General features: G+C 45.1%; 1 protein-coding gene across 1 annotated transcript; it reads left to right on the forward strand.

Annotated features, from left to right (window-relative positions):
- The first annotated feature begins 38891 nt into the window (after nucleotides 1-38891).
- Nucleotides 38892-39995, forward strand: gja5b (gap junction protein, alpha 5b). The gene has a single exon (XM_078546109.1). The coding sequence runs from the start codon at nucleotides 38892-38894 to the stop codon at nucleotides 39993-39995; it is 1104 nt and encodes a 367-aa protein (XP_078402235.1).
- Nucleotides 39996-72089: the final 32094 nt, after the last annotated feature.

Raw genomic sequence — 72089 nt, forward strand, 5'->3', positions numbered from 1 at the left:
GAACGATCCCTATGGAATGCCGTCAAGGGGGGTGAAGGGAAGATGTGTTTGGTGGTGGCATCATGCTGGAGTTGGCGGAAATGGCGGAGGATGATCCTTTGAATGCGGAGGCTGGTGGGGTGATAAGTGAGGACAAGGGGGACCCTATCATGTTTCTGGGAAGGAGGAGAAGGCGTGAGGGCGGATGCGCGGGATATGGGCCGGACACGGTTGAGGGCACTGTCAACGACCGTGGATGGAAAACCTCGGTTAAGGAAGAAGGAGGACATGTCAGAGGAGCTGTTTTTGAAGGTAGCGTCATCAGAACAGATGCGACGGAGGCGAAGGAACTGAGAGAATGGGATGGAGTCTTTACAGGAAGCAGGGTGTGAGGAGCTGTAGTCGAGGTAGCTGTGGGAGTCGGTAGGCTTGCAATGGATATTGGTGGACAGTCTATCATCAGAAATTGAGACAGAGAGGTCAAGGAAGGGAAGAGAAGTGTCAGAGATGGACCATGTGAAGATGATGGAGGGGTGGAGATTGGAAGCGAAATTAATAAATTTTTCCAGGTCCCGACGAGAGCATGAAGCAGCACCGAAGTAATCATCGATGTACCGGAGAAAGAGTTGTGGGAGGGGGCCGGAGTAGGACTGGAACAAGGAATGTTCCACATACCCCATAAAGAGACAGGCATAGCTGGGGCCCATGCGGGTACCCATAGCCACACCTTTTATTTGGAGGAAGTGAGAGGAGTTAAAGGAGAAATTGTTCAGTGTGAGAACAAGTTCAGCTAGACGGAGGAGAGTAGTGGTGGATGGGGATTGTTGGGGCCTCTGTTCAAGGAAGAAGCTAAGGGCCCTCAGACCATCCTGGTGGGGGATGGAGGTGTAGAGGGATTGGACATCCATGGTGAAGAGGAAGCGGTTGGGGCCAGGGAACCGGAAATTGTTGATGTGACGTAAGGTGTCAGAGGAATCACGGATGTAGGTGGGAAGGGACTGGACAAGGGGAGAGAGAAGGGAGTCAAGATAACGAGAAATGAGTTCCGTGGGGCAGGAACAGGCTGACACGATCGGTCTGCCAGGACAGTTCTGTTTGTGGATTTTGGGTAGGAGGTAGAAGCGGGCCGTCCGAGGTTGGGCGACTATCAAGTTGGAAGCTGTGGGAGGAAGATCTCCAGAGGAGATGAGGTCAGTGACAGTCCTGGAAATAATGGCTTGATGTTCTGTGGTGGGGTCATGGTCCAGGGAGAGGTAGGAGGAAACGTCTGCGAGTTGACGCTCAGCCTCCGCGAGGTAGAGGTCAATGCGCCAGACAACAACAGTACCACCCTTGTCAGCGGGTTTGATGACAATGTTGGGGTTGGACCTGAGAGAACGGAGTGCAGTGAGTTCAGAGAGAGACAGATTAGAATGGGTGAGAGGAGCAGAGAAATTGAGACGGCTAATGTCACGCCGACAGTTCTCAATGAAAAGATCAAGAGAAGGTAAGAATCCAGAGGGAGGGGTCCAAGTGGAGGGAGAATATTGGAGGTGGGTAAAAGGATCCGTTGAACGGGGAGAGGACTCCTGCCCAAAGAAGTGAGCACGGAGACGAAGACGGCGGAAGAAGAGTTCAGCATCATGCCGAGCCCGAAATTCATTGAGATGAGGGCGTAAGGGTATGAAACTAAGTCCTTTGCTGAGCACTGAACGTTCAGCATCGGAGAGGGGAAGGTCAGGGGGTATAGTGAATACGCGGCTGGGGCTGGGATTGGAAGATGGGGTGAGGACGGAGGGACAAGCAGGGGTGGAGGGTCCCAGATGGGTGTTGGAGTCGATGAGTTTTCCCCCCCCACCCGCTTTTTTTTCAATAATTTATATAGATTCTTCTTTCCCCACCTATTTCCATTATTTTTAAATCTAAAACTAAAACCTTTAGTCTTTCCACCCCACCCCCACTAGAGCTGTACTTTGAATATCCTGTTTTCCATTCTTAATTAGCACTTTTCCCAGACAAAGACCACCACCTTCAACACCTCTTTGACCCTTTTGTCTGTGACATCTTTTGATTATTATCTGCTCACACCACACCCTCAATGTGTCTCTTCCGCCCCCCACCCCCCCCGCCCACCCACCTTAAACCAATTTATATTTCTCCCTTGTTGAAACTATGCTGCAGTTCTGCCGAAGGGCCATGAAGGCTCGAAACGTTGACTGATTTCTTCTCCGCCGATGCTGCCAGACTTGCTGAGTTTTTCCAGGTAATTCTGTTTTTGTTTTGTTTTGGATTTCCAGCATCCGCAGTAGCTTTTAGCTTTTTGTTTTTATGAAATGAATATGCAGGGTTATATTTAAATGAGCATACAGGTTTCACCCAGCACATCCAGAGGACAATGTTTTCAGGTGGAAGCACTTTGACTGCAGGCAAATCCAATTGAGCATTAGGATTCATCTGTCAGTTCCATCATTAGCAATTGGCCTCCGTCTTGTCACACCCTCTCCCTCTCCATTTAACTGAGAAACCCTTCCCTTCGGTTGCTATGACTGAATCTCTCTGTGCCCAATGTGGACAGGGCTCCCAGAAGCTTAATCGCTCCCTCCAGGAAAATCATGACCAATGTCCTGATATTCACTCTTCTGGGTTCCTGACCTGGAATTCATCTCAGGATTGGCAACAGCCAAATATTATTTGAGTAATAGCAGGGGAATATTCAGTGTCCTGGCTGATATTTATATATCAGGGGTGACCAAACTTACTGAATTTAAGAACCCCATTTGCTTATCTTCAGATGCTCAGGAGCCACAAGACATAAACAAACTTTACACAGGCTACTTAGAGGTTTTGTGAGTCTCCATCCTGGACATAAGTCTTTGAAAATCCGGCTGATCTGTTGTCAAAGCTGTATGACGGAGCTCTGTCAGATGTTGATTTGTGAGGACAATACATGTTTTGGCTTGACATACTTCATTACAAGGTCTAGCGATTCACAGCAGTACGTTGTGCTGAAAATTGAAATGAGTCGCACACTAGTTTTCTTGAGTTGAGGATATTTTGTTTCTGGCACTTGCTTCCAGAGCTTGATTGTAGATTGTGATTTATGCATCATCTTTAGACCTTGGTACCCCTGGAAGCTCAATAGTTCAATTTCTACAGCAGATGTTTCCATAACCAGAGATTCGAGAATTGGACAACCATCATTGGCCACACCAAGCAGGAACGGGTTTACAAGAAATGTGAAGAAGGATTTCAACTTCTGCTAGTCATCAAACCTGGCTCAAAAATTGTCAGGCAGTCCTTGTAATTTATCCCTGTAATCTTTGAGTTTGGGATCTTTCACTTTGATATCAGGGGATGTGTTTATCCTCCTTTTGAGATGGGGAAAGTGGTTGAAGTTTCTTGACAGGAGGTCTCTTTGCAAAAGCCTTACTTTATTCTGTAAGCTGAAAACTGCCCAGGTAAGGTGGGAAATAATCTTATCCTTTCACTGGAGTGCCGAGTTAAGAGTTTGTCAATGATACATGATATTAGTGAGGAACATCAGATACTGCGTCAATTCATTATCTTCCAGCTGTGGATAGGGTCTTTACTTCAAGAAAAGCAATGATAGGCTCCAACAGTTCCACAAACCTATTTAAGACTTTGCTGGTTGACAACCACCTCACAATGCAGTGCAAAGGGACATCATCAGGCTTGTTTTCAAGATTCAGTTCTTCAATACATTTTTGAACTGAAAGTGAGTCTTCCCATTTAAATGGATGAAATTAACAATTTCAAGGACCGTTTTCATAACATTTTCATACTTGAGTTATCTGGCTGGCAGATGTTTGCAACGAATAGGGAGTGGCTCTGGAAATTTGGAATCACTTTTCAAGAGTGCAATTAGGCCTGCATGTTTCCCCACCATTGTAGGTGTTCCATCCGTTGCAACACTGATTTTATCCCAGTTGTACATCAGCATTTGTCAATGCTCCATCAAATGCACCTTTTATGTCAACACCACGATGTGTTTCTTTTAGCACCACTAAGTCCAGCATAACAAACAAATATTGCCAGTTATGGGTTGTCTTTTATGTCTGTGGATTCATCAAGAGCGAAGTTGAATGCTAGGGAATTCATCAGATCATTTTGTATCTTGCTTGCAACATCAGCACTGATCTGGGAGATACGCATCTCAGTAGTGTGGTGTGAAATTAGACTTTGGGCAGAATCTTCGGCACGGCGAGCAGGGGCAAGACCCGCTCGCCAAGGTGTAAAATGACGCGCGGTGATGTCGGGCGTGCGTTCCGACATCACAGCACGTCATTCAGACTTTCAGTTCGTTGGGCGTACACCAGATTCGGCTGTGCGCCCGTCAGACTGTCAAAGGCCTATTAAGGCCAGTTAACTATCAATTAACACAATAAACTGAGTTACTCGTTCAACCTTAAGGTTGGCGGGCAGGCAAAGAGCCCGGGCAGCCTTCGCATTTTTCATGGAACCTCATCCACGGGCAGGATGAGGTTTCATGAAGGTTTTTAAAGGTTTGAAAATTTTTAAAATAAAATGAATAGACATGTCAGCTCATGTGACAGTTTCACTTGAGGGGACATGCCTTACAGGCCCCAGCTCAGGCAACCCCAACCCCCCAACCACCCCTCCCACATCCACACAGGGAGGGCTCAGCACTCCTGGGCACGCATCACGCTGGGTGGGCCTTAATTGGCCCGTCCACGTAAAATGGCGGTGCCCAGCTGATCACGGGCGGTACTCGGCTGCGCGCACACCGGTGCCCGGTCCTGCCCAGGCCCCGCCGACAGGGAGAAAATTCTCCCCTTTATGTTATTAGTCGCTGAAGTTTTGTGCTCTTTCAATCTAAAACTGCAACAAATTTAGCAATATTCTCTTAAAAAATTCTCCATCTGAGTATGGGCATTTAGCATGATCAAGATTCCATGCCATAACAAAGCCAGCTTCAGTTGTTGTGTTAGCTTCTTTATTAGACGTTGAAAGTAATGTCTTCTGGCTACTTAGGGGTGATTTTAACATAGTTAACTTGTTTTTCTGTAATTCTGATTTAAGAAGATAGTCAGGTGAAATATTTTTGTGATTCCTTTCGTAGTGGCATTTCAAGTTGCTGGCTTTGTAGTGAGTGACAGATGCGTTGCAGATAAGGCAAATAAGTTTCCTACATTTAACAGTGAATGCAAAATCTTCCTCCCATTCTGGCTTAAAACTTCTGTTTTCATCTTCATACTTTTGTTTCTTGCAATTTAATGATGTCATTTTCATTCATCAAGGTTACACAGGGTCAACACTGAAATCTTCAGTTATTCCCCCTCCGAGCCTTCCACATTTCAGAAAATGGCCACCGAGAGTCACGAGGCCCTGGTTGAAAACTGCAAAAGAAATCTCGCGACATTGCTGGAACAAAATCGGTAAATAGGAGAAGGATTAAGAAGATCAATGATTCATTCCAGCACTGTTGTGATATTTCTTTTGTAGTTTCCTGTTGCTCCCGCATGGATCTGTAGGATCAAGGATGTTGCTTTGTTCATTTCTCTTCAGACTCATCTTTGTTCTCACACAGGTAAAGCAAATACTGTGGATGCTGGAAATCATTCATCTGTGCATTTGCTTTAAAATAGAACTTACAATAAAAATTGGGTTTGTGCCCTTCTTTGATGTTGTCCAGAGCAATAAAGACAGGAAAACCAAAAAGAAAGAATTGTTAATCGGGCCTCTGTTACCTGCCCTCAGGGTGAGCAGCTAAGAGTACGGTGGAATGGGTGTAAAGTTGGAAGTTAAGTAACTGACAGCAGATCAAGGGGAAAAATTTACATTTTCAATGCAGTCAAAACACTCACCTCAATTTTAACCTCCAATTATTCACTCCCTGTGAACAAGCCCCTTCTAATTCCCATCCCTTGCCTGCAAAAGCCCCCCTCCACCTACTGCTGCTAGCAAATTGCCCTCTCTATCTAATTCCACCCTCAATGTCTAACTCCCCCTCCCTGTGAACTGACCCCTTTCAAAATATCTCCTCCCCATGAACAGACAGACTGGGCTAGACTTTGACTTGGTGCAATTGTACAAATCGGGTGCTTGTGAATCGACCAGACAGAAAAGTGGAATGAGAAGGAGAAATGAACAAACTGACTTGAAAATTCGGCCCCTTTATCAGAAGGTTTGCTAGTTTGGATTGGAGGTGGTCAGTTGGGGGTTGGGGGGTGGCATTAGTAGGTATTCAGTTTAAAAATAATGATACAAACCACCAACTTCACAAAATCTTTCTATATGTGCAGTCCACGATGTTTACATCCCTCTCAATCTCCAGAGTTGTGCTTTTACTGGTTTTGAAGTCATGGAAGTTCATTTTAAACAAGTCAAGCCTCAGACAGCTCTGCACTCCTGCCTGACTACACACTCCCACCAGACGGGTATGTCAAATAACAGCTGGTCTCAAACAATATTTCTGATCCTTAATTCAACTTGCTTGAATTGTTCCAGAGTTTTTGCAAAGTCAGCATGGTGGCAGGATGTGGAATAAACCTATTTATAGAAATGTGGGAAATCAGGTTGGGTAGCATTTGATTTAGTATTTAAAACCCTAGAGGTTTCTCCTTTTGTTTACAAAAGTTTATTTTTAAAAAAAGAGCCTGGGTTGATATCATCAAACTGTGCTATGTACTGGAAGTAATGGCTGAAGGTTGAAGCATGTTTCAATATGTTGAATAATTTGAATGTGGGATACATTGTATTTTGTATTGTGAGAATTGAAGAGCTGCAAACACCAAACTGACCATCTGATGCGTTTACCAGTAATGTCCTGGATCCTAGTCGCCAGTTTATTGGATCCTGTTCGCACACTTGTTGTAAGGGGTGGCCGATTTGGTATTAATGATAGAGTTGAATAGCAGACACTTCATAGGTAGAAATTCTGTGCTGATTTATAAAGGTACTCAGCAACAACTAACCTTGTGCTAAGACTTCAGACTCTATTTCTACACGACTGCTCTACTAACTACAGACTACGAACTACTGAGATAGCCCGAGCTACTGTGCTATTGGATACTAATATCATGTGATCTTCCATTATAACATTCTTCTTAAAGGTATATTACACATCAGCTTACCACATCCCTCCCTCTTCACTCAGAAATACATTTTATATTTACAATTACAATTTCCTCAAAATATCAAATTATTTACAGTGATAAATAATTTACAAATTCAGTCTTTCTGGGGGTTTCCTTATGCGTGTCAAGGGTCTCAGCTCTACAACCTCAGCGTCTCAGCTCTACACTTAAGGTCAGATGTGGGGATGTTCGCTGATGATCGCACAATGTTCAGCACCATTTGCGACTCCTCAAATACTAAAGCAGTCCATGCCCAAATGCAGCAGGACCTGGACAATATCCAGGCTTAGCCTGACAAGTGGCAAGTAACAAGTGTCAGGCAATGACCATCTCCAGCAAGAGAGAATCCAACCATCGCCCATTGATGTACAATGGCATTACCATCACTGAATCCCCCACTATCAATATACTGGGGGTTACCATTGACCATAAACTGAACTGGACTAGCCATATAAATACTGTGGCTACAAGAGCAGGTCAGAGGCTAGGAGTTGTGCAATGAGTAACTCACCTCCTGATTCCCCAAAGTCTATCCACCATCTACAAGGCACAGGTGAGGAGTGTGATGAAATACTCCCCTCTTGCCTGGATGAGTGCAGCTCCAACAACATTCAAGTAGCTTGACACCATCCAGGACAAAGCAGTCCACTTGATTGGCACCACATCCACAAACATTCACTCCCTTCACCACCAATGCACAGTCGCAGCAGTGCGTACCATCTACAAGATGCACTGCAGGAATCACCAAGTCTCCTCCAACAGCATCTACCAAACCCACGACCACTACCATCTAGAAGGACAAGGGCAGCAGATAGATGGGAATATCGCCACCTGGAAGTTCCCCTCCAAGTCATTCACCATCCTGACTTGGAAATATATCGCAGTTCCTTCACCGTCGCTGGGTCAAAATCGTGGAACTCCCTTCCTAACAGCATTCTGGGTGTATCTACACCACATGGGCTGCAACAGTTCAAGAAGGCAGCTCACCACCACCTTCTCAAGGGCAACTAGGGATGGGTAATAAATGCCAGTCCAGCCAGTAAAGCTCACATCCCATGAACAAATAACAAAAAATGACTGGCAGCTCGTCCACGAGTGTGAGGTATGTCTGGACATCCTTCCTCACAATTGATGGATGGGCACCTAGCAGAGAGACTGGGTGCCTCAAGCATCTGTCACACTGACATCACTGCCAGTGTATGGGAGTGCAGGTCCACGGCCCCAAGAACCGCTGATTCTATTCCTGTAGCTGCCTCTCCATGAGGGTTGCCAATGGAGGAGGCTGTGTGCTCAGTGCTCAAGATCAATGCTGTGCTCAACCTCCTCTTGGACTCCTCCATGACAGAGGCTGGGGCACGCAAACCCTCAGGGATCTCCGCCAGGTCTTCCCGCGCATATCGCTAGACATCCAGCACTTGCCACCTGATGGACGACTCCAAAGGCTCATCATCTGCCTCAGACTCAGCATTGTCCTGGTCTCCAGCAGTCCTCCAACAGCTGGCGCCCCGGGCACTCTTTGCCTCCGCCAACTCCTCATGCAAAGTGTGCTTTGACTTCCCCACAGTGCACAACCATCTGAGCCATAAACTACAGTCCATCAACGTACTTGTATATGAGCTGGTACTTGGTAATGAGAGAGTGTGTGACACGGGTGGATGTGTGTGTGGCTCCTCCTCCGGTGTCAATCGAGGGCCCTTGGGGTCCCGGGTGCCTCTGGAGGATAGTGCATCTGAGGGAGGAAGTTGGTATCAATCATCACATATTGAACATGCATGTTAGACGGCCTAGTGAGACTATGGACAGCAGCATCATGGTGCCATCGTCATTGCTGGATCACTGAGGACTCTTGCTTAGAAATTATCTCTTGAGATGAGAGGACCCTATATTGTTTGCAGTCTCCTCCTGTCTCGCATCTGTCCACTGGACTCTTACCTCCCTTCAAAACATCTGCCTCTTGGTGACCTTGGTGCACACTTGCACTCGAGCTCTAGGGCATCCAACTCAGCAGAGGATGAGTATGTTGGCCACCCCACCACTCACTCTTGTGCGCTCAGTGGCGTTATGGCTTTTCTCCTGTACCGACAAAGGCCCATTCATTAGTCCACCCTCTACCTACAACACCATACTAGGCTCGTCCCACCACCAACCCCCCCATACCCCCAACCAGGAAGCAGGATGAAGTGCCCATCGTTTTTGTACACCTGACCCTCATATGCATCCAGGGCTACCGGTCTGATTCCTCAGCCTTAGCAGACACAGGTATATATGCCTCCTGTTATTCTGTGTCTTACACCCCTGAGCACCACGAAGGATGGCCATCCTTCAAGACATCTCCACACAGTACCATGCCAAACTGGTACTCACCCTTCCTGAGCACAGAAGATCATTAAACCTTTTTTGGCACTGAATCCGGGTGCGGGACACCATATCGTGCCTGCTGACCTGGGCCCAGGCCTTCATTGTTTGGTGGGATGGCCTCCTTTTGACATTCCATGGCATCAGGATGTCCCACCTGGCACCCACTGCCTCCAAGAGTGTGCACAGGCACTCGTCTGAAAAGCACAGGGCAGAGTGCCCACCAACATTGCCCTCCTGCCTGGCATGTCAAGCAGCTGCTGATGCCACACCCTATATTTGGACAGTCCCTTGTACCTCCTCTGGAACTCCTGGAAGTCTTCAGGGTGCTGCCTTAGCGGATTTAAAACATCCACTGGGTCCCCACTGGACCTGGCGCCCAACACGCTCCTGCCCCTGCCAGCAGCCCTTCCCTGCAGCACATTTCATGCTGACAAGTCCTTAATTGGCCAGACACATGAAATCATGTTGTTCTGACATTCGCAGGCAGAAGTGGTAATCGCGGCCGCTTCCAGACCCGCTGATCGCATGAGCACAATGTGAGCACAATGTGAGCAAAATTCAGGCCATTGTTATTTGTGGGAGCTTACAACAGTGCCTGCACTTGAAGTGCTTCATTGGCTGTAGGACAAAAAATACTTTTTAAACAAATTCAGGAGAAACAGAATAATAATATTGCCCATCAGGCTTTGCAGTGAAATAAACAGCACTGAGAAAACATCTCTTGTGCAGCCTTTCTAAAATAAACCTGCTGACCTTGCCAAGTCAGGAGATGAATACAAATGCCAACAAGAGAAACAACATAGATAATACAGGTCAACAAGTTTGTGAAAACCAGGCCTTGGACCTAGACAAGATGCACCACTGTGGTCCATCAACATACAAACAAATTTTCCTGGAAAATGGAATATATACGAGACTTCACACAATGGAAAATTGTTGGATAAAGTAAGAGAAAAATAACATAACAACATAAGAAGTAGGTGCAGGAGTAGGCCATTCTGCCCCTCAAGCCTGCCCCACCATTCAATAAGATCATGGTTGATCTGACCCAAGCCTCATCTCCTCTTTCATGCTAGTTCCTCATAACCCTTAACTCCCCGATATTTCAAAAAGCTATCTACCTCTTCTTTAAATACTTTCACTGATCTAGCCTCCACAACTCTCTAAGGTAGAGAATTCCAGACATTCACTACCCTCTGAGAGAAGAAATTCCTTCGTATCTCAGTTTTAAATGAGTGTCCCCTTATTCTGTAACTATGTCTCCTAGTTTAAGACTCCCCCCACTAGTGGAATCACCTTCTCAACATCTACCCTGTCAAGCCCCCTCAGAATCTTGTACATTTGAATAAGATCACCCCTCATTCTTATAAACTCTAACGAATAAAAGCCCTAACCTGTTTAGCCATTCTTGATAAGTCAACCCCTACATCCCAGGAATCAGCCTAGTGAATCTCTCTTGAACTGCCTCCAATGCCAGTATATCCGTTCTTAAATTATGGGGACCAAAACTGTACACAGTACTGCAGGTGCAGCCTCACCAACACCCTGTGCAGTTGTAACAAGACTTCCCTATTTTTAAATTCCAACCCCCTAGCAATACAGGCCAAAATTCCATTTGCCTTCTTAATAACTTGCTGCACCTGCATGCTAACTTTTTGTGTTTCATGCACAAGAACACCCAGATCCTCTGTGCTGCATTTTTTTGGAGTCTCTCTCCGTTTAAATAATAGTCTGCCTTTTGATTTTTCCTACCAAAGTGTATGACCTCAAACTTTCGTACATTAAACTTTATTTGCCAAGTTTTTGCCCACTCACTCAACCTGTCTATATCCCCTTGCAGATTCCTTATGTCCACATCACAACATGCCTTCCCACCTATTTATGTATCATCAGCAAATTTGGATACATTACACTCTGTCCCCTCCTCCAAGTCATTAACGTAGATAGTAAATAATTGAGGCCCTAGGACTGATCCTTGTGGCACTCTAGTAGTTATATCTTTCCAACCTGAAAAAGACCCATTAATCCCAACTCTCTGCCTTCTGTGTGTTAAACAATCCTCAATCCATGCTAATACATAACTCCCAATACCCTGAGCTCTTCCCTTGTGCTTGTTACATCTTTTATGTGGCTCCTTATCGAATGCCTTCTAGAAATCCAAATACACTACATCTACCCATTCCCCTTTATCAACTCTGCTTGTTATATCCTCAAAGAACTCCAGCAAGTTTATCCAATGTGATTTCCTTTTCACAAAACCATGTTGACTCTGTTTGATTGCGTTAAGCTTTTCTAAATGTCCTGCTATTTCTTCCTTAATAATGGACTCTAGCATTTTCCCAACCACAGATGTTAGGCTGACTGGCCTATAGTTTCCTGCTTTTTGTCTCCCTCCCTTCCTGAACAGGGGTGTCACATTAGCAGTTTTCCAATCCACTGGGACCCTTCTGGAATCCAGAGAGTTCTGGAATATTTTGACCAATGCCTCCACTATCTCTGCAGCCATTTCCTTTAGATAGCTTTGTGGACGGATTTAAATCATGATTTAAACAAAGTGCAGAATATAATTGGGTATTGTGTCTTCAAAAGAAGCTTTGTTTATTAATATATATAGTAAGCTAACCCCATCCCTTGAAAATAAAAAGTACAAAAGGCTGAACATATTGGAGACCTTTACTACTGTCAAAGGAAGAAGACTACATGGATTTGGCAGGAGATTTTAAGGAGAGATCCCGATTGATTAAAGGTAGAAGAGTCTACAATCACACGAACTGACCACTTCAGGTGATTGAATGACCACCATTAATAACATATTTGAACACTCTGTTGCTAAATTTCAGTGAAGTATTGCTTTGCTGGTAGTAAAGTAACAAAGAAGCTATTGCTTTTATTATTATTATTTTCTTCTGCTCTTTTCTTAGCTTGTTACATCTGTTATTATTTTAATTTTCCTGTAATCCTTTTATAGGAAATAGGAGGAGTAGGCTATTCAACCCCTGAGCCTGCTTCACCATTCAATAAGATCATGCCTGATCTTCCACCTCAGTGCCATTTTCCTGCACCATCCCTATATGTCTTGATATCTTTAATATCTAGAACTTTATAGACTCTGTCTTGAATATACTCAATGAGTAAGCCTCCACAGCCCTCTGGGTAGAGAATTCCAAAGACTCACTGCACTCTTAGAGAAGAAATTCCTCTCCATCTCAGTCCTAAATAGCCTTCTCCTTATCCTGAGACTGTGTCTTCTGGTTCTAGACATCACAGCCAGGAAAGACATCTTTCCTGCATCTACCTTTTGAGACCTGTAAGAATTCTGTATGCTTCAATGAGATCACCTCTCATTCCTCTAAACTCTAGAGAATATAGACCCAGTCTTCTCAATCTCATAGGACAATCTACCATAAGACCATAAGACCATAAGACATAGGAGCAGAAATTAGGCCATTCGGCCCATTGAGTCTGCTCCGCCATTCAATCATACCATCTCAGGGATCAGTTTGGTGAACCTTCATTGCACTCCCTTAAGGCAAGTACATCTTTCCTTAGGTAAGGAGACCAAAACTGTACATAATACTTCAGATGTGGTCTCACCAAGGCTCTATACAATTGCAGTAAGACTTCTTTACTCATGTGCTCAAACTCTCTTGCAATAAGGTTCCTTGTATGCAGTATTTGCAACAAGATGGATAAATTGATTAATAAATCAAGAAATTATGGGGGTCATAATAAAAGTACTGCAATAACCATGAGAGATTTTTTATCTCCGTGTTGATTGGAAGAATCATATTGGCAAAGACAGTCTGGAGGATGAGTTTATAGTGTATTTGGGACAGTTTCTTACAATAATATGTTGTAAGATCTGGCAATATGTAGTCAGACAGGATTAATAAATTACCTCATAGGTCATCCTTTAGGTAAAAGTGATCATAACATTATATAATTTAATATTTAGTTTGAGAGTGAGAAATTTGGGTCTGAAACTACTCTCTTAAACCTAAATAAAGGCAATTACAAGGATACGAAGAAAGAGTTGGCTAAAGTGGACTGAGTAAATAGGTTGAAAGGGAAGACAGTAGAGTCAGACATTTAAGGTGATATTTCATAACTCTCAACAAAGATATATTCCATTGAGAAAGTAAGGCTCTAAGAGAAGGATGTACCACCCGTGGCTAACTAAGGAAGTTAAGGATGGTATCAAATTGAAAGGAAAGATTTACAATGTTGCAAAGGTTAATAATAGGCCAAAAGATTGGGCAAATTTTATAAACCAGAAAAGGGTGACTAAAAGAATAATAGTGAAGGACAAATTAGAGTATGAGAGAAAACTTGCAAGAAATATAGAAACAGACAGTAAAAGTTCCTACAAGCATATAAAAAGGAAAAGAGCAGTGACAATGCATGTTGGTCCTTTAGAGGGTGAGACTAAGGAATTAATAATGGGAAACAAGGAAATGGCAGAAACTTTGAACAAGTATTTTGTGTCTGTCTTCACAGAATAAACAAAAACATTCCAAAAAATAGTAGAAAAGCAGGGTACAAAAAGGAGGGAGGAACTTCTATGATCACTAGAGAAAAGATACTAGGAAAACTAATGGGACTTAAGGCTGTGCTGAACTAAGAGCTCACACTGTATATTTTTATACAATATATGCAGTGTGAGGTCTTAGTTCCGCACAGCCTTAAGGCCCATTAGTTTTCCTAGTATCTCTTCTCCAGTGATCATAGAAGTTCCTCCCTCCATTTTGTCCCCTGCTTTTCAACTATTTTTGGAATGTTTTTGTTAAGGGTCTGGAAAATTTTTGAAGCTACTCCCACTCCATTACTCTAACTCTGGCCAGAACTTTAGCCATTTATGCACATGTAGAATGGAATTTTATAGCCTCTCTTGTGGCTTTTTTGCTGGTGGGGTGTCATTTAATCAGGCAGAACGGTGGTGTGTGTGAGCAGCCTACCACCTTCCTACTTTCACCAAAATTAATTGTGGCGTGGGAAGACCCATGATTGGACTTCCTGCCCAGCCATCAATTAAGGCCCTTAAGTGGTCAATCAATGACAACTTAAGGGTCTCATCCCACCACCGCTGGTTGTTATTGTTGAAATTGTGCTGCAGTAGAATACATATTTAAGTTGGTAATTAAGCACAGCTATCCCCAACTGGGGAAGGATTAGGGAATCATTGCAAGTGTATATAAACCAGTTCACTCTGGATGTCTGGGAGGAACTGGGAGAGTCTGTGACTTAACTTTGCTGGCTTGGAACTAAACTTGATTTAAGGTACAGACTAGCTTCAGACTCATTCTTCCTCAATATACAATTATTGAAATTAACACTGATATTAATCCAGATGTATGCAGGCCTATTGCCATGTGGTGTGCATGACAAGTAAAACGGTGGGGGCTGCTTGTGGTCTCCCAGTGGGTGGGGGGTGTAAAGGGTTAATGGTTATATTAATGAGACGCTGATGTTAATGATGATATAAGCACGACATCAAGAGTCAGATGACCAAGAGGCTCCAAGACAGCAAAGGTCTAAATACCTATTACAGCTGTCACTATATTAAAAAAACACTCCCATTCATGAAAGCCCCTACAAACCTTTTAAAATCTCCTCAACCCTTATAAAAACAAACTTCTACTCATAATCCCACATCAAAGGCAACTAATCCTTGAATAATCTCTTTGAGCTGTCAGTCAAACTGAATTAGGACACCACTACTGAGATAATTATGGCTCTTGGAAGAAGATATAATTATAGCCCTTAGGGAAATGTCAACAGACAGCTGCTGTTATTGTTAAAGCAAAGTTTTTTTCGGTTCTCACTGACAAAGGCAGCCTGTTTTTTTTTAATTTTTAAAGGGCTAGGTATTTAATTAACTTCACATCATGACTGTCCTATAGACCTTATCCCATCTTCAAGAGCATTACATCTACTCTAAAAATATGTGACTCCCGTACTGCTGGTTAAGTCCCTTGCTACAGCAAGGATGGGGTCTGTTTGATGTCAGCCCACTTTTTAACTTCTTCACTTGCTCCTGAAAAGCTGACCATAAGACCTCAATACCTGCCTTCTATATGGTACCAATATGTGGCACACAACTTCTGGCTCACACACTTGATATTCTGCGCCCTCTCTGTGATTTTCTTTACCCTAGCACTAGAGAGGCAACACGGCATGCAGGACTCAGGATGATGGTTACGAAAATGATTACCTGCTCCACACGGAGATGGACAGTGTTACAGCAATGCTATTAAAAGGCTATTACAGCCACTGAGAAAGTATAAAAAGAGCAACCAGAAATGATAGAGAGGATTGAGAGATAAGATTATAAAGAATAATTACATAAATTTGGTATGTTAGCATTGGGTTAGAGAAGGTTGAGGGGTGATACTATTGCTGTTTTTACCATTCTAAAGATATGGGATCATATAGATCATCACCTTTTCCAGAACAGTAGAACCAGAGGATATAGCTTGTATTTGAAGGCGGGGGTAAATTCAAACCTAATCTGGAGAAACAATTGGACTCAATTTTAAAACTCCACACCTTCTGAAGTGTTTTGTCACTTCTTAACAATTAAGAATACACACATAGCTCTATGCTTCAGAACTCTAACTTCCTATATGAAAAATAGAAGGTTCCTTTATTCCTTCTTCTCCAGCAGAGGGCAATACATCCAGAACTTAGCACACCCTACTGGCAGGTTTTATATAATAGTTATTTTTAATTAAAATGTCTTTTTACAAAAAGCATAAATATTAAACACAAACATCACATCTCCTCCCCCTTTAGCCAGGAACAAATCAGTCAGGTGGTTTGCAGATTTGCTTTGGTCTAGAGAGAGGTGTTGGCTTAGGTATCTCAGTTTTTTTGCTTAGAAATGGAAGTTTCTTCTGTTTCACTTGTTTTTGTTCAGGTTCAACAGTTGCAGCTACAGGTACTATAGGTTCGTCAGTTGAATCAAGTCGAGTTTCACCACTGGAGCAGATGTTTCCCAGGAATCTTCCACTGTGACTGGAGATCCCTGGAAATTTGGTTCCTTGGATTTGGCTTCTCTAATCTGGTCAGTGTGTCTCTTCCAGATTCCACAGGAAGATTCAACATCATAGGTCAGTGGTCCTCGACACTCTTCCCAGGAGTCACTTTGGTGTCCCACAGTAATTTCAGACCCAAACAGACTGATTTACTTGTGACATGTGATCTTTTCTGATCAAGCTGTCGTGAACCAATCTTTCTTTTCAAATCCAGACATAGAAAATGCATTCTGGTACACAGTCGTCTTCCAAACATCAGCTCAGCAGAAGATATGCCTGTTGTGGAGCTTTACAATACATCATCAAAATGTTCTTCAGCTTGAACTTCCAATCTGTTTGCGTTTTCCCTTTCAATATGATTGTTTTGAATGTCTGGACAAAGCACTCTGCTTCTTCATCTGAGGCTGGGTGGTAAGGAAGATGACAATCTGCTTGATCCCATTGTTTTTTAGGAATGTTTAAAATTCACATGATGAGAACTCTATGCCATTGTCAGACAATCTGCTCTGGCAATCCAAAAGTAGTGAACACATTCTGGAGAGCCTCGATGGTCTTTGCTGAAGTAGTCGACTTGATGGGAATAACATGAGGCCGCTTTGTGTGGGTATCCACCACCATCAGGAATGTATGTCTGACAAGTGGTCCAGCAAAGTCCACATGAAGTCTCTGCCATGGGTGGTCAGGCCAAGCCCATAGATATAATGGGGCAGGTGCAGCAGAAGACTTCATTTCTTGGCATGGAAGGCAATCATTGACCTTGCCTTCAATGTCTTTATCCAGGTGTGGCCACCATGCATGTAGACGAGATAATGCTTTCATTTTGATGATTCCTATGTGACTGAGGTGAAGTTCTTCTAACACACGTATTTGGAATTTTGGAGGAATAACAAATCTGATTCCCCATGACTCTTTCAGAGTCAGCTCAAATCTATACATGCAGTAAGTGACTACCTCAGTAGTCACTTCTTGAGGTACACACCAACCCTTCTGTGTGTACAAGTAAACTTTGGAGAGCACAGCATCCCTCTGCGTTTCAAGCCAAATTTGATCTGCTTTAACAGGTAATATATCTATCTGGTTCACATTGAAAGCAGTGACTCCACCAGGTTGTGGAGCTGTGCTGTAACGGAAATCTGGAAAGGTGCGTCCTCATTTCCATGATTCTCAGTAGAGTGAAATTTTTCATTCCAATGACTGTAAAGAAACACTGGAGGCCAGCTTTTCCTCTTCAATCTCATTCGCAATGAAAAACTGTTCCATTTGCTCAACATAAATTCCAAATGGCTGGAATAAAAGCCTCTAAAGCCCCTAATAATGATGATCCCATCCTCGTCACCATTTGAAGTGTTTTGTCACTTCTTAACAACTCCCTAACTCCTCAAACTCTCTTAGCAGAACACAATTCCTGGTTCTACTTATGTTGTTGGTTCCTCCATGTACCACCACAACTGATCTTGCCCTTCTCACTCCAAGTTCCTCTCCAGCTGCAAGGAAATGTTTTAACCCTGGCACCTCACTACTGCACTGGAACATCAGCCTAGTTTTTGCACTCAATTTCTGGAGTGGAATTGAACCCACAACCTGGTGACTAAGAGGCAAAAGTGCCACCAACTGTGCATAGCTGCCACATACAATTTGCTGCAAACATCACAGGGGAAGAGAGACTCCTCAAACTACTGTTGATTTCTTCTATGATCAAATGTGAAAAACTAGTTCTTACCTCAGTACCTCAGTTTTAAAAGTTTTAGGCTGTCTGTAAATAGCGGCAACATATCTCACCCTTGCAATTGGTGATCTACCGATACGAAACAATGATAACTTGTTCTAAACATCAAATGAGGTCAACCTCAAAAACTAATCAGGTCTCTCATGGAGGCTACCAGGTGTGCATAACCCAGAATCCATAACCCAGAAATCGTTTGATTTATGTATTACTCGAAAAGAGTACTCCATGGTATTTTAGTTATAATTGTTCTTCCTGCAAAGAAAACGCTTGTTGGTAGGTGTTGAATGAACTGAAATTTCTCCATTGATGCCACTGAATTTGATATGGCAATATTAAGAGTTAGCCTCAGAATTGTTCAGCCATTCTGAAGGATTGCATCTCTCTTTTCTTGAATGTGTTCTTAAGCCACCCATGTATATAAATCTTGCCTTGGGATGTAAGCATTCAAATGCTTAAAATGTTTGAAATTCTTCCTGCTATTTTAGCAGAAGTGGTATGCCATCTATTCTGAATGGGTTTAACACAGCTACTAAAATAGCAGACAAATATGTCAAATATTTATGCATTAATATCTCAGAAAATAATTTCAAGGCCAAGAAAATTCCCATTTTGTTAAACTTATATTATTCTATTGATGTAAGTGGTAATTGGAGAACACGTTATTGGAAGGATCAATTTTGTCTTTACATTTTTTATGGGCTTTGGTGGGAAATTTATGGTTCTTGATGAATGAGCTTCAATAGGAGATTTGAGTTGTTAGGGAGATAGACATTGATGGGAAGGTTAATGTACTGTAGTTTTGGTGAGTTTTGACTTGGAAATGAACAGTTGAGGAGGATGAACTTCAGTGAAGGATTTGCGATACAAGATAGGTGAGCTTTGATGGAAGTTAGGACATTAGAAGATTGAATTCTGATTGGCCTATTTTTTCACATCTTTATATTTTGTTATATTACCTGTTTTAATATAGTTTTTCCTCGAGTGAATGATTCTGTTCTCCGATCAACAGACTTTTAAACATTAAGCTCCCCTACTACACAGAGAAATGATATCCTCTTCAGCAGGAACAATGAACGTAATATGTACAGTCAACATCCGCCCAGCGGTGGCCTACAATGATGACTGGTTCTTTCCATTTTAATGCCCCCCATCACCCTCCCCCCACCCCCCAACCTGACTCAGGGCATAAAAAATCAGAACACCTGCACAAGCATATTTGCTGGCTGTTTGCCAGGCCAATTTTTAAAAATTCTTTCATGGGATGTGGGCATTGCTGGCTAGGCCAGCATTTATTATCCATCCCTAATTGTCCTTGAGAGGGTTGCAGTGAGGTGCCTTCTTGAACCGCTGCAGTCCATGTGGTGTAGGTGCATCCACAGTGCTGTTAGGGATGGAGTTCCAGGATTTAAACCTAGTGACAATGAAGGAACAGTGGTATAGTTCCAATTCAGGATGGTGAGTGGCTTGGAGGAGAACTTGTAGGTGGTGGTGTTCCCATGCATCTGCTGCCCTTATCCTTCTAGATAGCAGAGGTCAAGGGTTTGTAAGGTGCTGTCAAAGGAGCCTTGGTGAATTACTGCAGTGCATCTTGTGCGTCACTGGTGGAGTGGTGGAGAGAATGAATGCTTAAGGTGGTGAATGGGGTGCAATCAAATGGGCTGCTTTGTTCTGGGTGGTGCCGGGCTTCTTGAGTGTTGTTGGAGTTGCACTCAACCGAGCAAGTGGAGAGTATTCTATCAAACTCCTGACTTGTGCCTTGTAAATGTAGGTGGACAGACAGGCTTTCGGGGGGCGGAGGTGAGTTACAGAATTCCCAATCTCTTACCTGCTCTTTTAGCCATGATATTTATATGGCTGGTCCAGTTCAGTTTTTGGTCAATGGTAGCACCCAGAATGTTGATAGCGGGGCATTCAGTGATGGTAATGCCATTTATTGTCAAGCGGAGATGGTTAGATTCTCTCTTGTTGGAGATGGCCACTGCCTAGCACTTGTTCCACTTATCAGCACAAGCCTGAGTGTCGTCCAAGTCTTGAATATGGACACCAACTGCTTCATTATCTGAGGAGTTGCAAATGGTTCTGAGCATTGTATAGTCATCTGCAAACATTCCCACTTCTTACTTTATGATGGAGGGAAGGTCATTGATGAAGCATCTGAAGATGGTTGGACACCACCATGAGGGACTCCTGCTGCAATATCCTGGTACTGAGATGATTGACCTGCAACAAGCACAACCATCTTCCTTTGTACTAGGTATAACTCCAAACAGTGGAGAGTTTTCCCCCTGATTCCCATTGACCTCAGTTTTACTAGTTTGCCTTGATGTCACATTTGGTCAAATGCTGCCTTGATGTCAATGGCAGCCATTCTCACCTCACATTTTGAGTTCAGCTCTTTGGTCCATACCTGGACCAAAGCTGCAATGAGGTTATAACAAGACTGAGTGGCCCTGGCAGAGCCCAAACTGAGGGCTGAATTTTACCCTCCAAGATCAGGAGCTTTTCACACTTTGCACTTTGAGGCAGGATGACATCGGGCATCATTAACAATATCCTCACACCAGTTTCCGACAATACAGCATGCGGGTGGGTCAAAAAGTCAGGAACCCGCCTGCATTACTTAAATATCAATTTAAAGGGCAATTCAGCTAATTCCTGGTTCCTCAGGATGGGGACAGAGCAGCGCCAGACCCTGAGGGTCAGGAGGAATGCAGAAACCCTCAGCAGAGGCACAAACTTATGTCACCCCAAGGGTATACAGGCAGTGATCGAACTGACTTCATAAGGCCATTGAATCTTTTGGGGCACTGGGACCAAGTCCTCAGCACATTAATCCTGTTGACGTCATTGGCCACTTCCTCCCATGCAGCAGAGCCTGCCTGGGCTTCCTCTTCAAAGTGTTCAGCATGAGCTGGTGACATCTATCATGTACTGCATGCAGGGCAGTACCAAGCAAAGCCTCACTGTGTCTGGAAGTGGCTTTGCCCCTTCTAGAACACCTCTCCCCTCACTCAAATGGCACAGACATCTCTTCATGGCAGCATGTAATAAATGTACAACTCCTCAATGCCAAAAGGGGGAAGACTTGCTGAATTTTAAAACTTCTGCTAGCTATGAAGTTTGACATGGCTGGCAGAGATTAGTTAAAATTTAAAGTAAAAACAGAAAATGTTGTGAAATTCTCATCAGGCCTGGCAGCATCTTTGAGTGAGAAACAGAGTTAATGTTTCGAGTCCATCTGGCACTTCATCAGAGCTGAAAAGAGGTAGAAATGTGATGTGTTTTATACTGTTGAAGAGAAGGGATGGAGCAGGTGGAGCAACTTAGAAGGTCAGGGATAGGTGGGAGCTCAGGAGAGATTGACAAAGATGTCATAGACACAAGACAAAGGGAATGGTAAAGATAGTGTTAAAGACTAAGGCAGGTGCTAATAGTGGCATAAAGGTCAAATAGCAGAATGTGTAAATAGCAGAACAAGGGTCATCACTCTCTGAAAGCAAAACATTAGAAGAAGTTACAGACTGGCCTTGTGGGGGGAGTGGGTTGGGAAAGAAAATATCAACATGGAGGACAGAATTCATGGTCTGAATTCATTGAACTCATTGTTAAGTGCAAAAGGCTGTAAAGTGCCTAATTGGAAAATGAGGTGCTGTTCCTCCAGTTTGTTTTGGGGACTGGAGGAACAGCACCTCATCTTCCAATTAGGCACTTTCAGCCTTCTGGACTTAACATTAAGTTCAACAACTTCAGACCATGAATTCTGTCCCCCATTTTGATATGCTTTTTCCAATGCCCTGCCCCCACAAGGCCAATCTGTAACTTGTCCTTATGTCTTGCCCTTGTTCTACTATTTACTAATTCTGCTATCTGACATTTATGCAATTATTAGCACCTGCCTTAGTCTTTAACACTATCTTTACCATTCCCTTTGTCTTGTATCTATGACATCTCTGTCAAATGTCTCCTGAGCTCCCACCTATCCCTGACCTTCTATTTTGCTCCACCCTCTCTTCAACAGTATAAAACCCATCACATTTCTACCTCTCTTCAGCTCTAAAGAAGTGTCATGCGAACTTGAAACGTTCACTCTGTTTCTCTCTCCACAGATGCCGTCAGACCCGCAGAGATTTTCCAGCATTTTCTATTTTTATTTCAGATTTTCAGCAGCTGCAGTATTTTCCTTTTATGTTAGTAAAAATTTAAATTGATCTACCTGACCAGACTGGAAGATGTACAAATCTTCACTATGTATAGTAGATGCACTCGATTGATCACCTTATGGGTCACCTGATCCTGTGAAGAGCCAGAAAGCCCTTTAAGATGTTGGCCACTACCTTGTTCTAGAAACCTGTAGCTTCCAAGACTGGATATTTCACCCTCCAGCGCTCTTTGGGTGGGATGACTGTCTGTAAGCTCTCCTTGCCACTAACTCACGGCAATTAGCATATTATCAGGTGCGTACCGACAGCAGGCCCAGAAGTTGGAATGCTGCCAACTTCCGGGTGCGGAACCCGCTGTCGGCATGTTATTCAGCCCTGAGTGTCAGTGAGCAGGTTATTGCTGAATTAAGTGTCATTTGATAGCACTGTCAATAACTTTGCTGATGATCGTGAGCAGACTGATGGGGCAATAATTGGCCAGGTTGGATTTGTTCTGATTTTTGTGGACAGGATTAACCTGGGCAATTTTACATGTTGCTGGGTAGATGCCGGTGTTGTAGCTGTACTGGAGCTGCTTGGCTAGTTCTGGAGTACAAGTCTTCAGTACTATTGCCAGAATGTTGGCAGGCCCCACAGCCTTTGCTGTATCCAGTGGTTTCAGCCTTTTTATGATATCACATACAGTAAATTGAATTGGTTGAAGACTGACATCTGTGATGCGGGGGCCCTCAGGAGGAGGCCAAGATGGATCATCCACTCGGCACTTCTGGCTGAAGATGGTAGCAGATACTTCAGCCTTGTCTTTTGTACTGATGTGCTGGGCTCCCCCATCATTGAGGATGGGATATTTGTGGAGGCTCCTCCTCCAGTTAGTTGTTTAATTCACCATTCACCAACACCATTCATGACCTGATGTGAATGGACTGCAGAGCAAAGATGTGATCTGATTTCAATACGTTTAAGACAGAAGTTGATACATTCTTGATAAGAGGGGTGGGGTAAAAGGTTATCGGGGATAGGCAGGGATGTGAAGTTGAGGTTAAAATTAGATAATGGAGCTGGCTCGAAGGGCCGAGTAGCCTACTCCTGCTAATGCATTGGTTGTAGGATCGTTTAGCCAACTCCTGCCCCTAATCCATTAGTCATCATTACTAAAACTGATTTTTAAAAAATATTCCAGAATTATTAATTGAATTTAAACTCCACCAGCTCCTGTGGTGGGATTTGAACTCATATGTCCCAGCCTAGGCCTGTGTTGGATCCTGGTCACCAGTTTGTTGGGACTTATGGATCCTGGTTGCATGCTTGTTTTGGGATGGTTGAGTTGGTACAATAGGCAGAGTTGATCAGCGGGCAGTTCTTAGGTGGGACACATTCTGCTTATTTACAAAGGTACTCATCAGCTACACTTGTGTGCTTTCAACTCAAACCCTATTGATTGCTGAGACGGCCCATGCTACTCTGCTATCGATACTAAAATCATGTGATCTTCCATTATAACATTCTTCTTAAAGATACTAAAATCATGTGATCTTCCATTATAACATTCTTCTTAAAGGTATATTACACATCTGCCGGTGAATTGCTAGTCCAGTGACATGACCAGTATGCCGCCGCCTCTCCCTAAATGAATCCCAGTACTGGTAGTCTCCCTTTCGTCTCTTTACTTCAAATATGCATACAATTTTACCATAAAAAAACCAAGTTTCTGCCTCAACATTCCTAACAGCTCACAATGGAAATAAGTTCTTCCCAACTCCTCTCCGCGCTGTTAGGCACAATTTTAAGTTGATCAGTCCGATCACTGACTCCCTAGACAAAAAAAAAATCCCTGTATCACATTATAAAGTCAGGACAAAGCCTGGTTAATAATAGCTTGGCCTTATTTAGTAATTTGAACTCTCCGTCTAGGGAACCGTAGTGTATTTATAAATTACAATTGTTAAAACAATTTGATTTCCGTTTGTAATATCTACAAGAAACCGGTTCTTTCATACAATACTTAGATCGAACGGAAATTCAAGAGAATGCATTGTGATTTAGTCTATATTTGAATTGTAATCCCAAATGAAAAGCTGGGCAGCTGTTCCCCTTTGTCATCGAGCCTCACCCCTTTCTCCGTTACACACTCCGCAATCTGTAGAGCCGCAGACAGTTTTGTGAATTTTCGCCCCCTGACAGTCAGGACTCAGGTAATGGCAACTCCTCAACTCGGTGGTTAATTTTAACATGCGGGGACTTGGGGTGCTGGGGATCATTTCCAAACGGTTTCCGTGTGTGTGGTCGGCGGGCAGGGTGCGGTTGTGGAGGACGTTAGATAATTCTTACCTTAAACCTTATTATAATGACCAAATATTTAGGTTAAGTTTGTTGAAAACGAAACAGACGACCTTTTCTTCAGTGCACAATTTGTGAGTCCCACCAAAACTAAAACAGTGGGCAGGCGATTTGTAACAATTATAAAATCAGGAAGTGCTGAAATTTTTACGTCAAAATCGAATAGAAACGTTAACTCAATTTCTCTCTCCGCAGATGCTGCCCGACCTGAGTATTTCCAGCATTTTGTTTTATCTCAGGTTCCCAGCATGCACAACATTTTGCTTTTATTAACTAGTAATAGTTACCTTGAATGGTGTATGGAGACCACCTAGTAAGTGTTTGGGTTCAATTTCGTTTTGGCACATACGATCTCAATAACATGCCTAAATATTTGATATGGTGATAAAATATGGCACAATATTAAGCTTTACAAAACCATTAAATAATTAGTCATTACATAATTAATTACAACGATTAAATAGTTTGAAATGCAATCAATTATCTATATTTAACGTGCTACATATATATTTCTGTTCGGTTCTGAAATATTTTCTTTAACAACGGGATTTCTGTCTAGACATAATCATTGAGGAAAAGAAATGAAATCTGCTCCAATCTGTTAAAAATTGTTGAATAAATACATGGCATAACAACAAGATGGGTTCAAAGTGGGTAAATGCTTGAGTATGAAATCATCCTTTTCGCACCTCAAATTAAGGTTTACAAACATTTATTGATGGGCATTAATTGAAGATTATTTTGACTTTTTTAATGGTCTCCTGTGCTTTGTTATGGGGTGATTAAAAAATGGGACTATAATGAACGAATGGTAATCTGTCTGTATGGGTCTGTTTAGTGGAGTCATGCACAGCAGTCTGCAGTGTTTCCTTTGTGCCTTTCAGCAACCTGAAAGTCTCCACACAGGCAGTGTAAAAATTAAATTAAATTTAAATCACTGTGCATGCACTGCTGTGCAAACAAAGTAAACGGACCAAATGCACATGCACTCAAAAAACAATTGGAGGGAATGTTGCCTGTTTGTATGTGTCATAATTGTAGTGTAGTCATGGAAAACTGTTGCTTCCTGCCTGGTAAAATGGAGAGACGGACACCTGTCTGATTTTGTCTATATAGGTTTACTTGCAGTGGAGAAATGCACACGAGTTGTGCAGGTCTGATTGCATTGGAGAGCTGGTTATCTTCCTGCCTGTGCAGGTCAGGTTGTGGTGGAGAGATTACCATCTGTCTTATGGGCCTGATTAGGAACACAGGAACATCACCTGTTATGTCTTTAGGTTCTCAGAAGTTTGAAGTAATTACACTTTCAGATTCAAAGGCAGTAACCACCAATGGAGTGGCAACTGAGTTGGATTGCAACTCTGCTCATAGTTACTTACCTTGAAAGGTAGACCTTTCAACTCAGGCCGGGCAAGATGTGGCAGGGCAGCAGGTTCCCAAGGCCTACAGCCAAGGGCAGCTCAGTTGAAGGTAAGTAAGCCATGCCCCCTTTTTTACAACAGTAGCTGCCGTAAAGCAGGCAAGTTTAAAGGCCCAGCCACTTTCACAAGCCAGGGAGAAGGTAAATGCGTAGGATTTGGGGACTGGGTTGGGTTGGGTCAGCCTTGGGGTGGATTGTATCGGGTTGGGCTGGGAGGGGTCTGGTGCGGGTGGGTGAGGGAGGGTCGGCCAGGTGGGGTTGGGTTGAGCCTGTCTTGCTAGTGCCTTTGCCTGTTCTAGTGCTCCTACCCAGGGCTACCCCAGTGGTTGTGACATGGTTGGTGACTGCAGATGGCCTCACAGAATGCCCTTGAGCAACTCTGGGCCTTGAAGCCCTATTTATGAACTGCATCACTTTGGCATGGGCAGCAGCAATCTAGACTTGCTGGCTGGCTTAGATGCAACAGCAAAGGCACAGGTGGGCTGACAGTAGGGAGAGATGAATACTGCCATCCTGTGAGAGGCCAGCAGGTTCACGCACCACAGAATCGATTCCAGTTTCCCGAGGAAGAGCCTCAGCAATCCTTGTAATCTGTTGGAGCACTGACTGCTTGGCTGTTGTGACATCCTACATTTAAGTGCTGGTTTGTGCCTGTATGGCCTGGCACCAAGGCTTGCATGGTTACTTGCAGAGAACTCATGATGATAGTCTGAGCTTCCACTGCAGTACTCATAAGCTGGTTGGTTTCTGCCTGTGCTGTAATGGAAGCTGAAACAATGTTCATCAGGCTACCGCACCAGGTCTCAGTCCACAAACTGAGTTAGCCACAATTCTAAATGGGAAAGAATGGGCTGCAGATGAAACTGTGCCAGATTGGAACTGTACTCCTCAATGCTCTTCGACAACGACAACAGCTTCTGTGCCATACAATGTATAAAATAATAATGCTTATACAATGTATAAAATTTCTCTGTGTGCATGCCCATCAGAGATCTCCTGTATGCTGTCCCATCTAAGTTCTCATCTGATTCTTCTGCAGCAGAGCCCGTCTGTGGGCTTGTCTTCCAGGCAGCTGGCATATTCTCTATTCTTTTCCACTGCAGGCCACTTATGCCCTTTGTCTCACCTCATGTAGATTCCACTCTGTACTATCCGTCAAGATACATGCAGTCCCAGTATCTGAGCTGGTGACTGTGAGTGTCAGAATAAGTCATTCTCCCCAGACACCTGCTCTTTCTTCATCATCAAGTTACACTGGTTGACCAGGTGGCACATCTTGGGCCTTTGAAAGCATGAATGCATGAGGGGAGGGTTGGAGTGAGGCCTCCAATTAACCGGCTGGCCTCTCCTGAAGAGTGGCAAAATTTCATCTCATAATAATTAAAGGCCTCTCAGCTAACAAATTAAAGTGGGGCGAGCCAGCCAACAAAAGGTGGACTCGCCCCTTACATTTACACTGGCATGCAAAGAGCCCACCCTCAGCAGATAATTCAGCACAATTTGTTTGGGTGATATACCTAGCATAGCTGATTGGCTAGAAGTAGGTGGAAGCTGAGAGATGTCAGCGTGAGACTTGCAAGAGCAGTGGTAAATGTGTGAGGGTGAAGTAGCGCATATGGATGTTAGGTATGAGTTGTAATTGTTAGAGTTTGTTGATGGATCACTGATGGGAGTGAATTGAGCATGGTGTTGGGGTTGATACCCGATGGCATTTGAAGATACATTCTCTGATCTTGACAATTTGTGTAAGGTCATTGAATTTTTCCAGCACTGCATCCAGTTCCTTGGGGTCAGACATCTTGGCATTAACCTCCATGGCTATCTGCTCAGATTCCATTTTAACAACTTGCCTGGAGACCCTCCTGCCCCCTGGGTGAAGATGGTACACTCTCCGATCCCGCAACGACCACAAAAACTCAGGCTTCCTTTTAACTGGTTTTATTCAAGCATATGCAAGGGAGCCGCAATCATTCCTAAGAATGAAGACCCAGCTCCCACTACATTTGTATTTTTTCTTATCATAATACATCTGAGTACATTTGAATACATCCAATCGGTAACCGACACAACAGTTCCATACTAACACTATCCTATTGAGTACATAAACATGTGATTTTGCTAACCAATTATTCTAAAGGATGTATACATAATTATATTATCCAATCAAAATTAAAACACGTACGCAAAGACCTCGGTTCTTACAACTCAAGGCTGCTTGTGTTTCATCAAAGCCCCCTCTTTGTCCATTGTTCATCTTCCCATACCTAAGCTAAAACCATTTATCCTCCCCTTGTCTGAGGGTTGAGCATACTTAATCTAATTTTATACCATGTTTTATCTCCAGTCTTGCTCTCAAGGCTGTTCAATATTCATCTGGTAATCTTCAACTCTTAATATGTTTAGCAGCCATGTCTGCTTGGAGATTTTAGGGGTTTTTCAGTAAATTCTTACTGTATTCTCTTTTAGCATTTTTAATTTCCCCCTAACAGTCTCTCTCTTCCCTTTCACTTTCTGCACAAAGAACTCCAGTGAGGAACATGGAAGCCAATTCACAGGCCTGGTGTTCCATTTTCTCACTATTAAGACAGTCTTTCACAGCCACTTTCACCCCCTGCTACAGCAGAATGACCCCCCTTTTAAGAGATACTGGCTGATTTTAAGAAATGGAGGTTAGCTTTCATTAGTGCCTCACATGAACCTGTACCCCCTGCTGAGTCTGCTGACGTTCTGCCTCACATTTAACACCGGGTTGCAATGCACAATCATTGAGATAAACAGGCAGCATCAAGTTAACAAAGTAACAAAGCTAACAGGCCTTATCCAATTTTTAGCTGCGGCTCTAACCAAGCTGATTCTGTATGGCTACAATACTGGAATCTACTGGACAAAGTGAAAGGGCAATCCACAATAAGCAGCACAAATCCAATCCAGCCAATTACCATTTTATCACTCTACTCTCAATCATTAGCAAGGTGATGGGAGGTGACATCAACAATTCTGTCAAGTAGCACTCACTCACCAATAACTTACCTATTAATATTTTGATGGATTCTGCCAGGAGCACTTGGCTCCAGACATCAGTACAGCCTTGGTTCAAACATTAACAAAATAGCTAAATTCGAGTGGTAAGGTCGGAGTAACTGCTCTTGACATCAAAGCATCACTTGACCATGTGTGACTTGAAGGAACCCTAATAAAATTGAAGTCAATGAGAATTGAGGGAAAAGTCTCCACTAGCTAGAGTCCTAATTAGGTCAAAGTTATGGTAATTGGAGGCCAATTATCTCAGCCCCAGGGCATCACTTTAGGTCATTCTCAGAGCAGTGCAATAAGTCTAATCTGTTTCACCAATGACCTTCTGTCCATCATAAGATCAGAAGCGGAAATGTTTACTGATGATTGCACAATGTTCAGTTCCACTGGCAACTCCTCAAATTCTGACTCTTCACTGTGTGCTAATATAAATCAGGTCTGCTTTGGTTAATTTTGGTCCAGTTTTATTTCATGTTGAGCAATTTGTTTGGGGTTTGGTGACTCCTGTGAGGGAAGGATTCAGAATGTTGCCGTTAATGTAATTCACTGTTTCTTTTTCCATCAATTAATAAATTGAAGCTGGCTGAGGCGAAAATCTGGTTTGGCCCATTTTTGGGCTGCAGCTGCGAGAGGCTTTCCGGAATTTGGGCTTTGAGTCTCATCGGTATGTTGCTGGTTAGCTGCAGCTGCCATTCGGGTTTTCAGAGGCAGATCACACAAGGACAAAGGACCAATTGTCTCTGTGGCAGCAGCCTTCAGGTGGTGACCTTGACTTCTACAGGGAGACTACTGCAGAAATCATTTCTTCCCTTTAAAAAAAAGGAATAGAATCTGCAGAGGATGTAAAAGAGCTGGTGTCAGAACTGGAAATCCTCAGAGTTAGAGAGATAGATACTGCACTGTATTGATTCATCAAGTCAAAGTATAATGAAGCATTTGATGAATATTATGTACTGAAATGGAAAGTGCGTAGGTTGATGATTTCTTATTGCCGCCAAAAGAAAACCACACAAGTTCTATTAAAGAAAAGTCATGAGGCTTAAAAAAAACAATAAAGCGGCCTGTGCCCACAAGCAAGACCTGGACAAGATTCAGTCTTGGGACAGGGTTTTGCCCATATCTGGAAGCCAACCGCCACCTGCAATCGGGGCCTTAACACGATTTCATGCTCTTGGGCCGAGTAAGGCCCCCCCAGCATGAAACGCACATGGCAGCACTCAAAGCAGGAGGAGGGTGAGCGTGAACTTCCACGCATGTTCGTAGGTGCGCACAGGAAAAGCTCCCTGATGCACAGAGCTACCTCAGGGAGCTGAAGATATAAAAAATAAAGAATTATAAAATGGTAAAAATCATATACCTGCTGATGTAACTCTGTCACATCAGCAGGGACATGTTATTAATGAAATATTAGAATTTTTTTATAATTGCTGTTGGAAACCTCATCCCACCCGTGAATGAGGTTTCATAAAAATTGCAACGGCCACCTGGCCTTTTTGCCTGCCCACCAAGGTTGGATGGGCAGCGAAAAATTGCATTTAATTGGCACTTTAATGGCTTTAAAAGGCCTGCTAATTGTCGGCGGGCATCCTGCCAAATCCTGCGTGCACCCACCAACTGAAATATTGCGCTCGTATGCGATGACGTTGGGACAGTCGCCTGACATCATCACACATCATTTTACATCCGCCCAATGAGCGTAATATTCTGGCCTTGTTGTAGTAATTATGGTTTTATTTGCTGTGTAATGTACCTTTTAAGAATAATGTTTGTTAGGAAAGATCACATGATTTATAGTAACCAATAGGAGAGTAGCGCAGGCTACCTCAGCAGACAGTGTAGAGATAGAGTTAGAGTTGAAATGGAAAACACACTTGTTGTGTAGTTGCTGAGTATGTTGTAAATAAACTTAATGCTTCCACCCAAGAAGTGCCTGCAGATCAATTCTATTACTAATAGCACAACTCACCCGCCCTTACAACAAACTGGCAACAAGGATAGAACAGGATTGAATAGAAGAAATCAAGTTAAAAAGAAATTGGCACTGTATCTTGCCCAGTGATTGTAAGCAGCAACTCTGTTAGAACTGAATAAGTTATCCTCTCTCGAAATGCTGCAATTTGGGAGAATTGATCCTTTTGAACCAACCACAGATGATTGGTCTCAATACATAGAGCACCTCACATTCTTTTTTCAAGCTAATGAAATTATGGGGGAAGAGAAAAAGCGAGCGATCCTCTTGTGTACTTGTGGGAGCAAAATCGATAGTTTGATTCGAAGTTCGATGGCAGCCAGTGCCCCAGATTCAAAGAATTTTAACGAATTGGTGGACCTCGTGAAGGCTCACTTTCAACTCAAGCCCTTAGTCATGATGCAGAGGTTCAGGTTTAATTTGCAAAATAGAGTCCTGGGTGAGACAATTGCATGCTACGTGGCAAATTTGAAGCAGCTAGCGGAACAATGTGAGTTCGGCACGACTCTATCAACATGCTCAAAGATTGTTTAGTGTGGTGTGAAGGAGGACACTATTCAGAAAAGACTATTGTCTGAAATGAATCTTGATTTCAAAAGGGCGCTAGAGATAATGCTGGCCATGGAAAGTGCAGCAAGAGATTCAAAAGCAATACAGGGTGTGCAAAATGGTGCCATCCCCCAGATTGGGTGGGAAACCCCAAGTGAAAGTGGCGCGGAAAAGCGAGACTCTTCTGAGAAGCGGGAAACAGCCCCTACTAGCCAAAGAATAAAGAAAAATAACTTTGCAGCGAGATCGGAGAATAGTTTTAATAGAAGTGGAAACAATCAGCCTTTTAGCAATTGGCAGTTTAAAAAAATTGAATGACACTATTGTCACAGAAATGGACATATAATGAGGACATGCAAGGAAAGATTCAAGCAGACTTGTAAACAAAAGAAGAAACCCAATGAAATTTAAAATATAGGAGAGCCTGAAACAACAAATTCAGACATTTACTCATTGTTTAATCTGAAAGTTGGAAAGACAGAACCAATATTTGTCACAGTGACAGTAAATGACAAACCTGTTAAAAAGGAAATGGACATGGGAACTTCCACCACAGTAAATTGGGGAACATACCTTCAGATATTTGAATAATGGTGAACATCAATTAAGCTTACAACAAACAGCTACCAAGCTAAAAACATATATGGGTGAAGACATTCAAGTAAAAGGCACAAGCAGAGTAACTGTCCATTTTAGAAGCCAATCGACAGAGCTACCCGTGATTGTGGTAGCAGGTGAAGGGCCAAGCCTCCTGGGATGAAATTAGTTAAAGGAGATTAAGTTAGAATGGTCTGAAATTTTCCAGTTGAGAGCAAGTGGGCTACCAGAGCTACTTAGAAAGAACGCCACCATCTTCAAAGACGAACTGAGGAAAATCCAGGGCCTGCAGGCCAAGATTTATGTGGCAACCCTTCGCTTCATGAAGGCAAGAGCAGTGCCATATGCCCTGTGAGAAAAAGTCAACACTGAGCTGAACAGGCTAGAGAAATTGGGTGTTAAACAACCTGTTCAGTTCTCAGAATGGGCAGCACCCATAGTCCACGTCCTTAAACCTGACCAAAGAGTCTGAATTTGTGGAGGCTACAACCTGACTGTTAATAAAGTGGCCAAGCTGGATAGGCACCCCATTCGAAGACCTGTATGCCAAGCTGGCAGGAGGGACATCATACATGAAGCTTGACATGAGTTGTGTTTATCAACAACTAGAATAGGATAATTGGATAATTTATCACCATTAATATCCACAAAGGGTTGTACCAATACACACAAATGCCTCCCAGTGTCTCCTTAACTTGTGCCATCTTTCAGAGAACAGTGGAAAGCTTACTGCAGGGACTGCCCCAGGTTGTAGTCTATTTAGACGATGTATTTGTGACAGGGTTCACTGAAAAAGAACATTTGGCAAACTTCGAAGAAGTCTTAAAACGCTTCTTGCAAGCTGGATTGCATCTAAAAAAAGAAAATTGCATGTTCCAAGTGAGGGAGGTAATCTATTTGGGTCACTGGGTAGATTCACAGGGTCTCCACCTAGTTGAGGAGGAAGTGAGAGCCATAAGAGAGGCACCTGCACCAAAGAACGCCTCAGAGCTCAAATCATTCCTAGCAATGATCAATTATTATGGGTGGTTCTTACCCAATTTGTCTACAGTACTGGCCCACTTCATTCTCTACTCAAAGAGAACCAACGCTGGCCTTGGAAGGTGCCCCAGAAAGAAGCTTTCATAAAGGTGAAACAATTGTTATACTCGTCCAATCTATTAGTGCATTATCACCAGATGAAAGAATTGGTGCTGACATGTGACTCATCACACTACGGAATGGGAGCAGCGCTATCTCATTGGGTGGACAATGGCATGGAACGGCCAATAGGATACATATCAAGGACGCTCACAACAGCGGAAAAGGGATGCTCACAGATAGAAAAAGAAGGTTTGCCCATCATCTTTGATGTCAAGAAATTTCACCAGTACGTACACGGCCATCATTTTACAATTGTTTCAGACCACAAACCATTGCTAGGGTTGTTTAGTGAGGAAAAGGCTAGCCTCAGCAAGAATACAACGATGGCAATCCAATCACAAACACTGATGTGCTTAGTCATTTGACTTTACAAGAAAATGATGAGCCTGTCCCAGTTCCACAAGAACTTGTTTCACTGTTAAATTTTTTAGATTCCTCACCAGTATGTGCTCAACAGATCAGAGACTGGACAAGTCGGGACCTAGTCCTATCTCAAACACGAGAACAAGTGCTACATGGCTGGTCACAGGAGTCTGTGTCTGATGAAATGAAATCATACTTCAACAGAAGACCAGCCAGGATGGCATCATATTGTGGGGTGCACGAGTGATAGTTCCTCCAAAGGGAAGGGAGCCACTTTTAATTGAACTACATAGTTCCCATCCAAGAATTTCCTGAATGACGACCATAGCACACAGCTATTTATGGTGGCCTGTGATGGATGGCGAAATAGAGAGTATGGCAAAGAATTGTGTGCAATGTCTGCAACCGCAAAAGTTGCCAGTAGCAGCTCCATTACACACATGGAAGTGGCCAGTTAGACGGCTACACATTGACTACGTTGGACCTTTCCTGGGAATAATGTTTCTGCTCATTGTCGATGCCTATTCAAAATGGTTGGCCATATATGAGGTGAAGTCACAATTGAGAAATTGTCAGAGTTTTGCCATTCATGGACTACCAGAAGTAGTTGTTTCTGATAACAGCACGGCATTTACGAATGCTGAGTTTCAACGTTCATCAGCCTCAACACTATCAAGCATGTAAAAACTGCACCGTATCTCAAATGGACTGGCCAAAAGGGAAGTTCAAATGTTCAAGGCAGGAATGAGAAAGCTAACTGGTGACTCCTTGGCAACCAAGCTAACACACTTTCTATTTCATTACGGGATGGCCCTTGACACAACAACAGGTGCCACACCTGCAGAGTTATTGTTGAAACACCATCTCAGCCTAATAATGCCAAGTTTAGAGAGGAAGGCAGAAAGAAGTCAGGGAAGCCAGAAAACTAGACATGACTGGCACAGTCGCGAGAGGAAATTTACCGTGGGAGAGCTGGTGTAGGTGAAAAACTTCAGGGAAGGACCAAAGCGTTTACCGAGTGAAATAAGTATTATGGCTGGACCTCTATCTTACCACATTGAGGTGAAAGGCCAGATCATTTGTAAGCACGTGGACCATTTAAGGAGGAGAGAGATGAATCACCAAGATATGGTTCTACTAGCGATCATGACCAGGTCTGCGTTTCCTGTTGAGGATACTCAACCCAGGACTGACATGTCTGATGTTCCTGTAAGAGTTGATGATACAGAACTGCAAGTGCCCACCAAAGAACCTAATGTTCCATCAACTCCAGAAAAGGAGGTTCCTGACAAAGAATCTGAAGTTGTGGAGATGCAATGTTCCACAAGTACCAAGAAACCACCTGAAAGACTGAACTTGTAAATTCCTGACCCACTGTAAATACTTTGTTGTCTTGCAAAATATGTACTTGTAAGTATATGTACAGCCGAGTTAAAGGGGGAGGAACGTAGTAATTATGGTTTTATTTGGTGTAATGTACCTTTAAGAATAATGCTTGTTAGGAAGGATCACATGATCTGTAGTAACCAAAAGGAGAGTGGCATGGGCTACATCAGCAGACAGTGTAGAGATAGAGCTGGAGTTGGAAGCACACGTGCAGTTATTGCTGAGTATGGTGTAAATAAACTTAAAGTTTCCACCCAAGAAGTGCCTGCAGATCAATTCTATTACTAATAGCACAACTCAGCTGCCCTTACAACATTTGGGTTTTACTTAGGGTATGTGGCATAGAATAGGCCATCTGGCCCAATCAGTTCATAGCAGTGTTTATGCGCCACTGAAGCTTCCTTCCAACTTTCCTCATCTAAATTTACCATTGTTATCATTTATTCCCTTCTCTCTCTTCTGTTTATTTAGCTTGCCCTTAAATTTATCTATACTGTTGGTTGCAACTACTCCCTGTTGTAGTAAGTTCCACTTTCTTACCACTCTTTTATGAAGCAGTTTCTTCTGAATTCCCTGCTGGATTTCTTGGTGACTATCTGATATTGATGGTCTCTAGTTATGTACTTCCCCACAAGAGGAAACATTCACTCTGTATCCACTTTATAAAGATCTTTTACTATTTGAAAGAGCTCTCCTCTGCTCTCTGCCCTCTTCCCACCCCATACACAGTAATCATCCCCTCTCCCACAACATCCTCCCCACACACACTGAAATTAGCCCCCCCTCCCCCTACACACAGTAAACATACCCACTTCCACAACCCCCTCCCCACACATGCCATATACCCTAAGCCCATCCCCCAGCCCTGCACATACAGTAAATCATCCCCTCTCCCACAACATCCTCCCCACACACACTGAAATTAGTCCCCCTCAGCCCTCACACAATAATCAACCACTCTTCCACCACCAACCGCCATGGTCGTGCCCCTTTTGGCCAAGTTGCCGGTGCCTACGAAGCAGAGTCGCCAATCTGGTAGAGGAGCCTGTACCCTCCCAACTCGGTTGCATGATCTCCCAGTTTTCCTCACACTCAGTCAGTGACTGAGTTACCTTTGCCAGCCCCTGCCTGCGCTAAATTGACACACAGACTCCCAGGTCTACATGGCGCTCAATGCTAGAAGCGTTTCCTCAGGTAAAATGGCACTTTGGGCTCACCATTCGTTCCTTTGCTGTTTGATGGCATCAATCCAATAGGTCCAGGGCTGTCCCACCAGAGCCTCCTCTCCACAGTCGTCACTGCTGCCTTGCAGGAGGAGGTGATTGTAATCCCAAATGCTATTTCTGAGACCCCGTTGGTGGTCACGATCCATAGTTTGGGAACCGCTACTTATGTCATTTTGATAATATGGTGACCAGAACTGCGTGTGATCTAAGGTTTGATGCAGGCTTAATATAACTTCCTTAATTTCCAGATGAAACCTGTGTTGGGTGGGCAAAAATAAAGGCGGGGGGGGGGTTGCAATTTTAAAATTCTGGACCAATTCATGCCAAATGCCATTTTGTCCATTGTGGGAAACATGACGAGTTGAGACCTGATGTTTATGCAAAGCGATGATGGGAACGTCATTCTAAAAGCCTACCTGAAATGCGATTGCTAGATCCATTGGTTTTTCATCGAGGTATATGGATTTCAGAAGAGTGTGTGAACCAAGTCATGTTGCTCAGGTTATGAACACAGTGAGAGGCCCTTACTACTTTGGGAAAGTTCTCTCCACACTACAAGTAAGCATTGTCTTCCAGTACTTCAAATGAAAAAGTGCTGGGTGAGTTACCAAAGCTGTACCAGGGAGGGGAAGGAGGAAGAGGAGATGTCCCTGAGCATTCAAGGGCTGGCCAGCAATTCGTCACCAACCAGGCATTAGTCCTTCCGGAGAGCCTGCACCAATCTTCCATCCAAGGAGGAGTCTGCCAGTAAATGTGTGCAGATCCTGCACACCTGGAAGTGATTGAAGTCCAGTGGCAATTACCCTTGTGTAGTATGAGGCAGAGTCCCCAGGCACAAGGAAGCACAACCTCTTCAGGCAGTACGAATGAGTAGAAAAAGGACCAGGAAATACCCAAGCACTGTATGTACAGGAATAGGCTCACTTATCTGGAGATGACAGAGCAACAGAGCAAAAGGTGACAATGGGCCTGAGATTCCGTGGGGTAGCAATCAGAGTTGGATTGCCACTCTGCTTCTAATCTCCTACCTGAAATCCAGTCAATCCTTTCTCGCCCGGCGTTCAGACTCAGGCTGGGTGAGAACTGCATGGGGCAATGCACTCCTAAGGCCTTCAGTCAAGGGTTGCAGAATCGGAGGTAAGGAACACCCTCCCCCTTTTTTTTTTGGCACAAGCTGCCATAAAACAGGCAAGTTTAAAGGTTCAGCCACTTTCAGAAACCATGAAGAAGGTAGCTTCATAAGTTAAGTGAGCAGGATCGGGGGATGGTGGGGAGTCGGGTGGTCAAGGGTGGGGAATCGGCCACTCGGTTGAGCGGGGGGGCAGTCAGATGGTCAGTGGGGGGGAGCCAGTCTTATGGGGGGCTCAGTTGGTCAGTGGGGGGATGGGGGGTCAGGTGGTTATTGGGGGGGTTGGTGAAGAAGGTACTCCCTCCAATCCTGCAACTACCACATAGGCCCGTTGAAGAGGAGAAGTTACAATCCCTGATCACACAGCGACCACAGAGACTCAGGCTTCCTTTAACCGGTTTTATTCAAGCCAATGCAAGGGAGCCACAATAATTCCTAAGAATGAAGACCCAGCTCCCAGATTGATTACATTTCCTTACTTTTGTACTTTTTCTTATCATAATACATTTGAGTACATTTGAATACATCCAATCGGTAACCGACATACCGATCCCATGCTAAGTCTATCCTATTGAGTACATAAAAATGTGATTTTGCTAACCAATTATTCTAAAAGTTGTATACATAATTATATTATCCAATCAAAATTAAAACACGTACGCAAAGACCTTGGTTCTCACAACTCAAGACTGTTTGTGTTTCATCAAAGTCCCCTTTTTGTCTATTGTATGTCTTCCCATATCTAAAACCATCTGCTCCTTCCCAAATGAGAGGGGAGTGCACTTAATCTAATTTATGTCCTTTCTTGTGTCTCCAGTCTGACTCTCAAGGCTGTGCAATGTTCATCTGGTAATCGTCAACTCTTAATATGTTTAGCAGCCACGTCTGCCTGGAGATTTTAAGGGTTTTTCAGTAAATTCTTACTGCATTCTCTTTTAGCATTTTTAATTTCCCCCTAACAGTAGGTCAGGGTATCAGGCAGTCAGCTGAGGGTGTTAGTTGCGGGGGAGGGGGGGTTGAGTTGTCAGGGGGTGGCGGTCGGGTGGTCAGTGGGGTCTAGGTTGGTCGGTGGGGTTCGGGTGGTTGGGAAGGGGTTTGGGACAGGCGGTCAGTGAAGTGGGGTTTATCGGGGGAGCTCAGTCCGGGGCTTGGTCAGGGGATTTGGGTGGTCGGAGAGGGTGGTCAGTGGGGGAGGGATCAGTCAGTGGGGGTCTATCGGTGGGGGGGTTGGGTGATCAGGAGGAATCCAGTGGTGAGGTCAGGTGAGTGGGGGCAGTCCTGTGGGAGTCGGGGGGATTTCAATACTCTAGGCTGGAACTGACATATGTTAATCATGTTGCTGTTATTTTTCTTTTGCAGGCATTGGCACATAGGTTTATGGAGTGATGGCGGACTGGAGCTTTTTGGGCAATGTTCTGGAGCAGGTACGGGAGCATTCCACGATGGTTGGCAAGGTGTGGCTGACTGTCCTCTTCATCTTCCGGATCCTCATTTTGGGGACAGCAGCAGAGTCTTCCTGGACTGATGAGCAGTCTGACTTTCATTGTGACACAAAACAGCCTGGTTGTGAAAATGTATGCTACGATAAGGCTTTTCCCATCTCCCACATCAGATATTGGGTACTTCAGATCATATTTGTTTCAACACCCTCTCTCATCTATATGGGCCATGCCCTGCACACTATGCATGTGGAAGAGAAGCAAAATCTTAAAGAAGAAAATAGCTGCACCAACAAAAATGGAGAACCCCTCTTCCAAGATAAAGAATATGTGGATGATAAGACCAAAGTGCTATCAAAAGGTGGTGCAACTGGCAAACTAAAAGGAGCCTTGTTGTGTACATATGTGTGCAGTATAGTAATTCGGACAATAATTGAAGTGGCTTTTATAGTTGGTCAATATCTAATCTATGGAATTTTCCTGAAACCAATGTACCATTGCCAACATTGGCCTTGTCCTAACTCTGTCAATTGCTACTTATCCAGGCCGACTGAGAAAAATGTCTTCATAATATTTATGTTTTCAGTAGCAGGGCTTTCCCTTTTACTTAATCTGATTGAATTGCATCATCTGGGATGGAAGAAATTCAAGGAAGGATTAAGCAAGAATTATCACTTACAATCTAGTTCTGAATCTGCCCAGTTCCAGAAGGATCCTGAATTAACATTTTATCACAATAAGCTGAAGCGATCTTCACCCTCTGGCTCGAGTCCTGCTTTCAATCAGCGTGTGATGCCCCACAGTGATCAATGTAATCTTTTCAGTAACAAGCTAGCCAGTCAACAAAACTGTGACAATTTTGCAACAGAAAAGAACAATGATATACAAAATGGACTATTTCTTCAATTGAATCATACACAAGATTGTGAAGCTCCAAATACATCAGCTGTAGAAATAAGGAGAAACGAAAGTTTGTGTAAAAATAAGCACTGCCGAAGCAAACGTAGTCAATCAAGTAGCAAGGCAAAGTCAGATGACCTGACAGTATAGCTGTTGCTTTGAGGCAAGGGTCTCCTTGAGGAGTCTAGTAAGATAGGATTTGAAGAGAGGGCTGCAAATTAAATAAGAGCAATTCTGTGACTCATTCTTCCAACTTGAAAGGCTGTGTGACAGGAATGGCACTTTACAAAGTTACCCCTTTTAAGCAACTCCTCCGAATGTTCTCAAAGTCATCTTACACTGGATTAATAGTTAACACAACCAACCTTGTCTCATGTAAGGTTTTATTAACTATGGTCAAGCTCTAAATTAAGTTGTTTTATTGGTGAGATAAACATCTCTTGAGTTTCAAATTGCTCTGATTAGAAAGAAGTGCAGCTATTCTTCTCATTAATGCCTGCCCATCATGGGCTTATTTTCACCTTCATTGCCTGCTCACTGTAGAAACCAGACAATTGTCATTGCATGGCTTTTAATGACATTAAAATCAAGCTGCATTTAGACCACATGATCAGTTCTTCTAGATTACTATCCAGGCTGTGGAGGTGAAATTATGACATTCTTAATTGCTGCTAATATTATATTCTGTTGTAGTCAATTACTTTCTATGTTAAATGGCACAACCCAAACTGTTTTATTGTAAAGAAAAGTAAACGTTCTGCCGTCCTATTCATTTTGACTGCAGATGGAGGAAGACTTTATTAGTTTTTTTTAAATTTGTACTCATTAGTGACTTGGTAAACACACAAAATATAAACATTTGGATCTGTATGCTTGTATTATAAGTACACCTTTTTTAAAGTTGAGAAGCCTAGTTGAAGGGTCATATCCCAAATGGCCAGGAATCAATAAGGTGAAGGGACAAAGCCAATAGTGCAAGATATCAACAGGGGAAAAGGCCAAATCCTACAATGCAGCATATCAACAAGCTCAAGGAGCAAGGTCCATGGGGCGGGACATCTGCATGCTGAAGGAACTAGGCCCACAGTGCAAGGTATCTATGTGGTGATGGGACAAGGCCCACATTGCACTAAATTAATAAGGCGAAGGGGCAAAGCCCACAGTGATGAATGTCGGTTTGAAATAAATAAAAGAGTGTAGGAATATATTTTCTGCCTGGTGCACTACACGTTAAACATGCTAAACATGCTGTAACAACGTATCTCGTGTGTGCCATATTTAGGCAGTTGTCAGCAATTTATTTTAAATGATTAATGTTGATCTAAAGATAGCATAGCATACACAATACGGTAGAAAATAATGTAAATCAGGAATCTCTGATTAGTTAATGTTAAATGAATCCAAGCCAAATGGGGAGGGGGGAAGGGGGGTGGGGGGGTGAAGCACAAAACAATACACAGGTCTTTTCCTTGATAGTCGGATTATTCACAGGATACTCTTTCGAGTTATCAACAGTCACAGATTGCAACTCTTTTGAGTACAATCACAGTTCTTGGTTTCCAGGAGTGGGACATGAACCCACAACCCTCTGATTCAAAGGTGAGGGTGCTATGAACTGAGCCACAGCTGACACCTTGTAGCGTTAAATAACTCTGCCTACTAACAACTCCTCCACTGTTTCAGCTGACTCTCTTTATGCTCTTTTGAGCAAAACAAATAACTAATTAAACAAATCAACTAACTAATTAAAAGCCCCTTAAAGGGGCACTGTAACAAAAGAAAATGTTAAAAGGAAACTTATTAACATTAAATTAAAATGACCTTCCCAGGGCTCACCAGTCGTGGAGGGCCTCAAGCATACCAATGGCACCGCGTTCCCCCTGTCCAAGTATACTCGGGCACGGATGTAAGCGCGAAAGAGAGGCAGTCAGTCTGGTCGAACAACCCCTTCAACTCCCGCTGCCTGGACCTATTTATGGTCACTTTGGCCTGGGCCAGGAGCAGACTAACAAGGAGGTCCTCTGATCTGACCGCTCTCCCCACCTCCGCCAAAGATCAGAAGCTTGAGGCTGAAATGCAACCAAAGGTTGAGGAGCTAAAATAAGCTAAAAGGGGTTGCAACCTCACACAGCCTATGTACAAGTGGAATATGCACTCCTCAAAGCTGCAGAAAATACGGCCTGGGAGCCTGTGAACCATCTTATTATTCTATTACATGGGACTGCTGCATGCAACACTCTCCATGCCAATGATGTAAAGGTGCTGCTGCAGGATCTGAAGGCAGTAGGTGACCACCTAGGTGTGAAGGCACTGCAGTGTCTGACTTCCCTTCCTAAGTGGGAGACTCCGTATCTCAGTAACGACCCAGTGTGTCCTTTTGTCCCAAAAGAAGTCAGTGAGCTTCTTCTGTCTCTTAGTGACAAACTCCGGGGAAGAGATCAAAGTGACCAACTGACACCACAAAATAGCAGCCATCAGTTGGTTTATGATGAGCACTCAATCCCTGTGGGATAGCACTCAGAGCAGTACTGTCCAGTGCCCTAGTCCAGTGGTGACTTTGGCCTCCCACTATTGCCAGTTGCCCAGCCATGCTCCCTCAGCAGAGCTAAGATAGACTCCCAAGTTAAGGAGTCGGGTGGAACACCAGCAAAACGGCCTGAGCTCCTTCAGCAGGGAGTCTATCTGCCATGACCAACAAGCATTCTGGAACATTCCCCCAGATTATCCTCGTGGAGGATACTGTGGAGTAGATTTGCTGGCACTTGCGCATCCTCCAAATATCAGCCAGATCCGTGAATGTGGAGTGCGCATCATCAGCATAAGCCAAGAGGTCAACCTCCACACGCGGAACAATCCAGACAATCTCCTCAGCAGGAGGTCCAGGAAAGGCTGCATAAAACTGGAATATAACTGGCCGTACATGTAGCAGCCGTGACACACTAATATCCCAAAGTGAAAGGATGCCATCAAGGACTCATTAACCTCAATTAGACACACTGCTCAATTAGGTACTCTTTTGAGTACCAATAAAATAAAATAGATTAATTAACAAATAAATTAACTAAATTGACAGACCCTTAAAGGGGCAACTGTAACAAAAAGACAAAACTTTTAAAGGAAATGTCACAAATCAAATTAAAATGGTGTTTTGGGGCTGCTGATGCACTCCAGCCCCTGCTGTGCCCACTGGTCGTGGAAGGTCTCAAGCGTACTGGCAGACACTGCATGTTCCCTCTCCAGGGACACCAGAGCACAAATGTAGCCCCAGAAGAGGGGCAGACATTTGGGCTGATTGTCAATCTCTCCTGAGCTCCCATCTATCCCTGACCTTTTATTTTGCTTCACCTGCTCCACCCCCTCTGAAACAGTATAATATCCATCACATTTCTACCTCTCTTTAGCTCTGAAGAAGAGTCATACGGACTTGAAAGGTTAAATCTGTTTCTCTTTACACAAATGCTGCCAGACCTGCTGAGGTTTTCCAGCATTTACTGTTTTTATTTCATATCTCCAGCATCTGCAGTGTTTTGCTTTTGCCCTATTAATGGCCACCTTGGCCAGGCCTAGGAGCAGGCTAACAGAGAGATCTTCCACTCTGCCTGCCCCCCTCCACATCAGGTGGCCAAAGGTCAGGAGTGTGGAGCTTCAGTGCAACCAAAGTTTGAGGAGCAGACCCTTCAAATAATTGAAAAGAGGCTGCAACCTCACATAATCTGTGTACATAGGGAACACAGGCTCCTTGAAGCCGCTGAAAATACAGGCGGTCTGGGAGTCCGTGAACCATCCGAAGCTATGGCTGCATGGGACTGCTGTATGCAACACCCTCCATGCCAAATTCCTGAAGGTAAAGGGAGGACTCCCACATAGAGAGACCACCACTGTAGGCCCCTGCCACCTCCAGATGGCAGGACAGAATGTCACAGTGTGTCCGGATGATTGACAAGAGCGAGTATGTGAAGGGTGTGCAGCAGCTGCCCATACTGGAAACCCCTCTGTGTAGATCGAAAAGGCATGGAGGGAATTTCCACATGGCTCAAATTGTGAGGCTGAGTTTCCAGAGGGAGGTTTAGGGACACGGGGCCAATGTGAAATTCCATCCGAACAGGGGTCAGTTCAGACAGGAGTCCACCACACACTTGAGCCGCCTTGACATCTCGAGTGCAGTCAGGAAGACACACCATGCTTTTGAGGCTGTGGATGGCATTGGCCGTGGGCTGGACATTAACTGACACATGATGCACAAGATCTTGTGGCATCATCCAGCCCTGGTGGAGGTGCGGATTCCTGAGCAACGGCTCTCGGATGATAGCCACTATTCCTGACGGGAGAGAACTCCGGCATGAGGCAGCCATGTTCCAGTCTTTGATCAGTTCCTGGTAGAAGACAGGCAACAACCACAAAGGCGCATGGAGACTTCCCAGGTCTCTAAACATGAACTGCAGGTTATAAATGAGGCCGTGCACCTGCTGGAAGAAATACGTCACTAATGTACACCATTGGGTAGGAGGCACGACATAAAGGAGAAGATGGAAACTTGCCACCTGGGTGCGAAGACACACCAGCGCCTGACCACTCTCTCTAAGTTGGAGACTCCATACCCCAGTGCATCCTTTTGTCCCAAAAGAAGTCTTCTGTATCTTAGTGACAAACTCCAGGGAAGAGATCAAAGTGACCAACTGACACCACAACATAGCAGCCATCAGTTGGTTTATGTCCTGCACTCAACCCCTGTAGGGTAACACTCAGAGCAGTACTGTCCAGTGCACTAGGCCAGAGGTGACTTTGGCCTCCCACTATTGCCAGTTCCCCAGCCATGTTTCTTCAGCAGGGCTAAGATAGACTCCCAAGTTAAGGAGGTGGGTGGAGCTCCAGCGAAAAGGCCTGAGCTCCTTCAGCAGGGAGTCCACCTAATGCTGACCAACGAGGAGTCTGGAACATTTCCACGGTTGATCCTGGCGGAGGATGATGTGGAGCAGTTTTGTTGGCACTTGCGCATCCTACACAGGTCAGCTAGATCCGTGAACAGGAGAGCATGTCATCAGTGTAAACCGAGAAATCAACCTCCATACCAATCCCGACAAAGTCCTCCACAGGAGGTCGAGGAAAGGCTGCATGCAAATGGAATATAACTGGCCTGACATGGCTAAGCCCTGACACACTACGCTTTGGAAGCAACTTCCAAAGTCAAGGATCTATTAACCTAATTAGACACTTTGCGGTGGTGCTGACTCTCTTTAAATGAGGTCAAATTCCTTAATCAAACAATACCCATCCCCATTGAAGCTTTAACAACATAATCAGCCAACCATTAACAGATTCCTCTTTCTTCTAAACAAAAACTTTAGAATGTGCTTAAATAATTACAAAACAATCAAAGAAAAAAGCTTGTTTTTCCATATTTCTTATAACTCATCATAATACATGATACTCAACCAATTTCTTGTAGCAAGCATTCCTCATTGTAAAACAGTCTGATGATTGGTGAGTTGCATTGACCCATTTTAGTTTAGTCATCTCTTCTCTCCAACATTTCCTATATACTAACAAGGTTAATTGTCAACATTTTCTCAGTGACATTCTTTGTCAAATGAACATTATCCCAAAGAGAATGGTTATCCACATAACATTCAATGGGCAAATATTTCTCGAATGCCCCTTGTATAGGATTTCCTTCAGAATGTTAGATAAGTACAATCCCATATCTATTGCTTAAACTAGTGCCATTGTTTCTGCAGCTAAGTTAATTTTCACCATCCTTTTTTATTATCTCCCCAAACCATGGGACACTTCAATTTTTCCCCACCAAGAATATGATAAACCCTGCTGTACTTGAATATCCATCTGGAAGATTGGCATGGGAAGCATCACTAAAAAGGACTAACTTCATAACTTTCAGATCACCCAAGGCTTGAGTGCACATTTTTCCAAATTTAACTTATTTAATGTTTTATTTGTTCTTAAACTTTCCTCAGCTGTAGCACGTTTCATCGAAGTACCAACTTCAATATGTCATAACTACACTCAGGTCTTATCTGAGTGCATAGCCAGTTTAACTGTTGAATCAAGCTTCTTAACTGTTGGATACAAGATCATCTTTTTGTGAGGACCTGGCCTTATTTACCAGGATATGATTAATACTTTCTAGATATGATTGTTGATTCACAGTTACTCCCAACCTGGTCTAACCCTATGTATTTAAAGGCCCCTGAGGCCTGACTGTCAATCTTAAATTCCCCTTTCATGTTATCTATAACAAATTGTTCAAATTCCTCAGAACATCCTCCAAGAAAGTCAGCAACATGCATCATAAAGATGCCTGCAAGTTCTCTTTGTGACACCTGTGGAAAATTGCTGGGTATGCTTTCAGCTGAATGCCACCTACTTTCAGCAAGACAGGCCTAACCAAGAAATATCATACCCTCAATGCATCATTCAATCCATAAACACATTTATTTAATATCCACAACTTACCTTCTAAATTGCTAATTTCTTTAAGTATTTTGAAAAACACTTCTCTTGGAAGTTTCTCACACTGCAAAAATGCAGCTTTTATATCGAACATTCTCAAGAATAAGTGGCCAAGAGAGCCAAGAAAATCTTCCAGATCACTTTTACTGCCGTGGGGAGTCCACTCTAACATCTTGATCACCAGTCTGTCTTCGAAATATCAAACCACTAGTCTCATTTTAGACTTAAATGTCCCACCAGGAAGTACTTTTTCCATGCATTGCACCTATGTGATAAGGCTGGTTGTCCACCTATCTGGCACTTCATAGTTATCACCAACTTCTTTCAAACTATTCAATTATTTCTGTTTTGCTTCTTGATTTATCTTGTTTGTGGGCATCAAAACTTCCTGATCATAAGGGCTTCTAATTCTAGTGGCACCCTTCGATTGTTCTATAGCCTTTGTTCTAGTCAGACTATGGCCTCCACTTGCTCTCTTATCTCTTTCAAGACTACTGCTACATGGCCTCTCCCTTCCATGATCAGAGTTTCTGGTACAGTATATGAATGTTTCTAAGGGCTAGAGTCACTTCCAGATCCACTATGGGAACTCGCACTGCATTTCTAGCTTTCCACATTTTCACCTCATTTTGCTGGTCAATAGAGCTTACCTCTTATCCATCATCTTGAGCATTTAGCCAATGTTTGAATTTGCTGGTGGCTTTCCCTGCTCTCCCCAGAATGATCGTGCCTCTCCATTCACTGCACCCTTCTGGTGTATACGTTATTCAAGTACCAACTTTCAGCAGTTTCCCTTGGGAGAAATAGCCCTATCCTGTGCATTATAGAGTCATAGAGTCAAAGAGGTCTACAGCACAGAAAAAGGCCCTTCAACCCATCGAGTCTGCACCGGTCAAACAAGTACCTAACTATTCTAATCCCATTTTTCAGCACTAGGCCCGCTATGGCTATCTTGTATGCCTTGGCATCGCAAGTACACCTCCAAATACTTCTTAAATGTTCTGAGGATTTCTGCCTCTACCACCCTTTCAGGCAGTGAGTTCCAGATTCCCACCACCTACTGGGTGAAAAAATGCTTCCTCACATCCTCTCTAAACCTCCTACCCCTTACCCTAAATCTATGCCGCCTGGTTATTGATGCCTCCACCAAGGGGAAAAGTTCCTTCCTGTCTACCCTATCTATGCCCCTCATAATTTTATACACCTCAATCATGTCCCCCTCAATCTCCTCTGCTCTAAGGAAAATAACCCCAGTCTATCCAATCTCTTCTCATAACTATAACTCTCCAGCCTAGGCAACATCCTGGTAAATCTCCTCTGCATTAGTGTTAGTTTGTCTGTCATCATCCAGCCTCTTATCTACCATACCCTGCCCTTCATAACTGTCAAATATGTGAGGCACAGGGTGCCTCATCACCTTCAACTAATTGCTATGAGTCTGTAAGTTTATAATCAATACTAATTAACCTAGATGAATGTACCCTAATAGGAGGTGGTGGCATAATGGTATTGTCAATGGACTGGTAATCCAGAGACCCAGGATAATGCCCTGGGGACCTGGGTTTGAATCCCACCACAGCAGATGGTGAAATTTGAATTCAATAAAAATTTGGTCATGAAACCATTGTCAATTGCCATAAAAAGCCATCTGGTTTGCTAATGTCCTGTAGGGAAGAGAATCTGCTGTCCTTACCTGGTCTGGCCAATATGTAACTTCAGACCCACAGCAATGTGTGGTTGGTTCTTAAATGCTCTTTGAACAAGGGCAATTAGGGACGGGCAATAAATGCTGGCCTAGCCAGTGAAACCCACATCCCATGAACGAATATAAAAAAGTTTGACAACCATGTTGGAGAATGGGATGTCTTCCCATCACAACCTATCACTTTGCCTAGACCTTTCCACTTTTTGTGACCCTCTCTTTTATAGTATATTTCTGACAATCTTATGCAATGCCATAAAAGTCACCAAATTTTTTCTGACACTTCCGCTTTGATAAATGCCCTTCTCTCTGCATGTAGGACATTCAGGCACACAGAAAAGGTGGAACTAATTGGAGACCCTTCCACACTGTGGGGTGATCACATATCATAAAAGGTATTTTTGGATTTCTCCCATAGACTAACTGATAAGGACTATAGCCCCTAACCATTTGATGTGAATTCTTCGCATGGACTGCCCACGTTAGGGAAGATAAAAACAAAAAACTACTGCGGATGCTGGAAATCCAAAACAAAAACAAAATTACCTGGAAAAACTCAGCAGGTCTGGCAGCATCGGTGGAGAAGGAAAGAGTGGACGTTTCGAGTCCTCATGACCCTCCAGCACAACTGAGTATAGTTAGGAGAGGGGTGGGGGGGCAGGGGGGCGGGGGGGAGGGGGAGAGAAGTTGAGAAGGGGGGGGTGGTTGTAGGGACAAGCAAGCAGTGATAGGAGCAGATAATCAAAAGATGTCAGACAAAAGGATCAAAGAGGTGTTGAAGGTGGTGATATTATCTAAGAAAATGTGCTAATTAAGAATGGATGGCTGGCAGGACACTCAAGGTACAGCTCTAGTGATGACGCTACCTTCAAAAACAGTTCCTCTGACATGTCCTCCTTCTTCCTTAACCGAGGTTTTCCACCCACGGTTGTTGACAGGGCCCTCAACCGTGTCCGGCCCATCTCCCGCGCATCCGCCCTCACGCCTTCTCCTCCCTCCCAGAAACATGATAGGGTCCCCCTTGTCCTCACTTATCACCCCACCAGCCTCCGCATTCAAAGGATCATCCTCCACCATTTCCGCCAACTCCAGCATGATGTCACCACCAAACACATCTTCCCTTCACCCCCCCTGGCGGCATTCCGTAGGGATCATTCCCTCTGGGACACCCTGGTCCACACTTCCATCACCCCCTACTCCTCAACCCCCACCTATGGCACCTCCCCATGCCCACGCAGAAGATGCAACACCTGCCCCTTCACTTCCTCTCTCCTCACCGTCCAAGGGCCCAAACACTCCTTTCAAGTGAAGCAGCATTTCACTTGCATTTCCCCTAACTTAGTCTACTGCATTCATTGCTCCCAGTGCGGTCTCCTCTTCATTGGAGAGACCAAACGCAAACTGGGCAGAATACCTGCGGTCTGTCCGCAAGAAAGACCCAAACCTCCCTGTCGCTTGCCATTTTAACACTCCACCCTGCTCTCTTGCCCACATGTCTGTCGTTGGCTTGCTGCATTGTTCCAGTGAAGGCCAATGCAAACTGGAGGAACAGCACCTCATCTTCCGACTAGGCACTTTACAGCCTTCCGGGCTGAATATTGAATTCAACAACTTTAGATCTTAAACTCCCTCCCCCCATCCCCAGCCCGTTTCTTCCCCCTCCCTTTTGTTTTTTCCAATAATTTATATAGATTTTTCTTTTCCCACCTATTTCCATTATTTTTAAATCTACAACTAATACCTTGTCAGTCTTACCACCCCACCCCACTAGAGCTGTACCTTGAGTGCCCTGCCATCCATTCTTAATTAGCACATTTTCTTAGATACTATCACCACCTTCAACATCTCTTTGTTCCTTTTGTCTGTGACATCTTTTGATTATCTGCTCCTATCACTGCTCGCTTGTCCCTACAACCAACCCCCCCCTCAACTTCTCTCCCTCCACCCCCTCCCCCCCCACCTTAAACCAGCTGATATTTCACCCCTCTCCTAACTATACTCAGTTGTGCTGAAGGGTCATGAGGACTCAAAACATGAACTCTTTTCTTCTCCGCCGATGCTGCCAGACCTGCTGAGTTTTTCCAGGTAATTTTGTTTACGTCAGGGAAGATGTTAGCTTACAATTTGGTTGGTCAAGTAAGATCTAACGGAACATCTCACCTGTCACCGTGTGATTTCTTTCATGGAAGTCCATTACTGAAGGGACTTTCAGCTGCAGTGTTCATCACTATATTGTTCATATTCTTGCACATCTCTAAGTTAGTCATTGGCAAACTCCCCCATTGTTAGGAATTCAGCTGGTGCCTCCAGTCCATTCCCTATCCAGTTTTCCATGGTTTTATCCATAACCACTGTTTTGTCTTTACCATATATCTCTGCCAACACACTGAATCTTGTTGCCATGTCTATGAAGACTAAAATGAAAACATTTCCATCTTGTTTAAATCCATAGCTACTACTCCATTAAAGTCTTGTTCTAATGGGAGACTTAGAATAGGTTGTGACGGCATCCTCTGGTACACTTTGTATACATTACAGTTTTCACTAATCTCTTCAATAAGTTTTGTTTACTCATCATCAACTACTCTTGTATACTTTAGTAAGATTTTTAATCTGTGCCAAGAGGGATGAGCAAATAGTCGTTGTATCTTAAAGACCATTTCCTTTCTTTACTCTCAAAATCCTATAACCTTATTGCATTAACATTTCTTTAACATTGCGATTAGAGATGGCATGTTTAGTTAAAGGAATGCAATAATATCCTGATTGGGTAAACTGAAAAACTACAGACTTTCAAAGACAATTGCTTTATCATTTTCCATGTCTAGTTTTATTTGTATCTTTTCATGGATGGCCTGCCCAGTAGCTAGGATATCTCACTAGATATTACATCTGCTCTGAATTAGTGGCTTGCTCCAGCTATTCTGCATGGAATCATCACTCTATTCAATGATTTTAAAGTGATGTCATCCCCAAACCAGAAGCAAATAGAACTTTCCTGTTCCTTGACCTTAATTCGATCCTTACTACTGAGTGAATCTAAACACCATATTGACCAATTCATCCCACACACTGTGGATGTGCAACCACTGTTCAACACAGTGCAATTAAATGAAGACACAACGAGTACTTTCATTACCGGACTGAAGCTTCTTGCAACCAGTACAATTCCCTCAAACTAACTAATATCATCATCTTCCTCTTCCTGACCTTTCCCATCATGTGATGCCTTGAAAATCCTATTGTTCCATTTTGGACAATTTACCACACATTGATGTTTCGAATCACATCTGAAACACTTGTTAATAATTCCCTGGGCTTTCCTGAGGATCATTCTTCTGTTATTATTACTCCATTCCTGTTGTCTACCAGATCTACCAAAAAGGCCGGCATCCTCATTCCTTTTGTCTGTGATTCTTCTGTTGTAATGATGCTGCACCTCATACCTGAATGGTCTCAAAATGCGCCGAGCATTGAATCTTTTGTGACAGGACCGAAAGCCCCATTTGTGCCATGAAGGCCGCTAGGAATGACTGCTTTCCCAGGATTTTTATTAAAGTCTCAATCATCTGATCCAAATGTGTGTCTCTTTTTGAGAATCTAACTCCGGACTCTAGAATCTAACTTAAGACAAGAAGCCTGTTCACGTGCGATACTCTAGCATGATCTAACAATTTGAAAGCAAGCACTGAACCAGGAATTTCCAGTAGAATTTCTGCAATCTTGTTTCCAGTCTATTAAATTCCACAATGCGTAGAGTCTTTCTACGTCCATTTTTCTAAATTGATCAAAATCTAACCATGCCTCATATACATTTAATAGATTATCTTTCTTATTAATTTTATCTATGAATTTTAATTCTTCAGTGTCCAGCTGTTGGCTCCAAAAATATTTTGCACCTGATTATAACTTGCTGTCTCAAAAAAAATCTTAGTTTCTGTGATGACTCTATGGAGCAGATTGGTTTCCTCAAGAAACAGTTAAACTTTATTATAGAGATGTTTTCAGTGCTTGCACGCTTGACCAGATTTCTCGTGGGACAACCCCACTCCTCGGATTGCTGGTGCTAAGAGCTCATTGGTCGAAGCCCCCACAGTACATCACATGGCCCATGATTGGCAGGAGAGAGTGACTGTGCACCCAGTTACCATATTGCCTCCCCCTTTAGTTTCTTACAATTACTCTTTACAAAAAAACATTTCAACAATGCAACAAACATATATACAATTTCAAGTGATTATGGCTAGAGTGGTGTAGCTCTACCACTGGAGATTCCTGAACAGGATCGATAGGATCTGCAGCTTCATTTTGAAACACATCATTTGAACTAGGCAGTTCAGGATTTGGTAACTCTTCTGAAATATCTGGAATGTCTGTTCTATGCCGACCACACACCTTAGAAGTCGACGGTTCAAAGTTAATCACAAGTTGCTCAGTTAATTGTTGGAATGTCTCTCTGGTACAGATGTCTATGTGCTTAAGAATGATTCTATCTCCTACTTGAACTTGGAAAAATAAAGGGCTAGTCTCTGAAACAATGGTTCCTGGAGCTCAGCAGGGTCCACTGCCGAAATTTTGCTCATATACCGTGTCACCTATACTGAATGTGTGGGCTTTACTGTGGATGTCATGGTTACATTTCTGATTACTCTGGTTCTGTGCTACCTTCCATTCTAAATTTGGAAACACCAAGTGTAAACGTGTACGCAGATGGCATTTCATTAATAACTCCAACAGTGTTGAACCCATAGTCAAATGTGGTTTGTACAATAACTGAAGAGAAGCCAGGAAAGTCAAGATTCTAGAGTGCCTCCTGATAATTTTTTCATACCAGGCTTAGAAGTTTGTACTACCCTGTCGGCTAGACCATTTGATGAGGGATGCCAAGGTGCTGTTTTAATATGTCAGATTCCATTCAGATCCATAAATTTCTGAAACTTGGTGCTAGTAAAGTCTGTACCATTATCAGAAACAACAATTTCAGGTAGGCCATGTATGTTGAAACAGTAACGTAGCTTCTTGATAGCTGCATTCGACATTGGCAATTTGACTTCGTACACATCCGTCCATTTTGAATATGCATCTACAATCAACAAGAACATGGTACCTAAGGATGGTCCTATATAATCGGTATGTAACCCTTTCTGTTACAAACCAATAAATTAAAGTAACAAAATCAGGGACAAAGCAAAAGGAAGCCCCTTAAAGGGGTGCTGCAAATGAAAAACAAATAAAAAATGAAACTTAGAACAACAAATCAAAATATGATTAGAGAAGTCAATAAAGCACCCCAGTCCCCATGGTGCCCACCGAGCACTGAAGGCCTCGATAGTGCTGGTAGACACCACATTCTCCCTCTCCAGGGACACCCGGCCGTGAATGTAGCCATGTAAGAGGGGCAGACAGTCGGGCCAGATGGTCCCCTTGATTGCCCATTGCCTGGACCTGTTGATGGCCAACTTGGCCAGGCCCAGGAGCAGGTTCATGAGGAGTTCTTCCTCCCTCCCCACCCTCCTCTGCACCGGATGCCCATAAATCAGGAACACGGGACTGAAGTGCAAACAAAACAAAAGCAAAAGGATTTTCAAATAACTAAAAAGGGGGTACTGCCTACAACAACTTACATAAGTGTGGTCTACCGACTCCACAAGATCACAAAAGACGCGGGCATCTTGGGAGCCCATGAACTGACACATTCTACAGTTGTATGGGATTGCTTCATGCAGCACAGGTCCCCGATGGTAAGGGGGAGGACTCCCTTGCAGAGAGCCCTCCACTGGGGACCACAGCTGCCAGACGGCAACAAGACATGCCAGAGCATCTCCGGACAGCGGGCGAGGGTAAGTAGGTGAATGGTGTGCAGCAGCAACCCATACAGGAAACCCCTCCGTGCCACACTAAAGGGTACTTTAGCTTTTTCTGCGAGGTGATAATCAATATGTAGTCTGATCCAAGATCAACCAGACTACTCCATTGGATACAGGAGAGCTGAAATAGGCAACTTCTGTTGTTGCTGACAGTGAAGACAGTGTTTGACCATGCTTTCAATGTCACTGTCAATGCCTGGCCACCAGACATACCTTTGCGCAAGCATTTTACCTTTGATATGTCTGGATGCGCACAGTGGAGCTCTGTCAAGAGTGGCTTTCTACCTTGTGATGGGACGACAACTCTTGAACCCCACAACACAGTTCTGTCTTGACAGCTTAATTCCATGTTTCTGACATGGAATGGTCTCAATTCTTCAGATACAGGCAAATTTAGCCATCCTTGAGAAACAAAGTCTCTGACTTTTGACCATATTGGATCTCTGTTTGTCCAATTTCTAATTTGTTTTTCACACACAGGCGAAGAATCTAAGAAATTCAGTAATAGCACTAATTCTTGTGGAATTGGAGCATTTACAATACTATCTGGTAACGGCAGATGACTGAATGCATCTGCATTAGCAATGGTAGGCCAGGGTGGTACATAAAAGTGTACTCATATGCAGATATTGTCAGAGCACAGCGTTGTATTCTTGCTAATGCTGTTGGCGGAATGGCCTTGTCCTCGCAAATAAGCCTGTTAATGGTTTACGGTCCAACACAATGGTGTTACCGATGTAGGTACTGGTGAAGCTTTTTTACACCGAATATTACTAATAATCCTTCTTTCTCTCACTGAGAATAGCCCTTCTCGGATTGGGAACGGGTTCTCAAGGTATAGCCAATGGGCCTTTCTGATCCATTTTCTATTTTATGTGATAACACTGTAAGGCAAGGCATCATATGCTAATTCCAGCTCTTTCGATGAGTCATCGTGTACCAATAAACAAGACAAATGCAGCAATTTCTTTGCTTTCACAAAGGCTTCTTCCCATGGTTCTTTTTTTAGCAGCGAGTATAATGGTGCCAAAACAGTTGATAGGTTGGTGAAGAAGTGGCTATAGTAGTTGACCATACTCAGGAAGGACTTGAGCTCTGTTACATTCTGTTACATGGTGCATCTTAATTTGCCTGAACTTTCTCTTCTGCTGGATGCAAACCCATGGCATCCACTCTGCGACTTAGGTAAGTGGCTTCTGGTGCCTGAAATGTGCATTTTTTCTTCTTTAATGATACCAGGAACCTTAGCACCTCCTCCAGGTTGGCCAAGTGTTCAGTCTCGATTGACCCAGTGATGAGAACATCATCTAAATATATTACCACTCACAGCAGTCCTTGCAAAAGACTCTCCATTGTTCACTGGGAAACAGTGCATGCAGATGAGACTCCAAAGGGTAGGCGAGTGTACTCATAGAGACCCTTGTGTATGTTAATAGTCACGTATTCTCTCAACGTGCTATTCAGTTGGTAGGCGTGGCTCATATTCAGTTTCAAATAGGACTTGCCTCCAGTCAGCTTGGCAGAAAAGTCATCTATCCTTGGAATGGGGTACTTATCTAGTTTTGCTGACTTATTTACAGTCAATTTATAGTCTCCGCAGATGTGTATGGTGTGGTCAGGCTTAACCACTGAAACTATGGGTGCGGTCCGCTCCGAGAATGCATGACTACGGTGCATTCATGATGCTGAGAAGTTAGTGGATAGCACGTTTCAGGACATGGTCACCCCACAGCTTAAGGAAGTGCAAGCGGAGAGGGAATGGGTGACTGCCAGACAGAAGAAGGGGACCAGGCAGGTAGTGAGGGAATCCCCTGAGTGCATCTCGCTCGCAAACCATTTATCGGCCTTGGAAAATGGTGAGAGTGAGAGTGGCCTCTGTGGATGCCAACCAGAGCAAAGGCCATGGCACTGTGGATGGTCCAGCTGCTCAGGGCAGGAGGAAGAAGTGTGGAAGGGCAATAGTGAAAGGGGATTCGTTAGTGAGAGGAGTAGACAAGCACTTCTGCAGCTGTAGGTGTGACTCCAGGATGGTATGTTGCCTCCCGGGTGACAAGGTCAAGGATGTCACGGAATGGTTGCAGGGCATTCTGAGGGGGGAGGGTGAGCAGCCAAAAGTTGTGGTCCATGTTGGGACCAATGACATAGGAAGAAAGAGAAATGAGGTCCTGCAAGCAGACTTTAAGGAGTTAAATAGGAAATTGAAAAGCAGGAATTCAAAGGTAGTGATCTCCGGATTCTCCCGGTCCCACGCAGTAGTGAGTATACGAACAGAAAAGTAGAGCAGGTGAATGCGTGGCTGGAGAGATTGTGCAGGAAGGAGGGCTTTAGATTCCTGGGGCATTGAACATAAGAACAAAATAAATTGGAGCATGAGTAGGCTATTTGTTCCCTCAAGCCTGCCCCACCATTCAATAAGATCATGGCTGACCTGCCCCAAGCCTCAACTCCTCTTTCGTGCCAGCTCCTCATAGCCCTCAATTCCTCTGTATTTCAAAAATCTATCTACCTCCTCTTTAAATACTTTCAGAGATCTAGCCTCCACAACTCTCTGGGGTAGAGAATTCTAGATATTCACTACCCTCTGAGAGAAGGGATTCATTCGCATCTCAGTTTTAAATGAGTGTCCCCTTATTCTATAACTATGTCCCCTAGATCGAGAATCTCGCACTGGTGGAAACATTTTCTCAACATCTACCCTGTCAAGCTCCCTCAGAATCTTGTACATTTCAATAAGATCACCCCTCATTCTTCTAAACTCTAATGCATAAAGGCCTAACCTGTTCAGCCGTTCTTGATAAATCAATCCCATGTACAGTTGTAACAAGACTTCTCTATTTTTAAACTCCAACCCCCTAGCAATACAGGCCAAAATTCCATTTGCCTTCTTAATTACTTGCTGCACCTGCATGCTAACTTTTTGTGTTTCATGCACAAGAACACCCAGATCCCTGTGTGCTGCACTTTTTTGGAGTCTCTCTCCATTTTTTCCCTACCAAAGTACATGACCTCGCACTTTCCTGCATTTAAACTCCATCTGCCAAGTTTTTTCCCATTCACTCAACCTGTCTATATCCCCTTGTAGATTCCTTATGTACACATCACAACATGCCCTCCGACCTGTTTTTGCATCATCTGCAAATTTAGATACATTACAGTCGGCCCCCTTCTCCAAGTTATTAATATAGTCAGTAAATAATTGAGGCTCTAGGACTGATCTTTGTGGCACTCCACTAGATACGTCTTTCCAACCTGAAAAAGACCCTTTAATCCCGACTCTCTGGGCAGGATTTTCCCAGAATTGTATGAAGTGCAGTAGCGGGTGAGTAAAATAGAGTCTTACCCGCTGATGGCGGGTTTCATGCCGTATCTTTCCGAACCTGCTTCATTATATATTCACTCCTGCAAATCACACCGTTTCCATGGCAGGCAAGCTCTCATTCGCCCGATCGCCATCACCCTGCTGTTGCATCACACTAGCCGCCATCTTTAAAAGGCAGCTGCCAGCAAAGCGCTCATCACCACCAGCTCACCACCGCTGCCTGGGAGACATGGCCAGCAAAGGCAAAAAGACTGCAGCCCCCCGCTTCAATGACGGGTCCCTCTCGTGACTGCTGGATGTCGTGGAGGCGACAGGGTGACAGGGCCTCCAATCAAGCTCTGAAGAAACCCCTGAAGGGGAATCTGAAGGCACTCTCCCTGAAGTCCCGTCACAGGGCTCACCCACACACTCCACCAGCACTGAGACACACCTTGGTGGGACCTAGCTTTAGAGTAGCCTCGAGATCACAACTTGGCGAGCACATGGATTCTGATCCACAGCAGGCGGAGGCAGGGACTTCCCAGGCCCTGGCACTTGGAGGACTGCTGGAGGCCAGAACTTTGCTGAGTCCGAGTCAGATGACGAGCCTCTGGACTTGGCCATGTCTCAGTTGCTGGAGCTGCAAAGGCAAATTAGGGAAAAACAAGAAGGAATGTCTGCTGCACTCCTCAGGTTGCAAGGCACAATGGAGGAGTCCATCCGCCTTCAGGCTGAGGTGACAGCATCGGCATTGCAACGCACCGAGGTCAACACTGGTAGGATGGCAGCTGGCATGCAGACCTTGGTGCAGGATGTCACTCCTGCACTGCTGCACAGGTTTAACTCCATTGTTGATACCGTAGTTGGCCTCCAACAGTGTGTATGCGATAGGCTGCTGGGCAGCTCGATCTCACTCCAGCTACCCCTTCCACTCACGGAGTCAGCCAGGGGCCCTCGGGCACCATAGGGAGGAGGATCAGCAGGTGCTCGCTCCGGGGTCATCCACCCAGGTGACTCTGGGAGTGACCGGCCGATCTGACCCTGTGAGCTCTGCAGATCCAGCTTCACAGGCCAAGGAGGGTGCCACTGCCACACAGCAGGACCCCGAAAGAAGGCTGGGGCCCTCCAAGTCTCAGCCCTCCAGAGGACGCCCACCAAAGTCATCATAGACAGGGCTTCACAGTCAGCTAGCTGCCTCCACCTCTGCTATAGATGTCCAGGGAACACCAAGGCATAGTGGCAAGATTAGGAAAGTTAGGTAAAAGTAACTCTTTTCGAGTCAAAACAATTAACTAAATTAACAATAACAAGGGAGAAATCAAGCACAGCCCCTAATTCAGGTCAGCTGTAAAACCAAGGACAAAGTTTAAAGGAAACTTACAAACATTAAACCAAAATGTGATTAAAGGGGTCAGCAAAACACCCCAGTCCCCGCGGTGCCCAGCGGGCACGGAAGGCCTCGATGGTGCCGGCAGACACCGCGTGCTCCCTTTCCAGGGACACCCGGCCGCGAACGTAGCCGCGGAAGAGGGACAAACAATCGGGCGGACTCGCTCGCTGCCTGGGCCTGTTAATGGCCAACCTGGCCAGGCCCAGGAGCAGGTTCACGAGGAGGTCCTCCTCCTTCCCGACCCCCTCTGCGCCGGGTGTCCGTAGATCAGGAGCGTGGGACTGAAGTCCAAACAAAATAGTAACAAAAGATTTTTTAAATAACTAAAAAAGGAGTGCAGCCTATAACACCCTATATAAACATGATCCACGGACTCCACAAGACCACAAAAAAGGCAGGTGTCTTGGGAGTCCGTGAACCTACACATTTTACGATTGTAGGGGACTGCTGCGTGCAACACCCTCCAACCCAGGTCCCCGATAGAAAGCGGGAGGACACCTCCGTAGAGGGCCTCCCATCGGGGGCCTCCGCCGCTGGACGGCAACAAGGCACGCCAGGGCGTGTCCGGGCGGCGGACCAGGGCGAGAAAATGGAAGGTATGCAGCAGCAGTCCGTACAGAAAACCCCTCCGCGCCGTGCCAAATGGCACGGAGGGCATGTCCCCGAGGCGGCTCATATTATTGCGGGGCACCGGCACCCGAGGGAGGGTTCGGGGCTTGGGGCCAATGTGGAATTCCGTCCGAACAGGGGAACGTTCAGCCGGAAGACCACCGCGCACCTGGGCCACCTCGAGACCTAAAATGACATCGGGTCCGAGCACGACCATCCTTAGGTCTTGGATGGCATCGGCTGCGACCTGGACACTCACTGACGCGTGACGCGCCAACTCCTGCGGGAGCATCCAGCCCAGTCCTCCGCCACCCAGCACGTCCCCGATCCTGGTCACTCCAGCAGCCACAGCCCTCCTCTCCGCCAGCCACTGAAAGGGACGGAGGGGCGGATTCCTGAGCAGCGGCTCTCTGACGATAGCCGTAACGCCTGACGGAGGAGAGCTGCGGCGCGAGGCGACCACGTTCCAGACTTTGATCAGGTCCTGGTAAAAGACGGGCAATGCCTGTAAGGAGCCACCGAGGCCCCTCTGCTCTATAAACAGGAGCTGCACGTCATAATTCAGGCCGTGCACCTGGCGGAAGAAATACGTCGCCATGGCACACCATCTCGGAGGAGGCTCGACGCAAAGGTATCGCTGCAGGGCCTGAAGACGGAAAGTCGCCACCTGCGTGCGTCGGCACACTAGCGCCTGACTGCCCTCCCTAAGCGGGAGACTCAGAACCTCAGCAGCGACCCAGTGCAGCCTTTTGTGGCAGAAGAAGTCGACTAACATTCTCTGGATGTTGGCGACAAAGTCCGGGGGAGGGGTCAAAGTGACCAGCTGATACCACAACATGGCGGCGATCAGCTGGTTTATGACCAGAACTCGACCCCGGTAAGACAGCACTCGGAGCAGTCCTGTCCAGCGCCGCAGGCGAGTGGTGACTTTCGTCTCCAGTTCCTGCCAATTCGCCGGCCAGGATTCCTCAGCAGGGCAGAGATGGACCCCCAGACAGAGGAGGCTGGTCCTGCTCCAGGTGAAAGGCCTGAGCTCCTCGGGTAGGGGATCCATCTGCCACGGGCCGACCAGGAGTCCAGAACATTTATCCCAGTTGATCCTGGCAGAAGAAGCCGCAGAGTAGACCTCCTGGCACTCGCGCATCCTCCGCAGGTCAGCCGGGTCACTAAACATAAGGAGTACGTCATCGGCGTAAGCCGAGAAGACCATCCCGATGCCCGGCCCGCGCAGAACCAATCCCGACAACCTCCTCCGCAAGAGGCGCAAGAAAGGCTCCACACAAATAGAATACAACTGGCCAGACAGGGGGCAGCCCTGACATACCCCTCTCCCAAAGCGAAGGGGCGCCGTCAGGGACCCGTTAACCTTCACTAGACTCTCCACGGCGGTGTACAGAAGTCGGATCCGGGCGACAAAATGTGTCCCGAACCCGAATGCTCGCAGAGTCCAGAGTAAATATTCGTGATCCACCCTGTCGAACGCCTTCTCCTGATCAAGGGACAGGAAGGCGCTCGACAGACCAGCCCTCTGGGAATGGTGGATTATGTCCCGGACCAGATGTATGTTATCATAAATTGTGCGGTCCGGGACGGTGTAGGACTGGTCAGGGTGGATCATGTGGTCCAGCACGGTGCCGAGCCGAGAAGACATGGCTGTGGCAAATATTTTGTAGTCCGTGCTGAGGAGGGAGACTGGGCGCCAGTTTTTAAGGAGGCGGAGATCCCCCTTCTTCGGCAACAGGGCAATCACGGCCCTGCGCCACGAAAGGGGCATCTCCCCGGTAGCAATGCTCTCCCCCAGGACCCCTGCGAAGTCGCTCCCCAGGACGTCCCAGAACGCCCTGAAGAACTCCACGGTCAGCCCGTCTAGTCCCGGGGATTTGCCCCTTGAGAGACCATCGAGGGCGCCGGTCAGCTCCCCCAGACTTATAGGGGAATCAAGCTTTCCGGCGCCCTCCGGGCCAACCTGCGGCAGGTCCTCCCACAAATCTCTGCAAGCATCCTCGCTGGACGGATCCGAAGAGAACAGGGCAGTATAAAAGTCTCTGGTGATGGCCCTGATGCCCTCTGGATCCGAGACGAGGGATCCGTCGTTGGCCAGCAGCGTAAAGAGCTGCTGACGGACCCCGTGCCTTTTTTCCAGCGAGTAGAAGAAGGGGGAGCCACGGTCCAAGTCCTTGAGGAACTGGATCCATGACCTCACGAACGCGCCCCCGGAACCATCGAGTTGCAGGTCCCGCAGCGCGCCCTTCTTCTCATCGTACACCAGCCGCAGGGCCGGGTCTGTGTCGGGCTGACGGAGACATGCCTCCAGGTCGAGCACCTCCTTCTCCAACCATTGCACAGCCTGGCCACAGGTGTTGATCACTTGTACATAATGTTCACTATTGTCAAGAAGCTCCTAAGAATGTCTCCCTGCCTGTGGCTCCTTGTTCTGATGAGCAGTGTTCATGTCACTCAGATGTGAAACCTTTCTGCACAAGATAAAGGCAGGTGTCTCAGTCCAGGGCCTCTTCCCTGTGCTCTGTGCAGCCTTCAGACCACAGTGATGATCCAGCCTCACACTCCCTGGAAACATTACTAATGCCTACACCCGGCAGTGCTGGTCATTGTTGCCAGAATGTAGTGGGCAGGTGCCACAGAGTTCTCTCATACTCTCCATGTGCTCGCAGCACCTTTAAGTTGGGGCTGTGCCCCCATCACACCAGCATCTGCGACCAGTGATGCTGTGCACCAGCTCCTGTAGGGCTGAGGTGCTGAAGGCGGACACAGCATCAGATGCGTCTAAAGTTTCATGGCTGCGTCTCTGAGATGGCCCTGATCATGGAGCGCAAACGAGCTGCCCTCGGCTAGACAGGAGTCAGACATTCTTAGAGGCTGTGTGAAGGTCTATGGAGTGTCCTCACTGCATGGTGTCATCATCCTCCTGCGATTGAGCAACTATTAGGGCCTTCACTGCATCTCTATGACAGGAGTATTCTTACAGAGGGCATTGGTGCTGAGATAAGCCAGACTGGAGTCAAACGTTCACAACCGCGATGTGAGGATCTACGGGGACACCTCACTGCATGTCATAATCATCCTCCATAAATCTGGCCAGAAAATGCCTGCCTCATCTAGCCAGTGCAAAAGCCTCATCCCTGTCGTCATCACCACAGAGGACCCCCTCATTCTCATACCCGTCAGCATCCTCCTCATCAGAGGAGACCTGCAGCTCCTCCATCTCCTCCTCAGCCAGTTCCTCTCCCAGTTGCAGCGCCAGGTTGTAAAGCACGCAGCAGACGACGATGATGCGTGACACTCCCTGTGGACTGTATTGCAGGGCTCCACCAGACCGGTCCAGGCATCGGAACCGCATCTTCAGCATCCCGATGTTCTGCTTCACCAAGTTGTAAGCTGCTACATGAGCCTCATTAGAGCGTCACTCTGCTGCAGTCTGAGGCCACCGCACGGGTGTCATCAGTCATGGCCTTTGCAGGTAGCCCTTATCCCCAAGGAGCCAACCCTGCAGCCTCTGTGGATCCTGGAAGACTGTAGGGATCTGTGAGCGACTCAGGATGTAGGCACCGTGCACACTCCCTGGAAACTGTGCGCATACCTGAAGGATGCGTTTCTGGTGGTCGCATACCAGCTGCATGTTCAGTGAATGGAAGCCCTTGTGGTTGATGAAGTTCACTGAGTGTAGCGCTGGAGACCTGAGCACCACATGAGTGTAGTCACCTGTGGGAATCCCGAGATTAGAGTGAATCTAATGGCCCTGGCATCCTGGCTGTCCTGGTCCCGGGCAAAATGCACAAAGTTGTGTGCCACGGAGAAGATGGCATCTGTGACCTCATGGATGCATTTGTGGTGGCGGATTGTGAGATGCCACAGAGGTCACCTGTGGAGCCCTGAAAGGAGCCACTGGCATAGAAATTGTGGTCATTTTCACAGCCACTGGCAGTGGATGCCATCGATGCCTCCTTGGCGCCAAGTCATGCAGTAAGTGGCAGATGTGAGTCACTAGGCCCCTAGACATGCGCAGTCGTCGGCGACACTGGTACTCAATCATCTGCAGGAATGACAGGTGATGTCTAGGCGCCGACCAGCCACAGCTCGCTATCGCTCCTGGGCAGCGTGTGCGGGGCCCCAGCTGCCCCTTCTTCATGAGGTTGCTACTCCTGCCTTTGCGTGGCCAGGAGCCTCAGTCACTCTCTCCTCCGTGTTCTACAGTCTCTGTAGGCTATCAGGCATATAGCTAGGTCACCAGGATCCATAATCCTGACGTGGTCGTCCTGCAGCATGAAAGAGAGAGACGTGGTTATCATGGGTGTACTTAGCACCTTTTCTGACCCTCTGTGAAAGCCTCATCCCCGTCATCGTCACCACCGAGGGCCCCCTCACCCTCATCCCATCGGCTTCCTCAGAGTGTGCTGGTCGCCCCTCAGATGGCCAGAGATGAATGCGCTGCATGGCTCTCCTGTCAACCTGCGACATGGGGGACCATGGTCCAAACCAGGATGCTGAGATTGCAAGGGGCTGTGAGCACCTCCAGCAGCGACTGCTACATAGGCAGTGTTGGCGAGGAGCTTGTACAACGTGTGCAGTCCAACTACTCCACAGTCCAATAAAGTGGTGGCGGATTCGTAATCTGTGCCGGTGGGGTTGGGGGGTGGCAGGGGTGGGGGGTAAGGTACAGAGCGCTTGGTGGCCCTTTGGTGTCACTGCATTGCTTGCATGAGTGGGCAGGCTAGGAGACTGACCCCAATCACGCCTGATCTGTCTCAGTTGTAGAGGCATGGCCAGTTTATACAGGTGTCCCTAATGCTTCCCTCGCTTACCCTGCCCCCCACCTCGACTGCCTGTGCGCAGGATACAGTGCCAGGGCAGCACTTGACCGCTAGTCCCCCCCTCCCCCCTCAGCTGTCGCCTCCGAGGCTGGCCAGCACCTGCCCTCAGCCACTCCCACCCCTCAGCCGTTGCCTCCGAGGCTGGCCAGCACTTGTCCCCAGACACCATCACCCCCTCTGCCGTTGCCTCCAAGACCGGCCAGCACTTGTCCCCAGACACCATCACCCCTCCTCAGCAGCCACCTGCAGGGCCAGGCATGTGTTTCCCCCTCCCCCTGGCGCCCCTGAGGCCTGTAAACAACGGGTGAGCTGTGGAGAACGCTGCTGCTCACTCACCTCAGTTCCCCCAAAGTAAAGGCCGCCAAGTGCACGTCGCCTGTGTGCTGTTGTGAAACATGTCGGTGTGCTTTCCTACTGACATGGACGGGCGATACGGCAGGGTTCCAAGAGCCTGGTGGGTTGGACTTTTAATTATATGTTAATGTATTACAATTAGCTCCCCACCAACCGATGGCGGGAAGTGCAGCCCGCCGTCAGTGGGCTGAGCAGAGGATCGCGACCTGCCTTCACGCCATTGTGAAGCGGGTCCCACCATATTTTCCACGCATGCCACATATCATGCCTGCTGCCAGTGGGCTTGGGAAATTCTGCCCTCTGTCTTCTGTGTGTTAACCAATCCTCAATCCATGCCTTAATACATTACCCCCAATACCGTGAGCTCTTATCTTGTGCAATAACCTTTTACGAGGCACCTTATCGAATGCCTTCTAGAAATCCAAATACCCTACATCTAGCAGTTCCCCTTTATCAACTCTACTTGTTATACCCTTAAAGAACTCTAGCAAATTTGTCAGACATGACAAAACCTTTCACAAAACCATGTTGACTCTTTGATTGTGTTAAGCTTTTCCAAATGTCCTGCTATCTCTTCCTTAATAATGGACTCTAGCATTTTCCCAACAACAGATGTTAGGCTGACTGGCCTATAGTTTCCTGCTTTTTGTCTCCCTCCCATCCTTAACAGGGGCGTCACATTAGTGGTTTTCCAATCCACTGGGATCCTGCCGGAATCCAGTGAGTTCTAGAATATTTCAACCAATGCCTCCACTATCTCTGCAGCCAATTCCTTTAAAACCCTTGGATGCAGGCCATCAGGTCCCGGTGACTTGTCTGCCTTTAGTCCCATTAGTTTGTCAAATACTTTGCCCCTTGTGATAGAGACTGTCACAAGATCTTTCCTCCCATAAGCTCTTTGCTTATCTGATATCTTTGGAATGTTTATAGTGTCCTCCACCGTGAAGACCAATGCAAAATATTGGTTTAAATTTTCTGCCATTTCTCTGTTCCCCGTTATCAACTCTCCAGTTGCATCTCCAAGGGTCCCACGCTCACTTTAGCTACTCTCTTTTTTTTGTAGAAGCTATTGCTGTTTGTTTTTATATTTCTTGCCAATTTACTTTCATAATCAATTTTCTCCCTCTTTATCAGCTTTTTAGTCATTCGCTGCTGGTTCCTAAAAAATTCCCAATCCTCTGGCCTACCACTAGTTTTCGCCGCTTTGTATGCCTTAGCTTTTGATTGGATACTCTCCTTGACCTCCTTTGTTAACCATGAATTGTTCATCCTATCATCGAATCCTTCTTTTTGACGGAGATAAATTTTTGCTGAGTATTAAGAAATATCTGCTTAAATGTCTGTTACTGCTCATCCACTGACCTTCCCCTTAGTCTATTTTCCCAGGCTGCTTTAGACAGTTCTTTCTTCATACCTCTGTAATTGCCTTTATTTAATTTGGGGACACTGGTTAGAGACCCAAGTTGCTTGCCCTTAAACTGAATTTGAAATTTTACCATGTTGTGATTGCTACCGCCTAGAGGGTAGTTAACTATGAGATTTGTTATTAATCCTACCTTATTACACATTCTAAAGTAGACTGTTCCTGGGTAGGTTATGCAACATATTGCTCTAAGAAACAATCCCTGATGCACTCTACAAATTCATCTTCCATGTTACCCCTGCCACTCTGATTTGTCCAGTCAATATGCAGATTAAAATCACCCATGGCAATTGTAGCGCCCTTCTTACACACCTCCATTATTTCCCGATTTATACATTGTCCTACAGTGAGGCAACTCTTTGGGGGCCTATAGACGACTCCCACCCATGACCTTTTCCCCTTGCGATTCCTTATTTCCACCCAAACTGATTCCACATCATGATCTATTGTACGTATATCACTGCTCACCACCGCACTGATACCTTCCTTCATTAATAAAGCTACCCCACCTCCTTTTCCTTTTTGCCTATTTTTCCAGAATATTTGATTCCCTTGAATATTTGGTTCCCAGTCTTGGTCACCATGCAACCACATCTCTGTAATAGCTAACAAGTCATATCCATCTATTCTATGCGTACCCGCATGGGCCCCAGCTATGCCTGTCTCTTTATGGGTTATGTGGAACATTCCTTGTTCCAGTCCTACTCCGGCCCCCTCCCACAACTCTTTCTCCGATACATCGATGATTACTTCGGTGCTGCTTCATGCTCTTGTCGGGACCTGGAAAAATTTATTAATTTTGCTTCCAATCTCCACCCCTCCATCATTTTCACATGGTCCATCTCTGACACTTCCCTTCCCTTTCTTGACCTCTCTGTCTCAATTTCTGATGATAGACTGTCCACCAATATCCATTACAAGCCTACCGACTCCCACAGCTACCTCCACTACAGCTCCTCACACCCCGCTTCCTGTAAGGACTCCATCCCATTCTCTCAGTTCCTTCGCCTCCGTCGCATCTGTTCTGATGACACTACCTTCAAAAACAGTTCCTCTGACATGTCCTCCTGCTTCCTTAACCGAGGTTTTCCACCCACGGTCGTTGACAGGGCCCTCAACAGTGTCCGGCCCATCTCCCGCGCATCCGCCCTCACGCCTTCTGCTCCCTCCCAGAAACATGATAGGGTCCCCTTGTCCTCATTTATCACCCCACCAGCCTCCCCATTCAAAGGATCATCCTCCGCCATTTCCGCCAACTCCAGCATGATGCCACCACCACACACATCTTCCCTTCACCCACCCTGGCGGCATTCCGTAGGGATCGTTCCCTCTGGGACACCCTGGTCCACTCCTCCATCACCCCCTACTCCTCAACCCCCACCTATGGCACCTCCCCATGCCCACGCAGAAGATGCAACACCTGCCCCTTCACTTCCTCTCTCCTCACCGTCCAAGGGCACAAACACTCCTTTCAAGTGAAGCAGCATTTCAATTGCATTTCCCCTAACTTAGTCTACTGCATTCGTTGCTCCCAATGCGGTCTCCTCTACATTGGAGAGACCAAACGCAAACTGGGCGACCGCTTTGCAGAACACCTGCGGTCTGTCCGCAAGAAAGATCTAAACCTCCCTGTCGCTTGCCATTTTAACACTCCACCCTGCTCTCTTGCCCACATGTCTGTCCTTGGCTTGCTGCATTGTTCCAGTGAAGCCCAACGCAAACTGGAGGAACAGCACCTCATCTTCCGACTAGGCACTTTACAGCCTTCCAGACTGAATATTGAATTCAACAACTTTAGATCTTAAACTCCCTCCCCCCATCCCCACCCCCATTTCCATTTCTTCCCCCTCCCTTTTGTTTTTTCCAATAATTTATATAGATTTTTCTTTTCCCACCGATTTCCATTATTTTTAAATCTATAACTGTAATATCCTGTCAGTCTTTCCACCCCACCCCCACTAGAGCTGTACTTTGAGTGTCCTGCCATCCATTCTTAATTAGCACATTCTCTTAGATAATATACACCTCCCTGATCCTTTGTCTGTAACATCTTTTGATTATCTGCTCCTATCACTGCTTGCTTGTCCCTACAACCACCACCCCCCCAACTGCTCTCTCCCCCCTCCACCTTAAACCAGCTTATATTTCACCCCTCTCCTAACTTCGCTCAGTTCTGCTGAAGGGTCATGAGGACTCGAAACGTCAACTCTTTTCTTCTCCGCCGATGCTGCCAGACCTGCTGAGTTTTTCCAGGTAATTCTGTTTTTGTTCTTCATATCCAAGAATTTCTATTTGTTCCGTCAACTCATCTATCTTGTTACAAATGCTGCGTCCATTCAGATAAAGAGCCTTAAGCTTCAACTTTTTACCATTATTACTCATTCTGGTTCTAATTTCTGCTGCACTCTTCTGCTTATAATTTCTGCCACTTCCTGTCACACTTTGATTATCATTCGCCTTGTCACTACCCTGCGCCTCTGCTCTCTCATTTCTTTTTGATTTTTTAAACTTCCCTTCAATTGAACCCGCCCCACCCCCCCCCCCCCCCCCACCCCCAGCTAATTAATTTAAAGTCCCATCTACAATCCTAGTTATTCGATTCGCCAGGGCACTGGTCCCAGCATGTTCAAATGAAGCCCGTCCCAATGGAACAGCTCTCTCCCTCCCCAGTATTGGTGCCAGTGCCCCATGGATCAGAACCTATTTCTCCTACACCAATCTTTGAGCCACGCATTCACCTCTCTAATCCTATTTACCCTTTGCCAATTTGCACATGGCTCAGGTAGTAATCTGGAGATTACAACCTCTGTGGTTCTGCTTTTTAATTTAGCCCCAAGCTGCTTGCAGTCCCTCAGCAGAACATCTTTCTGAGTCTTACCTATGTTGTCAATACCTCTATGTACCACAACAACTGGATCTTTCCCCTCGCACTCCAAGTTCCTCTCCAGCCCAGAAGAGATGTCCTTAACCTTGGCACCAGGTAAGCAACACAGTTTTTGGGACTCTCTGTCTTTGCCACAGAGAACAGTGTCTATTCCCCTAACTATGCTATCCCCTATTACTACTGCATTTCTCTTTTCTCCCCTACCCCCACTTGAATGTTACTCTGTACCATGATGCTGTGGTCAGTACGCTCATAGTCCTGGCAGTCTATGTCCTCTTCCACACCGGGAGCAAGAACCTTGTACCAATTGGACAAGGCACTGGCTAAGGCTCCTCCAAAACTAAATTCTGGATCCCCATACCTGCTTCACTTGCAGTCACGCCTTCCTGTCCCTGACCACAGACCAAATTTGATGCAATCAATCTAAGGGGTGTGATTGCCTCCTGAAACACAGTGTCCAGGTAACTCTGCCCCTCCCTGATGTGTCACAGTGTCTGCAGCTCAGACTCCAGCACATCAGCTCTTGAGCCAAAGTTCCTTGAGCGGCCAAAACTTGCTGCAGATGTGGTCACCGTGGATCACACTGGTGTCCACCAGCTCCCACATACTACAGCTGCAACACATTGTCTGCCTAGCCATCTCTATTCTACTTAATTAATTAATTTGGATGTTGAATATTTTAAAAGCAAACTTTTTAACTGTACCCTTCAGCTGTAATAATGTCTCCTGATTTAAACCACTTGGCCAATCAAAATAAAACGGAAGAGATACCCACCAATCACCTACCCGTTTTCCTTTGACATCACACAGGTAGACAGGTAGAAACAGATTGAAGGGGCTCTCTGCCGCCGATTTTTTCCTCCCGCCACGGCTGTCTTCACGCAAGTCCGCTCTCTGTGCACTCCTGGCTCTCCTCTCGCTGATTTGAATTGTGAAAATCCCAACTCTCCTCTCGCTGTTTTAAACTGTAAAACCCCTGGCTCTCCTCTCACTGTTTTAAACTGTGAAAATCCCAGCTCTCCTCTCACTGTTTTAAATTGTAAAACCCCTGGCTCTCCTCTCACTGTTTTAAAATGTGAAAATCCCAGCTCTCCTCTCACTGTTTTAAATTGTAAAACCCCTGGCTCTCCTCTCACTGTTTTAAAATGTGAAAATCCCAGCTCTCCTCTCACTGTTTTAAATTGTAAAACCCCTGGCTCTCCTCTCACTGTTTTAAAATGTGAAAATCCCAGCTCTCCTCTCACTGTTTTAAATTGTAAAACCCCTGGCTCTCCTCTCACTGTTTTAAAATGTGAAAATCCCAGCTCTCCTCTCACTGTTTTAAACTGTAAAACCCCTGGCTCTCCTCTCACTGTTTTAAAATGTGAAAAACTTGACACTTCTCTCTCTGTTTTAAACTGTAAAACTCCTGGCTCTCCTCTTGCTGTTTTAAACTGTAGAAATCCCAGCTTTCCTCTCGCTGTTTAGGACCGTTTCTTGGGGAGTTGGGACCTGTACAGGTTGGATGGGTTACATCTGAACAGGAACGGACCAACATCCTTACGGGGAGGTTTACCTATGCTGTTGGGGTGGATTTAAACTAAATTGGCAGGGGAATTGGATCCTGAAAAGTAGTTCAGAGGGGAGAGAAACTGAGATGGAATTAGAAATTAAAACGCTAGTAAGTGAGTCTGGACGGCAGAGGAATCATAGCCTAGATAAGAAAGAAGTGAGTTTAGCAAGGCTAAATGGAATATATTTTAATACAAGGAGGCTGAGGAATAAGACAGACAAGCTGAGGGTACAGATAGGCATGTGGGAGTATAATATCATAGTAATGACTGAGAATTGGCTAAAAGGGCAGGATTGGCAGCTCAACATTCCTGGTTATAGGGTATTCAGATGAGATAGAGAGGGGGATAGAAGAGGAGGAGGGTCTGCAATATTGACCAAGGAATCAATTATAGCAGTGAGGAGGGATGGTATCTTGGAAGGATCATCAAATGAGGCCATATGGGTAGAAGTACAAAAACAGAAAAGGGGCAAACACGCTATTGGGTGTGTACTATCAGCCCCCACACAGCCAGGGAGAGATAGAGGATCAAATATGCAATCAAATTTCAGAGAAGTATAAGAATAATAAGGCAGTAATAGGAGAGGATTTTAACTACCCAACAATTAACTGGGATAGTTTTAGTGTGCAAGACAGGGAGGAGCAAAATTCTTCAGTTCCATTCAGGAGAACTTTTTTAGCAAGTACATAGAAAGCCCAACAAGGGAGGGGGCAGTTCTGGACCTTATATTAGGAAATGAGCCCGGGCAGGTGGAAGGTATAGGAGAGCATTCTGGAGATAGTGACCATAACTCAGTTAGATTTAGGATAGTTATGGAAAAGGGTAAGGTTGGGCCGGGAATAAAAGTTCTAAACTGGGGAAAGGCTAATTTTACCAAAATAAAATACGATTTGGCCCAAGTGGACTGGGAGCAGCTACTTGCAGATAAAACTGTGTCAGAGCAGTGGGAGGCATTCAAGCTGGAAATGGCAAGAGTACAGGGCAAATATGTTCCCGTACAGACAAAAGGGGGACCAAGTCTGGAGAACCCTGGATGTCAAGGGACATAAAGGTTAGGATTAAGAAAAAAAGGGAAGCTTATGGCAGATAATGAGGGCTCAATACAGCAGAGGAGAATAAAAAGTGCAGGGGGGATCTTAAAAAGGAAATTATGAAAGCTAAGAGAGTTCATGAGAAAGCATTAAGGGGTAGAATAAAGGTAAACCCAAAGGGATTTTTTAAATAAATAAAGAGCAAGAGAATAACTAGGGAAAGAGTAGGGCCTATTAGGGGCCATAGGGGTAATCTGTGTGTGGACCCAGAAGACATGGGTACAGTCGTCAATGAATATTTTGTGTCAGTCTTCACAATGGAAAAGGATGACGCAGGTATCGATATCAGGGTGGAGGACTGTGAAATATTAGAGGAAATTAACATAGAGAGAGAGGACAGCGGGTTTAGTGGCCTTAGAAGTGGATAAACCCACAGGCCCAGATGAGATATATCCCAGGCTGTTCAGGGAGGCAAAGGAAGAGATATCAGGGGCCCTGGCAGGAATTTTCAAATCCTCTCTGACCACAGGTGACGTGCCAGAGGACTGGAGGACTGCTAATGTTGTCCCATTATTAAAAAAGGGAGGAAGGGATAGGCCAGGAAATTACAGGCCAGTCAGTCTAACCTCGGTGGTGGGGAAGTTACTAGAAATAATTCTGAGGGACCAAAAATACCTGCACTTGGAGATACACGGATTAATCAGGGGTAGTCAGCGTGGATTTGCTAAGGGAAGGTCATGTTTGACAAATTTGATTGATTTTTTTGAAGAGGTAACCAGGAGTGTTGATGAGGGTAATGCATTTGATGTGGTCTACATGGGCTTTAGCGAGGCTTT

The sequence above is a fragment of the Cetorhinus maximus genome, chromosome 7, assembly GCF_964194155.1.
Source record: "Cetorhinus maximus chromosome 7, sCetMax3.hap1.1, whole genome shotgun sequence".
NCBI classification, from domain to species: domain Eukaryota; kingdom Metazoa; phylum Chordata; class Chondrichthyes; order Lamniformes; family Cetorhinidae; genus Cetorhinus; species Cetorhinus maximus.

Coding starts and splice junctions, on each gene's coding strand:
- gja5b (XM_078546109.1), top strand. CDS start 38,892: ATGGCGGACTGGAGCTTTTTGGGCAATGTTCTGGAGCAGGTACGGGAG.